Below are 51,441 nucleotides of genomic sequence, written 5' to 3'. Positions count from 1 at the left end.
TTGGACCACTCAGCAGCAGTCCAGTCCTTTTTGTCTTTAGCCCAGGCGAGACGCTTCTGACGCTGTGTCTTGTTCAAGAGTGGCTTGACACAAGGAATGCGACAGCTGAAACCCATGTCTTGCATACGTCTGTGCGTGGTGGTTCTTGAAGCACTGACAATGCGTGTCAATGGTCGTCTTTTGGACAGCTGTCAAGTCAGCAGTCTTCCCCATGATTGTGTAGCCTACAGAACTAGACTGAAAGACCATTTAAAGGCCTTTGCAGGTGTTTTGAGTTAATTAGCTGATTAGAGTGTGGCACCAGGTGTCTTCAATATTGAACCTTTTCACAATATTCTAATTTTCTGAGATAGTGATTTTGGGGTTTTCATTAGTTGTCAGTTATAATCATCAAAATTAAAAGGAATGAACACTTGAAATATATCAGTCTGTGTGGAATGAATGTATACATTATACAAGTTTCACTTTTTGAATGGAATTACTGAAATAAATCAACTTTTTGATGATATTCTAATTATATGACCAGCACCTGTATATACATTTCCCAGTTGGGTGCTTGCCTATTTTATATAATGAAAGGTTGAGACCTGTATGTCCTATTCTCAGATGAGTGATTAAATTTTCTTCCCCACGTTTCCAGCCCACCATCCTCCCAGCACCAACATGTTTCTGTATATTATATAGATACCTTCCAGTTTCACTGCTGTCCCAATGTCCTGCCAAACTCACTGTGCATACCTCCTGATAAACGTCCTGTTTTAGCTTCATCTTTACTGCATAGATAGGCTACTGCAAGATGGCACTGCGGAGGATGGCAGCCTCTGGATTACGTTCTGTAGTGCTTTGTGTGTTTTTGCTTATTAACTCTGTTTTCCTCTCTGGTAACATTTACCAGAGAAGAGCTCTTAAACATTCCTTATCGAACCTGAAACTTTCCCAGTTATTAGTTGGAGGAGTGGTAGCTCTTTTTGGGATCTTCCGGAGACGCCAGAGGGGAAAGCATAGGCGCACTGGTTAAACTGAGACAGCTTGGTTTTTGCACTGTGCTCCCTTCTATAAACCTGGCAAATGTCTGCTCTGTAGCCAGCAAAATGGAGGAACTGCTGCTCCTCAACAGAACTAACTCGGATTTCTGCAGATCTGCCGCCCTCTGTTTTACCGAGTCCTGGCTCACCGAGCACATCCTGGACAACGCACTTCACCTACTGGGATTTAATATTTTCTGGGCGGACTGCGTAACGCTGCTCACGGGAAAAACAAGGGGAGAGGTCTCTACATAAACAAAGGTTGGTGTACAGATGTCCAATAAAAAATTCTCAATTAAAAGCTTTAAGTAAAATATATTTAAAAAGAAACGCCGACAACGCCACCTAGGGGGTACTTTGAGCCCTAAGACTCACACACACAGATGTTTTTAAATCGGGGTTGGAGCAGAGCAGAAACCACACTTAGCTACAATTTATTGATGCAATTAAAAATCAGACATGATGTAAAAAAGGCCTAACTAAAATCAATGTGATGATGACACAAGTTAAAAAGGGAGCTATACAAAAAGGGGAATTAATAATAGTGCGCCAGCTCACAGTCACTCGGTCAGTTCATCAATCCCACACGTCAAGCGGCTCCACAGGTCACACTGCTCCCCTACGGCTCGTTCCGTCAATCCCTTAGTCTCCACCGCTTGTTCCTACAACAAAAGAAGCACTGGCGAGTAGTGTGTTCCTATTTAAGTAGCCCACGCCCTGTACACAATCACGTCTCTACAGCCCGCCCCTGTCCAGGTCCTCTCTGTGCCGCCAATGGAAATACACAATATTACTCACGGTTTTCCTGGGCGACAGTTACACTGAAACCGTCAGGAAACATCACTGCAGATCCATCTCACCCCGGGCGCAACCTGTTCCAGCTCCTCCCCTCTGGTAGGCGCTACAGAGCACTGTACGCCAAAACCAACAGACACAGAAGCAGTTTCTTCCCACAAGCCATCACTCTGATGAACAGCTGACATCTGACTAACGCTGTTAGGAACAACTCCTTTGCAATAAAACAGTAACTCTGTCTCTAATCAGCCACCTGTTTACTGGTTACCACTTATTATTATTTATTCATCATTCTCTATTTCAGAGCTGTTCATACTGTTATATTGTCATACTGTATATACTGTATACCAAATCCACCTACCTCAAGTACATAACTCCTGCACAATAATACTTATTTATTCCAGCATCCTTTGCACTATGCTCCATCGTACTATGTACTTGTGTACATGTATGCATGTATGTGTACCTGTATATCACATCCACCTCTGACATGTACATAATAATGATAATAATAATTTAATCATGCATCTTTTGCACTCACTACACAGTTTGTCAATGTTATTGTTTTTTGTTCATAGTGTGTATATTTCTGTTGTCTACACTGTTGCCTGTGTCTGATTTTATTTTATTATTGTGTTATTGTATTATTGTATGAGTAAGCACATCGTGAGCAATGTACAATCCTGAGTCAAATTCCTCGTATGTGTACACATACCTGGCAATAAAGCTGATTCTGATTCTGATTATGCGAAAATCTTCAGCCAAAACAAAATAGCCTACATTAAACGATATGAGAAAGAACATGTCACAACTAGATACACAGGGTATCATTTAACAAGCAACAAAGGCATTAAAGAAAAATAGCTGGCCTAAGTCTTTATACATAGGCTATTAACTGTTTTAAATTCTTCACGCTATATAGCCTAAGGCTTCAATATAATGTAGGCTATGATTTATATTGAAATGTTGTATTTGTGAATGTAATCTTTTTCATATGGGCTAAGATAAACAAGTTTAAAAATGTAGGCTTGCCTTTACAATGAATATCAATCTTTTCACAAAAGGATATAATATTTATTTTCGGAAATATCTAAAGTCATGTTCTTAAAGAAATATTCGACACAAACAAAATGAATAACAAATGCTTTCAGTTTCATTATTGCAAAACACACACACATCAATCCTGAATCTTAATACCACTGTAGTTCATTTGATACACATATTATAGCAGTGAGAGCAGCGGTAACGTCAGATCCTATTTACGCTGGGGGGAGAGGGGAGTTCGTCAGAAAGTTGTCGCTGTATTTAAACCCTACACGGGCTCGATTTGGCTGTGAGGGTGACTCCAACCAGAGAGGCAGCGGCGAGGGTCTAGTTTCGGAAAGGCCCGAAGAAAGCGTGAGCTGAGAGTTCTGTCCATGCCTTTTTATATACAGTCTATGGTCCGTGCCCAGTAGATGGCACTGTGCGGCTCGCTGATCGTCTCTGGTTAAGCGAAGAAGAGAAATTTTCGTTGATCCGGTTCCTTTTCACTCCACACCACCTTCTCGTTGTCGACGGTAACACTGTACCGTAACTGTTAGCGGATAAACATGCCGGGGCTCCTAAGGTTCGTCGCTAGTCGTGCTGCTCCAGCCATGCGGGGACACACCGTCTGTCAGAGGGCTAACCTCTACACCAAACCGGCTAAGGGAAAGGTCGGCGCCGCTGTAAGTTTATCGCTAAACCACCTCGAGCTGATGCTAACTGGGTGGCTTGCTAGGGGCCATTAGCTGTCATTGGCTGATGAGGTCAAAAACGAATTCAGCGGGCACTGTCAGACTATTTTATTATAAAGGTCAACGTGTGTAATTAACATGCAGATGAATTAGAATACATGCATGTCTAGTAAAGGATTTCAAATCGCCGCTCATATTTTCATGTAGCCTAACAGTTCCACTTTCTTCACCAAGTTAGGCCCACGCTAACCTTAGTTAGCCATGCTATCTAAGCTATAAGCGCTCTGTCCGCTATGGATTTACACAGAAATGTGTTGATAAAACGGTCAGTGTAGTGACGCCGTGTTCGCGGACATGTGGCCATACAGTGAATTCAGAAAGTATTCAGATGTTCAGCTTTTCCCATTTTGTTATTTGGTCAGAAGGAACTTAACGTTAACTGTAACAAACAAGGTCAGCTACATTGCTTCTGCATTGACAGACCAGTAACAAAGTCTCAAGTTAATACCCAGTTAAGAATACTTAGGTGCTTTCTGCACATTGAGAGCTTGGTGTTTGTGTAGGGCTGGACAATAAAACAATAACCATAATTATTGCAATATAGCTTTTTCAATAATAATATAACAAATGTTCAATAAATGTTTAACTTTATTCACTTAAATCATAAACGAATTAGGACTTATTTTTGTTATTTAGATGTATATTTTGTTGAGGGAAAAAGGACTGAAAAAAGCTTTTACTTCATTTTACTCATGCATATTTGTTGTGAAGTGATCCACTGTTTGGCATCAAGTGTTACCATAAAGAAATTTAAACCACAATTAACCATCGGGTTTCTTCAACTTTTACTCAGGAACAAAAATCAGCCTTTAAACTCAAAAGAAATAACGATTTGAAACAACATGATCATTATTGATGTCGAAAGATATGAAACTTTTCATCATGATAACATTTTTGACCATATCGTCCAGCCCTGTGTTTGTGTTGATGCAATTATTGACAACAGCAGAGGATTCCACTTTGATGAAAGTGAAGTCAGCACTCCTCTAAAGTAGCTTCTACAAAAACAGATCAGAGTCTTCATGAAGGAAGGAGAACAAAGGGCTGGAATAAATCATGTGTCTGAGGGTTAGGGTTATGTTAAAATAATCGCAGCTTCAAGGTCCACCTACTAGCTGTGCTGCTCCGTTTCGCTCAGGAACGTGATAACAGGTGGTCGTATAGGATAGGGCGGAGATGCTAAACCTAACCCCTGTCTTGGTTCAGAGATAGTCTTTGAACAAAAGTCATGGTCTTCCAAAGGCCAAGAATTTTGCTCAAATCAGCACATTGAAAATGAAAAGTGAATACAAAACTATGGTAGATTGTGGGTGGGCTGCCCAAATATACTCTCTGCATGAGAAACTGTTGAACAGACCTGAACGCTGTACCCAAAAAATACGGCTCTGAGCGTTGATGTGAACTTGGGGCCAACAGGGTAAACACGGCCTTTGACACACTTACAGTGTGGTTGATGGATTTTTTTATGTAGCAGCAAAGATGTTGGTTGGCTAACAGAATCCTCTCTATCTCTTGTCCAGGAAACTGTCATTGGAATGGGCTTATTCTCCCTGGCCATTCTGGGACCAGCTGGGTGGGTCCTGGCTAACTTAGAGGACTACAAAAAGAAAGACTAAAGTGGACATTTTAACTCCTACCTGGTAGATCCAGCCTCCTGTCTCCAGTGACAACCTGGGACCATCATCATTATGCTCTGCTGCAGAGAAGAATATGGACATGTGACCTCCACTTTCTACTTCTCTTAACACTTCCACTCCACATCCCAGATAGAAACCAACTGTTCCCAAAACACTGACTCTGATAAATATAATACTTTACAAATTGTATCGTACATCTTCCCTTTAAAGGAGTATGTTACAACATTAACATTAAATTATAAAAATAAATTACGTGTATGTTGACTGTTTTGATTTAGAACATTGAGATTACAATTACAGGGTGTCCGCAGGGTCTTAAAAGGTAATAAATAAATAAATTTAGCGAAAATTAAGGCCATTAAAAAGTCTTAATCGCCATTTAACAAGGTATTAAATTTTGAAGATTTTTTTTTTCAATGTGAAAATCCTGTTTGTCCAAAAGTTTGTTTGCTAAAAGTGTAGGTGAACGTATTTATTTATAATGCATAGCCAATAACACTAGACAGGCAGTGAGTAGCGACTGTGTGATTAATTTCTGTAACGTTAGGCGCAGGGATCTACCGTGCGCCTATTTCACTCTTAAACGCTCCAAAAAATAGATCCGTGTGAACCACTATGGCCACTTGAACCCGTTCCTGAAAAACAAGCAGCAGATGAATCGGTAAGACAGAAGACAACAGGGAAAATTGAAGGAGCATGTGGGTTTGTATAACGTTAGATGGCTATTTAGCTAAATCTCTGCCTTTTATTGAAACGCACTCAGCTTTTCATAAAGCCGATGCTCTTGTCACTGTCACTTTTTGTGCACAGCCTGGATGGAGTGGGATGTTTTTTTTTTTTTAAGTTTGATGTGCTGCAACAAACTTTACAAATGTTGAACTCAATGTTCTGCATAAACCGTTATGATTACTGACGAGTTAGTAGCCTGCCTAAAATCAAGGTTGGAGGGTTAGTGAAGTTAATGAATAAAAAAACAACCCCAAACTGAAGCAGCTGTAATTTGAACTAATGTACTAGTGGTTAGTTATATACTAATTATATGAAATTATATTGGATATAGTAACATAATGTATAAGTAATATCAAACTTACAGTTAACTATTAAATAACAATATACTATTAATGTTATATTATTATACTAATACAGTCATTTAGACTAGTTCCTCCTCCAGGTTGTGCCTGTGCTACACCGCCTACACTACTTACGTTATTCATCACTCAGTTTATTCTCTTCATCTTTGTTCCCTCCTGGCCTGTTTGAATTTTGTTGTATTGATCAAGTAGACGATGAAAGTTCTCACACATATCATTGCAGGCAAGCTCACATTATCTAGTTTAAATCAACTAAAACACAAAATTACACACACTCACATGATTTGCTGTAATGTTGCGTACATAAATGTCAGCTTATGTAAGACAGTTGCTTTTCGCAGGAAATGTGACCAGTCCTTCACGTAGAAAGCAGTTGGCCTATACAGGCTGTTATAGGCATCAGAGAAAGTTGGTGAATGCCTCAAATTTTAGATGACATTACAACCTGATGACATATAGGCAATAAATGTTATGTCCCTTTTTAAAGGTGTGTGAGTGATTTAATCGGTTACAGTTCAAAGTGGTGCGGCAGTCTTAAAATATGTTGAAAAGGTCTTAAAAAAGTATTGAATTTTACTGCAGGATTCCTGTATATACCCTGAATTAGATTAGGTGAATTTAAACATTTTCCAGCATTTTTTTTAATGGTAACAGATTTCTTTCTGCCAGAGGACAGTTTAAAAGTATTCGCTGGTTGTCAGGAGAACGCTAAATAATTTCTCCTGATAGACTGGGGGTGCTGTTTCACTCATTGCATTTGAATAAAGTCCACTATAGAGCAGACTAAGTCTTTGAAAATGCAATGTCAAATACTGTTTCCATTTTTATTTTAATATGGTCCTAGATTGATCACACAAGTATGTGAAAATGAAAATGATTGCATTTTCATTTAAATGTTTACCTAAATAACATACATATGTGGAAAATTTTAATGTTATTGTGGGATTACAAGTTTTCATGATAATTTTAACTTTTGTCCCCTATATGCTTCCATAATATTCTGCAGTATACAATATGCAATATTCTGAGTTACACTGTGTAGCCTACTGCAAGTTGAGCCTCGTTTTTTATTTCCCAAAACACGAACTTAAAACCCATTTAACTTGTTAGTTGTTCAAGCTCATCTTCATAAGGCTACATTAGCCTAAATCAGGTACCGCCGTCGCCGGAGTGTATTTGCTGCTTGTTCATCAAGTGTAAATCTCTCTCTCTCTCTCTCTCTCTCTCCCCTTCACCCCAACCGGTCGAGGCAGATGGCCGCCCACCCTGAGCCATGGTTCTGCTCGAGGTTCCTCTTAAAAGGAAGTTTTTCCTTGCCTCTGTCTCCTAGTGCTTGCTCTTGGTGGGAACTGTTGGGCTTCTGTAAATAACATCACAGAGTACGGTCTAGACCTGCTCTTTTATGAAAAGCGCTGTGAAATAACTGTTGTTGTGATCTGGCGCTATATAAATAAAATTGAATTGAAAAAAAAATTGAAAGTAACTTCCTTACAAATTCCAGTTTTTAGTTTCCTTATTTCTGACTTGATGCTTTTTGTGTTGATGATGACTGTAAATCATTAAGTCCATGAGGCCTACTGTGTTGTGGGCAGAATATTTCCACTTCTGCTCCTCATGTGGCTCGGTGTTTCAATAAATTCATGTTTTCACAGTATTGTCAGAGTAAGAAAGTCACTGTTTAAATTAAGTAACCAGCTGTTGTAGAGCAGCCCAAACAAAGTGTTACCTGGATGATGACGTGCTTAATCAATACGTGACTGGAAGACAGTCATCTGTGATTGCTGGATCAGCTCGCAGGTAACATGAAGATCTGGGACCAGATGTTACTTTTTGCTCAGGTGACTTCGAATCCAGCTCCAAGTCTATTTTCTTCCATTTCTTTTTTCGTGTGTGGCTATATAATGTAGTGCTCACTTATTCAATCATGATCGCCGCAGTAGATTTAAGATGCGACTTGAAACTCGCCAGGAACATGTTTGTGAATGTGTGACGAATCTGGGGATGGAATCAGTCCGCAGCTGCTGCGCACAACACGCGCACGCGTATGGCGACCAGTTAGTTTGAAAACCAGTAGGGCTACAACACCCTAATGCACCATTAATGTTGGATGCCAACCGTCGTTAAACAACAAGGAAGAAAGAGGAACGTTTTCCTTAACAACAAGCAACGTTCAACGCTTGACTAAGTGGTACGTGACACAAGACTCCAAACACGGATCAGAAAGGTATGTTTTGACTTTTTAGTGAACTATAGAAAGGGGCACTAGCAGGCTGCTACGTATTCTCTTCTTTTTTTGAACAGATGTCGTAACTACGATAACCACAGACGCGTTTGCCTAAAAGTCACAAGTTAACAGGGCCGATTCAAGTCGTTTCGCTTGCTAACGTTATTGACCACTGCCTCGACAAACTCAGTTGAAACAACAATTTAACAAGATTCTACTCATGGTTAAGTTACTGGTAACTGTTACAGGCCATCTCTTCCTGCCTCGATAACAGCATACCGCTATATTTGAGAAGCTATCATCGTTGATAATCAGCTTGTGAAGCACACATGCAGTTGAATATCTGAATAACGTTCGTGTTTGGCTGAAATTAGCTTCCATTGCTGAGCTCCTGTGTTGTACACCTCTTCTTGTTGTGAAAGCTGTTGACGTTGATGCCATCTGAGAGCCACTGTCAAATGTGTGAAAATGCTAAATTGGCGTTGTCACTGCTTTTGTCACACCTAGACCACATTGGACTAGATCCAGATCAAAGCCTACTGTACCTAGATTGGTGAAATGTGGACTAGATTATCCCAGAGAAAACAGAGACACAGTTTCAGATTTGTGAAACCTTTTTCTGTTTGTAAAAATGCATAAAAAGGGGAGATGTCACTGTTTTTGTCACACCTAGTAGCCTAGTCATTTGCCACAAGGTGTATTGTGTTTCCTAAGCTGCATCTTAAGTCTCTTAATTGTGTCCATGTGAGGAGAGAAGAAACTAGGAAATATGTTTTTAGAGAAAAAAGACGTCTGTTCCTCTGAAGCAATTTCCGTTCCTGATGATGACGGCATTGGCAGCTGGATCCGCTGTAGAGACTTATGGTGGTGTGTCTGTGTCTGCACTGTGCTGATATTAATGAAGGTTTACAGTGATCATGTTTTCTCTCTGTAGCTGTTACCTGTTTAACTACTGCACATGAACAACAACCTGCATCCTTATACTGTGTCCTGCTCATTGGCATAGGATCATTCCTACTGGCAGAATGCCTTTATATTTTGTAGTATCTGCATCTGTATTTATTGCTATTCTGGTTTTAAATTCTGTATTGAATAACCCAAAATATGACTATGATGTATTTTGAACATTGGAACTTATTTAGTAGGCTTAGTTTCAGAGGAAACTGAAATAAGGAATGACCAGCCTCATGACTGAATCGAAATGACGAGAAATGATGTAAAAAGTATTTCCTGCTGACAGACAGACTTTAATTGTCTCCATAATAAAAGTTAATGGGGGAAATAAATCTTTCAAATAATGCAGAAAGTTGTTTGTCCTCCTCTTGTTGTTCAAACCTACAGTGAACACAGATTTTAACAAGACAGGGAAAAGGAAAACAAATAAATATAAAACTTGGGAGTGAAACATTGAGTTGAATCTGTTATTTGTCTTTACTCTGGTATGGATGTGATGTCGTGACGTATCACATCAGTCCGATCAGTAACTGATATCCAAGTAAAGCTGCAAGCAGGGTGGGCCTTTCGCACATGTAGCGCGTCGAGGTGTGATGCGGTTGTGCCGTTTATTCCGCAGCCCTGCCAATGCGGCTCTGGATTGTCACAGGCTTACAGGGGCCGACTCTTGTGGGTGCAAAAAGAAGTCCGGCTCCATAAGAAATAATGGGAAAATGACCCTACTTCTCACCTGAATAATTACCTCAATAAACACTTTTCTGATGAGTTTATGTTCTCAATCGCTAGTTTGAAGTCTTTAGCAAATTATGGTCCCATTTATTTTAAAATAGACCACAAAGCAGAGTATCTTAACGGCCAACCCGCTCTACCTCCTGAGCCACAGCCGCCCCTCGAGTGTCTAACCCAAAAGTCACAATGATTGTAAGTGCTACTGGAATTGATTAATATTTGTTTAAACTCACTAAAACTATTATATTTTTCATTTCCGCTTGACAATACTTGATAACAAGCATGCAGACAACTGTAGCTGGGACATATTAGCTGGAAAACACTGTAGGGCCACGGCATAAAGCCTTACCTAGTCCAAGTTTAAATTTCATACCAGTACCATGAAAAATTACTATTTTACACAGGTTTTTCTAAGTGTAGCGTATTTTTTCTGAATCAGCACCGCCCCTTGGTGGCAGGCAGCTGATGTGTTCAGGGTGGGACCTTATTATAATGCATCCCAAATGTGGTGCATATGTGAGCATGTAGACTGAAGTTACAACAACTTCCTGTTTCATGACGAGTCATTGATTTTAGAAACCGTGCCACGGGCACACCGTTCCATGCAAACTGTTTGCACAGCTTTTAATCGTCACTGGGTTTAGACTGCACAGCACAAATCTCAAGTCGGTCGGACTTGATCCCTAGGAGGAGTTCGTTAAAGTAGAGTGTGTAAATCATCCAAAAATTACCTTAAAATTCAAAATGGCTGACTTCCTGTTGGGTTTAGAGCATCACTCCAAGAGGCTTTTTGTCCATGTGCCACAGAAATTTCATACATGTAGGTCAAAGTTGTGGTGGGGGCTGCTTCGTTAAAGGTCACTTCCTGTTGCCAGCAGGTGGCGCTATGACTGTGGGTGAATGTCAGCATGTACATGTGTTCAGTGCAGGACTCTTAATAAACGTGTAAAATTTGGTAGAGATCTGAGCATGTACAGTCGAGTTACAACAACTTCCTGTGTCATGGAAAAGCGTGGAACTTTGCCGCCACGCAACCCCCATGCCATTAACTACAAACTCACAAGTTGTTACAAGTTACAACATGGTTTCATCAATGTGTTAAGGGCTTTCTGGGACAGTTCTGAAGCTGATATGTCCAACCTGCTAGTAGTAGTACATTACGTGTCATTTCATGTTGCCAGCAGGTGGCACTATGACTTTGAGTGAATGTTGGCATGTGTTCAGGGCAGGACTGTTATTATACATGTCAAATTTGGTACAGATGTGAGCATGTACACTGAAGCTGTAACAACTTCCTGTTTTGTGGCGAATCATCGATTTTCGACGCTATGCCACAGTGGTACACAGCAAAAATGTGATCAGATTAATTCTCTAGGAGGAGTTCGATAAAGTATGCACCCTAAGAATCCCTTCATATTCAATAAGAACCTCACACAGTTCGTGCTCGGGCCTTAACAATCCCCTCAGTTTCAATAGGGACCTTGCATGGTTTTTGCTCGGGCCCTAAATATAGCCGCAAGCGGCTTTCTTTCTTTTTTTTCGCATCAACGACTTCAAAATAACTTCACACACATGGTTAGATATTGGTATTTAAGATATCCTGCAAGTTTGGTAACGATTGGACAATCATTTTCTTATCTATAGCTTAATTTGTATAATACCAAGTCCAGCTATTGTGCATTTAAAGTGCCCCCTTGTGGTCAATTTGAATTAAACTATCAGCGCAGATTTGTTTAAAAAAAAAAAAAAAAAAAGAAAGAAAAAAGGCTGTTTTTCAAAAAATCCAAATTGGCGGAAATTTTTTGTGTGCGGACGTTAATGAACCTTGGGAGTATTTTGTAGAGAACATTGAGCTGGACATGTGTGAGAAATTTCAAGTCAGTCGGATTTATTGTGTGCAGTAGGTGGCCTTTCAAAACCTGTACTTTTTGTGGCTCAATTACAGCGCCAATTAGTGTAATAATTCTGTGGAAGAACAAGCACGCCAAGTTTCATGTTTCTAGTTCAGTTCAGCTCACAGCAATTTGAGAATATCAGATTACCAACACAAAAACAGTCGCTATTATAGCAAAATAATATCATACATGTGTCAGTGTTGTGTTTGCCCTAGTGTTTTCTCATATTGCTACTTTATTTCCACCATGGTTACCGCTCAAACTGTAACTTAATTACATTTTTCTGTTTTCTGTATTTAGTTAGCCAACACAATGAGGCTAGTCATTCTGGACGACTATAACCTGGCCAGCGAGTGGGCAGCAAAATACATCTGCAACAGAATCGTCCAATTTAAGCCCTCCGCTGAGAGATACTTCACTCTGGGCTTGCCTACAGGTAAGTAACACTCACACAAAAAATAATTTAATGGAAGGGTTAGAAGATAAGCTGTTCATGTAACTTTATCAATATTAAGCTAAATGTATATTAATGTGTCTCATTCTTTCAGGCAGTACTCCATATGGCTGTTACCAAAAGTTAATTGAATTCTACAGAAGTGGAGATATTTCCTTCAAGTATGTGAAAACATTCAACATGGATGAATATGTAGGTGAGTTATAGGCTGACTAATAAAATCTGAACCTTTCCCTCACTATGCCATTCACTTTCAGTATTTGGCTACGTATGAAGCAGCTTTGAGGGGTGTTAAGGATATTTCAAGGTTCATTTATTTGTCATTCTACAACACAGGGCTACACAATGAAATTAAAATGAGAGTAGAATACAAATTAAAGCTGCAAGCATCGCTGAACGGCCCCTGCCCCCTTGCGCACCTCAGGTGGAGCGACAGCTAGGGTCTGTACACAGCAGGCCTGCTGACACGGCTCTAAAGTTAACACTGCACGTATTACACAGGTGAAGTGTGGAAATTGTGTGTGGTTGATGTCAGTTACTTCTTCAATTCCATGTTGCTGACTTCCGCTTGGGTTTAGGGTACAGCTACCTGTTTCATGGCGAATAATTACTCACCAAGGCAACAGCGTTTGACAAGAACTTTGAGATGGATGTGGTCAACCTGCTATGAGGAGCATATATGCCTCATTATGCTTAGTGGGGTAAAAATATGAATTAGGCATAAGAAATAAAGTTTGAAACGTGTCCTTTTTCCACATCCCAGTAAGTGGCGCTATCACTATGACTGGATATTGACATGTAAGTCTCTAAGAGGTTTACTTATCTCATCTTGATCATGTCAAGAATTCGGAAAGTATTTATTATCGGTGACTTGTCAGCTGTCTGTCTCTCGTGCTAAATAACTCATGTGCTCCTTCAGTTGTCCAAATGTCACTTCTCTTCTTACTTCTAATAAACCAGGAGACTACTCAGAGACTGTATATTACTATTATTATTATTATTTTCTCTTCTTCTTCTTCTTTGTACGTATTCAATGTAGTGACGAAACGCGCTCTGTAGCGCTGTTTGTCCGTTGACGGCTACGGTAGAAACATGGCGACAAAATACAGCGACCTCCACAGCAGGGGGTGCCCGCAGTTATGTAGATATAAATGTCTCATTCTAAGGTAATAAAAACATAATGGTTCATTATGTAAGGTCTTTATACACCACTGAAAACATAGTTATGGATCTTATTTTGCATTTCTGTCAGTAGAGCATCAGAAATATTACACACTGGACCTTTAAGCCTTACAAAGAAGTGTTTCATCAAAGAATGTTCTGTAACTTGAGCTAAAGTTAACAGGAATGTTTTTTTGTTTTTTTAATAATGTAATTTAATAAAACTGTAACTAAGTTACTGAAAAGATCCTTTTACTGAGATAACTAAGTTACTAAAACATTACTTTATATACTAAACAAGACATTTTGAAAGCTTGAACATGGCCTTTGTCTCTTTTGTCCTGAATTGAATGGGCCCCTCTGACAAAACAACTGTCCCCAGCCTGGCCCCCTTAATAAAATTGGTCTAGAACCGCCGCTCATTCTGACAACATAACGTCATACTGTCAGTACTTAGAGCATGAAGCTAGAGCCATTCAAGAGTCAGACCCATGTTATTATCGATATGTACAAGCTCAGATAGGTCAGCTTAATGTCCCTAGTCCTCACAACCATCTGTTGCAGTATGACAACTCTTTTTTTATTTAATTGATGTATTCCTGTTGCAATAGTATCCGCTGACTATATCAATGTAGCCTATTATATATTACTATGTGATTAATTGTTTTATTTATTTATTATATATATTCACAGAAAAGTATATTTTAGTTGCTTTCTATGTTTGTTTTTTTTGCATTGATACTTGATATTTTACTGATGTGCCTATAAGGCTCTACGCTAACCTTTTTCCCAAGGAACACAAATTTTTGTAAATGAAAAAATCTAGACCTCAGAAATTTAGGAGCACAGTGAAAAATGTTTGAGTAACACAGAGTTTATTAACAAACAATGTATTTAGTAGTATTAGTATGTGCTCTTTCTCCTTGTGGGCAATTGTGAGTGAAAACCAGTGGAGGACTATAGAAGTGAAGATCCTGGTATCTGGATACTGCAATATTACTGAAAAATAACTTGTTGTGAGCTCCTTGTACGACTGGTCTGGGATGGTCAGTAAAACGTCCATCATTAAAATTACGTACTGACTGCATGAAGATAAGAATGGCAAATTCTGACTAAAAAAAGAAATGTATCCCACTGTGACACTGGCGCACACACGCAGTGCTTCAGCACAGGAGCTCAACCCCCCAATAAGCGATCTGCAGGAAGGCGCATCCCTCCTGAGTAGTGACGGTGGTAGGAGGACACATAATAAGGACGCACATGGTGACCCAGGTACATTATCCACCCCCGTTTTGTGTGCACGCACCGTTTATAGATTAGATCCCTGGCCTGTAAGCAGTAGGCTAGATGATATAGGCTTATGATGATAAATTATTAATGCATAACATTACAGTAAGAGTTTTTTTACAGTGAACCTGATGGATGGTCACACGAATTGTTAAGCAACCAATCCGAAATTGGTAAGAAAGGCTCTGGAAGGTTTCACCAGTGTAAAAAAACCCCGACATTTTCAGCAATAAGTTTTCCTACATCTAAAGTGCCTAAGTGGCCCTTGCTCTATATGAAGAGAAGTCTGAAGCAGGTAGAGAGAGAGGACGGACTCGCCTTATGTGGGTTCATGAGATTTTGTGGACGAGGAAACATCTTGGCGAATAGACCTACCAACCTTTAGTCCAAAAGCTGAGGTTTGACCTTCCAGGATAGTAACTGTTGCTACCGTGTGGTATTTGTCCCGCCCCTCCTCTACTGTGATTGGTCAGCTGAGTAAAAAGTGACAGTGACGAGTGCAGCGTTTTCCCCAAAGTTGAACATTTTTAAACTCTCCGCAACTGGTAAAACAACGCTCAGCGCTTAGCGCCCAGTGTGGAAACAACACTCAGCGCCTCCTCACGCTGCTGAAGTTTTTGCCAGCTTGTAAAAACGCGACGCTCCCATTGCAATGAATTGAAAAAAGACACTGACGTCAGAAAAAAACCCGCTTTGGTGGACAAGGGCCCTTAGAATGTTGGTGTTGGGTGCTGTCTGAGCAGTGTGCAAGCACCTTTAGTAATAATGTAGGGAGGTTCAGGTCCAGTTTTTAAGAGTTTACATCAGTTAGCACTGGACATATGTTTCATTTCATACCTTCCACATCCTCCGGGCCGCTGGCCCCGAAGGTAGAACATCAAATCTACTGTCTTCACTCTGGAGGCTGGATTCATGGCACTGTGGCTCTTAGGTAAAAAGGGTGACCTTGTTTTCCAGGTCTACCTCGTGCTCATCCAGAGAGCTATCACTCCTACATGTGGAACAACTTCTTCAAGCACATTGACATAGATCCAGCCAACGCTCACATCCTGGATGGAAACACAGAGGACCTAGAGGCGGAGTGTCAGGCCTACGAGCAGAAGGTTGCAGAGGCAGGAGGAATAGAATTGTTCGTCGGAGGTCAGACACATGATTTTTAATATTATTTTGTCTTTCATATCTGTCAGGGATCATTCATCTCATAAAGCTTCGTTTTTGTCTGGTTCCTTCTCATTGTCTTTCTGTAGGTATTGGCCCTGACGGTCACATAGCTTTCAATGAGCCGGGATCCAGCCTTGTTTCCAGGACCAGAGTGAAAACCCTGGCTAAGGACACCATTGTGGCAAATGCTCGTTTCTTTGGCAATGACCTCTCCAAGGTTCCCACCATGGCTCTGACTGTGGGTGTTGGAACTGTCATGGACGCCAAGGAGGTCAGATTGAAGGGCAGTACATGTATTTCTCCTTTGTCCTAGAATAACACATTGTTATGTGGCTACTACTTTAAAACCTCAGCTAGTTTCAATAAGATCAGATATTTAAATAATATATATTGCGCAACTCTTAATGGTCCTACTTTCCTGTGTCCACAGCATGTAGTGGAGTAGTGGTGTATTATACTGTTGTTGTCCTCTGCTCAGGTGATGATTCTGATCACAGGAGCACATAAAGCCTTTGCCCTGTATAAAGCCATAGAGGAGGGGGTGAACCACATGTGGACTGTATCAGCCTTCCAGCAGCACCCACGCACCATCTTTGTCTGTGATGAAGACGCCACCCTGGAGCTACGAGTCAAAACAGTCAAATACTTCAAAGGTGCCATCCTTATTGTACTAAATGGAAAATAATGGGGAGAAAAGTGTTCATTGATATAAATGGGGTGAACAAAATACAATGCATTCCAGTAAAATTTAACAGCAGCAAACTACAGCATTAACAAGCACAACGTTGAATCAACACCTACAGTATCCGTTTGAACAAACAGGGCTCATTGCAGCAATATTGGATTAGACTGAATTAGTATTAACTTGACCTGACACTCTGCCATCCAAGTATACATTTGGAAAAAAGTGGACCTCTGCTTTCACACCTAACCTGATTGGTTGAGTTTATTTAGGCTGGTGTGAAAGCTGTCTGGTGCTGACCAAACAGCCGGACCAATACCATGTGAAAACATGGGTCGGTCTGGTTCTGAGCGGACTCTGGTGCACTTTGCTTGTGGTGATTTTAGAATGAATTCAAAAGATAAACTGCTGTTAAAACATTTTTACCTTAAGATAACGGCTTCAAAATCATTTTGATGCTAAACTGATTCATCATGAAGTGTAAAACAGCGACCACACAGTAACTAAATTCAAATTAGCTTTATTGGCAGGAATGTATAGCAACAATATTGCCAAAGCTACGTATAAATTACATAAGGACAATTAATTTCATACATTTCATTAAATAAGGAAATAAAACAGTAAAAGTAGTTTGTGTGTGTTAATAAAAAATAAAATAATAATAATAAAAAAATATAAAAAATCTGTAAAAATAAATAGTAAAAATAAAAGTAAATAAATAGAACAATAAGCGTTGTGTGTTGTGACAGTCTACAGACAGTAAAGGTGATGTTGCTATAGACTAAATGAAAAATGGTACAGATATTTATAGTAGTGTTAATGATAACAATCGTAATGTTAATGATTATAATAACAATAATAACAATAGGACTAGTAACAATAGTCGTTGTAGCAGAGGGTGTCGAGCAGGAACACGGGGGCAGCAGGTGACAAATGTCACAAAGGATGTATATTGTAAAAGAACGTACACCCTCCCACTGAATGACCATAAAAGAAAGAAACACCACAAACTTAAAAGCTTATCACAAAACAAAATATTGGTGTATTTAAAGATTTCACAAAAACAAAATCACAAAGTAAAGTAATAATAATATAAAGCATAATCCAACTGAAAATTCCACATCGGGTTTTCTGTACACTTAAACCAAACAATCTCAAAAAAGCAAATCAGTTGCAGTTCATTTCAAAAACACAAAAATAAATTCAGTCCAGTGCCAAAGCAAAAAAAGATAAATAAAGCTGGTTCAGTTTTTCAGGCACAAACAAAACAAAACGTCATGTTTGATAACTCACGGAGTCCAGTCAGTCACAGAATCCAGTCGTTGTGAATGTTTTGTCGGTTTCCGCAAACAACTTTGCACGGCGAATGTAGAATGATGGTGAAGTGTACAGAATTGGCGAACGGTTGAAAAGTCACAGATGAAGGGATTTACTACCTTACTTTGATTTTCTCTTTATGACAAAATAAGAGTGTTTTGCTCCCACTGCTTCTGTCACTGCTCCCACTCTCTCCTCGCGACACACTGATATTTACCGGGAGGAGGTTTAATTGTCGCGCCATCCGGCAACGAATCAGTGTGGCTCGTTTATAAAATGGGCATTTCCAGGGTTTTCCACGGTGGTGAAACCTGGTGAATCGCAGGTTGTCACACAGTAACGTGTGTGTGTGTGTGTGTGTGTGTGTGTGTGTGTGTGTGTATATTAATAGACCAAATTTTTTTTTAATTAATTAAATAGTTGATTTTTTTTTTTTAACTACAAAAAATCAGTATCAAATGTGACATTTAAAAACACAACAATTACCAAAATATCAAACAATCAAAATAATAATAATTTGAAAATTAGTACAATTATTTATCAGAGTTTCCACTGGTTGTCCTCAGTTCGTGGCATGACGAGATATATTTTGCAGCAATTTGACATTTGGGCATTTCTCCCAGTAAATAGGGGAGTTTCTGTGTGTCTGATATAAATTTCAATTCGGGGTATATTTGTGAAATGTTTGCAAAGTGTTTTTGTCTTAGTGTTTTATATTTAGGGCATGAGGTTAGAAAGTGCAGCTCTGTCTCTACCTGTCCCCTGTCACACTGGGAGTCTCTCCTCTTGTTGTAGCCAGCTCTGTTTGTGGCGACCCTTTTCTATGGCCAGGCTGTGTTCACTCAGTCTGGATGTTGTCAACATTTTTCTTAGTTTAGGACATTTTATTGTGCTCAGGTAATTTGCCAGTGTTAATTCTCTTTTAAGGGTCACATAACATTGTGATTTACTGTGTGTTTTGGTCGTTTCTTTCCAGTATTCAATATATTTTTCTTTCTGCTTGCTGATAATTTGGTTTGGTCTGCTTGAGTTGGTATTGCTGTCCTGAGGCTGTCGGGGACTTGTTACTGCAGAGAGCCTCAGGACCAGCTGGCTGAGGGGACTCTTCTCTGGTTTCAGCTCCTGGTATGTTAGGGCTTTGTGATGGTATGTCTGGGGGTTTACTGATTTTAAGTGAGTGTAAAAATTTTATTAATCTTTTCTGTATTTTTAGTAAGAGGTGGCTGAGCTCTGCTCTGCACAGATTATTTGGTGTTTTTCTGTGCACCTGCAGGATGCTTTTACAGAACTCAGTATGGAAAGATTCTATGATTGTTTTGTCCCATTTGTTAAATTCATTATTAAGTTTTGGCCCCCAAATTTTGCTACCATATAGAATTATTGGCTCTAGTACAAATTGAAAAATTTAAGCCAGATTTCAATTGGAATATAGATTTGAATGTTTCTTTTTATTGCAGAGAAAGCTCTCCTTGCTTTGTCCCTCAGGTCTTTCACAGCCATGTTGAGCTTTCCTGTGTATGTAATGTTGAGGCCAAGGTAAGTCTAGTTTTCTGTATATTGTAATTTAGTGGTGTCTAAATAGAAATTCTGTGTAACCTGATTTCTGTATTGTTTCTGAAAGATCATTATCTTAGTCTTTGCTGTGTTTACTGTCAGGGCCCAGGTCTGACAGAATCTCTTCAGGAGGTTAAGGTGCTGCTGCAAACCTTCTTTAGTAGGTGAAAGCCAACACTAAGTCATCTGCATACAGCAGACCTCTGATCTCTGTGTCGTTCAGGATGAGGCCAGGTGCCGTGGAACGCTCTAATGGGTTCGCTAAATCATTGATATATAGATTCAAGATAATTGGAATGAGATTGCTCCGCTGCCCTGGGAGAAGAACGCTGTTTGTTTGTTTCCAATCTTTATGGCACATTTTTGTATAAATGTTCTTAATCAAATCATGTGTTTTTCCTCCAATGCCACTTTTAAGTAGCCTATTTTTCTGTCCTCGTGCCAGATGGAATCAAAGGCTTTTTGGAAGTCAACAAAACAGGCATTTACCTTTCTTATCTTAATGTTTAATTCTTGATCAAGTAAAGTCTGGAGGGTAAATATATGGTCCATTGTGCGGCAATTTGGTAAAAAAACAATTTGGCATTCATGCTGATGACACACAAATGTACTTGCCCGTCAGATCCACAGACCACAGAGTTCACTTAACGACTGCCTTTGTGAAGTTAAAAAATGGATGTCAAATAATTTCCTCCAGCTGGGTCCCAAGACCGACCCCTGAGGCACACCATATTTAACTGGACAGAACGAAGAGAAATAGTTGTTTACAGACACGCAAAACTTCCTATTTGACAGGTAGGATGAAAACCATTCTAGGGCAGTACCAGAGATCCCCACCCAGTGCCTCAGTCTGTCATGATGCTGACATGATGTTGTGATCGGTGGTGTCAAAAGCAGCGCTAAGGTCCACGAGTACCAGGACTGAGCACATACCTTCATCAGCAGACATTAAAAGGTCATTGGTGACTTTAAGCAGGGCAGTCTCAGTGCTGTGGTACTTCCTGAAACCAGATTGAAACTTTTCAAATATTGTGTTATTTTCCAGTACAGTAAGCAGCTTTTTGGACACAATTCTTTCTAGAAATCTTTCCAATAAAAGGCAGTTTTGAAATTGGTCTAAAATTTTGTAGGAGGGAGGGATCTGAACCAGGTTTCTTTAAAAGCGGGTTCACGCAAGCCATTTTAAAATAATCAGGGACACAACCAGTAGATAGGGAGCTGTTAAAAACAGAGATCAAATGGGGCCCAACAGAATCTATTACTTTCAGTGAAAACTTTGTAGGTATTACATCAAGTGGGCTGGAGGACACACTCATTTGTGAGGACACTCTCATTTGTGATACTGTCGATGGGATAAAACCGTACCGTACTACTGCCAAGAGCTGAGCTGTAAGTGTAGCGACCCAGAGAGTCCCCTCGTAGCCTGCCGTTGACTATTAGTAAGATTGTCAGTGTTTCCCCTAGGATGGAGTTGTAGCAGCGGAGGTAAAGCAAATTTCTTTTCTGAATATAAAACCCCAACACAACATGTCTCAGCAACATTGCTCTTGTGTCCATGAGCAATGTGATGCACATTAGTATAGCTTAAAACTTCAGTGTTTTCCCAGTTTAATGTGAGCTTTAGATTAATGTTTTGGTGTTGATCGTGATGGTCATGGTCGGGGGGTTTGGGTGTCCTCCCCCAAGAAAATTTGATGTTTTCCAATGACAAATATGTAATTTCACATCATATTGGGCCATTATTTTCACCATATCTCTGAAAAAATAGTTGGAAAAGCCAGAGCAGATAATAAATAACCAACACCCAAATATCAGTCTACCGGGGAGGAACTACAACCTTTAGATTTGGGGAAAGCAATTTGGTTGGTTATGATGCTCCACAGTGATTTTACATTTATGGCACAGCATGTTTTTGGCATCAAAAATCAGCATTGTGCCATGCTTTTTGAGCATATTTTTAATGTGTCGATGCACCAAATGGGTATGGTCAAAATGAAACAACATTTTAAACTAGAAAAGACTCAAGAGAAAACGAAAGCTGTACAATTCTCAAGATTTTATTAATAAAAAATATTTTAAATAACATTTACTGGCTCTACATGAAAATACACACAGACTATTCTTTTAACTGAGTACAGTGACAAAACAAAATACTTTCTTGCAATGTTGGCTGAGACATATTTATTTACCAGATTGAATCTCTCTTTTAGAGATGTTTTTTGTATCTTACAGTATGTCTTTGGCCGAGGATAATATTAATTGTAGGACTGATCTGGCTTTACCTTCATTAATAAAGATCTTAACCTGAAAACCGCGAACCAAGACTTCTGTGCTGGTTTCACATTTATGTCCTGTGTTAAACCGTTAACCGACATAGGCCGACTGCCTCATCCATCCATGAGGCCGATCTGCTAAGCAGGGCAGGTGCAGTTGACTCCATGAGGGCTGATGCGTATGCTGGAGAAAGGAAAAACATGTTTATAAAATATAACCCACCATCACAGCAACCTCTCAGCTTCCATCGTGGTTGAAATGCAGAATTACCAAGAGAAACCTGTGGAAAAGGCAGATCATACATTTCACAAGTTGTACATTTTTGAAAACCCCCAGAAGTAAAGACAACATATAGAACATTTGTAAGACCAAATTCTTCTTGTATTGTGAGCCAACACTGCCACCTTGTGACCAAAAAGTGGCGTTTGCACAGAATATCCACGTACATTAAATACTAGTTTCTGTTAAGGTTCGCCAAGCTAAAACTGTTCCAGTCCAGTAAAACAGCCCTGCAATCAATTATATCTTCATTAATTTAGTAATATTTTTTGTAATTTGTAAAATGTCTTGTTCATGTGTTTTTACTCATAATCTCCAAAATGGCTGTTTCAAAACACAATCTTTACTCTACAGAATTAGCTGTGATTTACTTCAGTACAAATGCTAGTGTGATGCATTTCCACATATAAAATTATTCTAATTCTTTGCACAATCTGGGAGATTTACCTACACAATATTTATTTCTGGAGGCACTGAAATCAAATTAAACCAGGCACCAACCAGCACCACTGAAGATTTGAACTCTAATCATTTTTAACCACAAACTGTATAAGGTATGTCATAACTGGTTCCAGGCTGCTGTGTTCATGGATGTTCTGAACGTGGTTCACCATCACATCTCAGTTAGAGTGGAAGAAGCTGCAGTTGATTACAGATGGTTAATAATGGCTGGCCTCCACAGATTTAGGTCCTTCCATTCTGTAAAGAAAATATGTAATTATAACAAAAGCCGACCTAAACGGAACAACTACCAGCCTTGCCATAAGATCGACCTATATGAAACTTATAATGTTCTGTCTCTGCTGATGTTCAGTCTGAGATGTGTTAAATAAAATGTATGTATAATGTGTCTTCTTAAATTTCAGTGCGCTGAGTGCTCAGGACCTCCATATTAATGAGCTGATAGTTGACAAAAACAAGCAGAGAAGCCACACACTTGTGGTGCCAATGCTGTTTATAGAAAATTTACCAAACGTTTTGATACAGTATATAAGTTTTCATCATCAGAGTAGCTACGACCTATGATTGTGCAGCTGCTGTTGTCACTTCTTTGCCTGTTGCTTGGCCAAAGCCATGAGTGCTCCCTTTTATAAAACTAATTATCTTACATATCTACAAAACTCAGTGCACATTTAGAAATATCACATTATACACAGAAAGACACATGAATACAGGAAGAATATGCAAACTCCACACAGAGAAGTCCATGGCTGGATTCAAACCTGCCTCACAAATTTAAATTAATTAATTATTAGGACGTTATTAGGCCGTTTCAGCAACGCTGATGGCTTCGCTCCTTAGCTTCCGCCGATGTATCGGTGAAACGGCCGTCAGTAAAATGCGTGTTGCAGACTGTATATAAGACGGTGGCAGGTGAAAGTGCGACGCGTTTTCTGTCATCTGTCCTCCAACACCACACGCACAGATGCCATTATGAAAATGTACAGCACACTAAACCAAGAGGAGGAAACTAAAAAATAAAATGAAGACCCTGTGTTAGCTAACTTTCTGCAATAACTATGCTAGCCAACTACACCTGGCTAACTACAACTTAGTTAACTTAGCTAACTAAAGTAGAAAGACAAACCGACCATCAGACACAGAGAGACATACCTACTGGATGTTCTAAGTAAATGACATGATAAATTGGTTAGCTAGCTCACAACTATGTTTATCAGTTTGACGCCTTAACGAGGCGTGATGGCGTGACAGTTTTTTAACGAGGCATGACAGTGCGCCTGCGCAAGCTTGGAGAATGACGTATCACTTATGGAATTACTATAGTCATACGTCACAACCATGTTTTAACAACTAAGCAACTTTGAGAACAAAATTAAGCTATTATTACTATGTGGGTAATCAACATTGTAAAGAAATAACTGATGATGAAAAATATGAAATATCATAGAAATGTCAAAATAAACTGGAGGGGGGCTTTAATACATTTCCCATGGTTTTATAATGGTTAACTTCCTCTACAAGAATAGAGAAAATATCTGGGTTGTAGTGGGGGGATTCTGATGGAGGTATATAGGTGGCACACATGTAGATATGTTGCTAAGCACAAATAATCTGTTTGTTAATTTTCAACTATATACAAGATTTGTCTTTTTTAATAACTGTGATGGACTGGCTCAGTTCTGATTTACACCATATAATCAGGCCTCCTGAATCTCTGCCTTGGGTTATTGTGGGATTTTTTGTTGATGGTATGATAATCTCAGTGTAGCCGTGAGGACGACCAGTGGAAACATCTTCTGTGCACCATGTCTCCTGTAAAACTAGAGTCTTTTACACTCTATTAAAATCTGAATTTCTGCCCTCAAAAGCTGATGATCTCAGACCTTATTGTTATGGTAAACGATTTCATGTCCAAGTGCAGTCCGTTCAAAAATTAGACAAACACCTTAAAAAACTGATTATAATAATAATAAACTAGATATTAAAAAATAATCATAGTAACAAAGGAAAAGAAAAGAAAGTGTAAAAAGAGGAAAATAGTGTTGTAGGTAAATGAATAAAATATTAAACTTTGAGTGACATTTTAGAGTGTGTCATGTGTGAAATACGGTTAAGAATTGTCTTTACATTACTATTCATTTAAAATGATATCCAACATGCTAAACTATGAATTATTATGATGAGAGGTCTCCGCTCTTCCACCATGTAGCTGTACAAGGCGAGAGCAGAGCAGGTTCTGCATGTGTAATATGTCTTTGAGTTCACCAGAGGGGGGCGGGGCTGTGGCTCTTCTCACCGCTGCAGCGTAGTTCAGTCCAATAGGCTGCTTCTCCTGTAGTCTTGGTTCTGCTGTTGAGGGGGGTATAGGAGGGGGGGTATAGGACCTAGAGGTAGAGTCTGCACCAGTTGTCTTCTCTGACGAGTTAGTTCTTGTTGAAACTCTCTCAGCTGTGAGTTGTCACTGTCCTGTTCTTTCTTGGCCTGGAAGTCACTGACAGTAGGAGAAGTAGGCTGCTCTTGGTCCAGCTGCTCTCTGATCTGTACCAGTTCAATGTCCATCTGGGTCTCAGAGTGCTGTGGCAGGAGAGGATCAGTGTCAGCATCAGCAGGCTGTCTGTCTGGAGAAGGGACAGAACAGGACGGTTTGACCCCCAGGGTTGGAGCGATGCTTGCGAGGACCTCCTTCTCCTTGTCAGCTCTCAGTCTCATAGCAGGAAAGTCGAGCTCAAACTGTCTCAGGTCGCCTTGTATCATGGCAGCTCCATTTTTGAACAGGTTTACTGTTATTCTGGTGGTGTCAGTCATTTTCTTCCAGTACACTTATTTTCCATCCATTACAAATGCCTGCTCTCTTTATTGCTGGGTCATGAGAGCTGAACACATTCAGCCAGGCACATGGTTCATCAGTCCAGACGCTTAAATTGCAGGACCTTCTATAGGCGTCTATCTAAAACTAAAATGAGAGGCTGAGTAGGGAAAAACTGCCAGACGCGCTGATTGTCCAATAATTCCAGGATTCCAAGTGCTGAATCTTGATGGTTTATTAACAGGTAAAGTTAGGCTGTACAGGTGATCAGTTCCATACAGTGAAAATATCCATAAAATACAATACAGTGTGAACCGTGGTCAGCAAAAATAAGGCTTTCCCCATCACCCCCGCTCTCTTTCTCTAACTAACATGAACAGGTGGTTTGCTATTACTGACACCACACCACGTGACTAAAGCCTGTGAGCAACCAAAAAAATGGAGTGTTCAAGAACCCATACCTGGCTCCTACATTCCAGCCCCTAATTATCACAGTTAATACACAGTAATAATTAAAAATTCATGACGCGTGCAGTAATACATTGCCATATCGTAGTTTGTGTGCTTGTTTCTGTGTGTTTGTTATTGTATGGTCTTGGAGTTTTGTTGTGTTTGAGGTATTCATGTTCTGCAGAACAGAAACCTGCTGAAAATCAGTTCTATACTGAGTCAGGCCCGATTGCTCTTAATCTTTTCCTGTTTAAATAAATAAATAATAAATAAATAATACATTCATAATCCATTGCAACAAATGTTTATCTGTCATCCATCATATATATCCTATATGATTATGTCTGTTTTGGTCTTCTCTAAGTTAGATTACAATCAACAGGACTCTGATTATTCCTGAAGAAGGCAGATCTTGGTGACAGGCCTACATACACAGCTGGTTGGAGTTTTAATCCAGACTTGTCGCACAAGCCCCCTCCTGTCGGGAACCGTGATTCTACCAATGATCCAGGAATTACGGGGTGCAGAATCATCCACTATGAGTACTATGTCTCCAGGGATGAATTTGCGCTTGACTCTTCTTCTTGTAGTTGGGGTAGGTACTCCTTAGTCCATCTTTTCCAAAATAGATCAGACATGTACTGAACCTGCTTTCATCTTCGGCGTGCATAGACATTCTCCTTCTGAAACAGGCCTTGTAATAAGCATGGTTTGGCCTTAAGAAGAAGAAGGTGGTTAGTTGTCAATGCTTCTAAGTCATTTGGATCTCTAGATTCCTTAGTGATAGGTCTACAGTTGAGAATTGATTCCACTTCACAGAGCACTGTGTGGAGTCCTTCCTCATCCGGACTTTGTGTCCTCAAAGTGGAGTTGATCTTCCTGATGGAGCGAATCAACCTCTCCCATGCTCCTCCATAATGTGATCCCGTTGGAGGGTTGAAGATCCACTTGCTCCCCTTCAAAGACAGGTCGTCGTTGATCTGCTCATGGTTCCATTCTTCAGTGGCTTTTCTCAACTCACGCTCTGTGCCAACAAAGTTGGTGCCATTGTCTGAGCGTAACTCTTGAACCTGTCCTCGTCTCGCTATGAAACGTCTCAAGGCGTTAATGAAAGAGTCTGTGTCCAGTGATGAAGCCTCTTCAATGTGTACTGCTCTTATTTCCAAACATGTGAAGATGACTCCGTATCTCTTCACAAGGTTTCTCCCACGCTTGACTTAAAATGGACCAAAATAGTCCACTCCAACAAAACAGCCTTACTAAGTGGTCCTCCAACTCTCAACACGCCATCATCCAGTACAGGATTCAGTTTATATATGTGACTGTCTCTTTTCACACTCTCTCCCCTTTGGAGGCATGAGAACTCTTCTGAGAACCTTCTTCTCTGACAGAATCTTATTATCTGCATCTCAGCTTCATTGATCTCTCCCAGTGAGAGATAACGACAGAGCGTGGTTTTGAAGTTGTACAGCTCCCTGTGGACCGCACCTTCCTTTTGAATTGCAACTGACGCAGACTGAGCAGGACATGCAGTATTTTCTTTCTTCTTCCTGAGACTCATAAGCAAAGCCTTGAGCCTTAGGTTCCAGCCCATCACTCTTGTGAGACGTGTCCAAGATGAGGTGCGATTGATCAAACATGTCACGGCATCGTCTTTACCTCAGGCTGCACACACATCAAAAGCAGCTGAAACCTTGACGTCAGGGTCTTCATCTGACAGTTCCTGCAAGTTGTCTGGGTTTACAGGCCAATCCTTTTCTGGCTGCATAAGAAATGAAGGACCAGATGTTCACACTTCATTCCTTAGAAATGGCTCGGCCGTCATCCCTCTGGAGGCCACGTCCGCCGGATTGTGTGCAGTACTCACAAATCTCCATTGAGATGCATCAGAAACCTTGAGAATATCTGAGACTCTGTTTGCAATAAATGTACTAACCTTGATGTTTCATCCTTTTTTTTTTTTTAAACAATACTTTAAGTTTTCACACATAGAAAACATACAAATAACTAACCACAGCAATAGCAAATAATGTGTGTAAAGTGTACTGTACAACAAGACAATCAAAAGATGAAGAATGCATTAAATAATTGTACAAATAAAACAAGTGAATAAAAATAAATACATAATTGAAAAAGCAGCAGTGATGACCTTCAAGTTAGTGCAACATTCTCATCCGCCAAAAATTCCAAAACAGGTTTTCACACTTTCTTTTCCCTCTAACAATATGTCTTTCCAGCGCAAGGTATGTTACCATCTCCTTTAACCACTACTTTACAGAGGGCAATTGTATATTTTTCCAGAAAAGAGCGACCAGTCTTCTAGCTTGAAGCCCAAAATCAATCAATACTGATTGTTGAGAATTCAATTCAGTTTTATTTACATAGCGCCAAATCACAACAACAGTTATCTCACAGCGCTTTTCATAAAAGAGCAGGTCTAGACCGTACTCTGTGAAGTTATTTACAGAAACCCAACAGTTCCCACCAAGAGCAGCACTAGGCAACAGAGGCAAGGAAAAACTTCCTTTTAAGAGGCAGAAACCTCGAGCAGAACCATGGCTAGTAGTAGTAAGTAGTGTTAATGATAATAATAACAATAGGACTAGTAACAATAATTGTAAGAGAGGGTGTCGAGCAGGAACACGGGGGCAGCAGGTGACCCACAGCAACAGATCCAGACTCCACAGCTCCAGAGCCAGAAACACCTGCAGGAAGTGATAGGAGGAGAGAGGAGAGGGACGAGAAAGCACAAGACTACGGGAAAGGGGAGAAGTTGTGTTAGTAACATGCAATAATGGGATGAGGTTGCATACAGAGGGAGAGAAAGTAGAGGAGAGAGGAGCTCAGTGCATCATGGGAAATCCCCCGGCAGTCTAGGCCTATAGCAGCATAACTAAGGGATGGTTCAGGACTCACCTGAGCCAGCCCTAACTATAAGCTTTATCAAAGAGGAAAGTCTTAAGCCTGCTCTTAAATGTGGAGATGGTGTCTGCCTCCTGAACCCAAACTGGAACCTGGTTCCACAAGAGAGCAGCTTGGGGTATATATCCAGGATACAGAGTTTCGCTTGTAGAGGAACATTCTTACCCACCATCTGAGATATGGCCCTATCACACTCCGCCAGAATAATTGTACTTTTGATCATTACCAAACACAGTGGAACAGTGTTCCTTTTTCCTCTAAACACTTACAGCAGATATCTGGAATATTAGGATAGATTCTATTCAGCTTTACTGGGGTGATATAGGTTCGCATTAGCCATTTATATTGGAGCAGTTTCAATCTTATATTAACTGTATTTTGTTGTGCCTTTAAGCATGCCACTTCCCAGTCTTCTTCAGGTATATTCTCTCCAATATCGACTTTCCATGCTTCTAATCTAATCTTCTGTCTTTGGATGATTCCTTTTCATAAGATCCCATAGAGCAAATATACTAGACCCCTTTTTGTAATGACTAGGTTTTCAAGATTTGTCAAAGGTGGCTCAGACATTAGATCTTTATTTATTGATGCTATAAAAGGTTTCAGTTGTAAATATTTGAAAAAATGTTTTTTTGGTATACTATACTCCTTACATATTTGCTCAAAGGTAAGTAGTTTGCCATTTCTGTATAGGTTCCCTACACATTGCACACCTTTGGCTGCCCACAGTTTGAAACCACCATCATTTCTACCTGGTGTAAAATCATTGTTTCCCCATATAGGAGAAAAACAAGATAAAGCAGGGGTGTCTCCAATATGCTGGTGTACATGATACCAAATGTCAACGATATTTTTAACAAAAGGATTCTTTGTTGTTGTTTTTTTCAATGTTTTAAAATCTACTGAATATAGATATAGCTAGGGGGTAGTTCTAATGTAGTTGCTTGCTCAATATTTATCCAAGTTGGAAGAATGTCTGAGCTAAAATAAAACAAGGCAGAGTGTAATTGAGCAGACCAGTAGTACCACAGCAGATTTGGAAGACGAAGGCCACCTCTCTCATACGGCAAGTAAAGCAACTTCAATCGCAGCCTAGCTTTTTTTATTGTTCCAAATGAATTTGGCAAGAATGTTGTTAATTTTATCAAAAAAATATTTAGGGAGTGGGACTGATTGAAAAAGGTACAGGAATTTTGGCAGTATATCCATATTTATTATATTAATACGGCCAATCATTGAAATTGGCATTACTGTCAAGTGGTTTAACGTCTCTCTTATTCTTTCTGTCAGTGAGTCATAATTTGAAGATAAAATAGTTTTGATTTCAGGTGTAATTTGAACCCCTAAATAAATAAAGCCATTTTTTGCATTTGTGAACGGTGTCTTTATAGGTAGTGTCAGACGTTCACTTTTATTCAAAAATAACTGTGATGATTTAGAGAAATTTATTTTATATCTAGAGAACTCTCCAAATTGTAGAATTAATATGATTAGATTTGGGATACTGTAAGCCTGGTCAGAACAAGGATGATGTCATCGGCATACAAAGATATCCTATGTTCTTGTTCACCTATCCGGATGCCCGTGAGGCCATCATGGGCTCTTGACAGCCATAGCAAGAGGTTCAATAGCTAAGGTGAATAGCATTGGTGTTAATGGACAGCCTTTTCGGGTTGATCGCTGCAAGTTAAACGGTTTTAAGACAACACTATTGGTCAGAATCTCTGCTACTGGGTTTGTATAGAGAACATGAATCCATCTAAGAAATTCCTCTCCAAATCCGAGTCGAGGTAGCAACTTCAAAAGGTAATGTTATTCTATTCTGTCAAATGCCTGTTGGGCCTAATGACAGTACTGCTGTGTCTTTACCGCCAACTTTTTCATGTAATATATCAAGGACTCATCTGATGTTATATAAACTGACGATTTCGTACAAACCCATTGAGATCATTATGTATGAGTTAAGGGAAGTGTGGATCTAACCTTCTTGCTAGCGTTTTACATAGTATTTTAGTGTCACTACACATCAGACTGATTGCCCTAAATGACGAACACTCTGTGGGTTGTTTGCCTGGTTTTTGGATGAGGGTTATCAGAGCTAGTCTCATAGTGGGTGGAAGGGTTCCTTGGAAGCATTCTTTAAACATATTCAGAAGTGGCTCTATTAATTTAGTTTTAAATGTTTTATAAAATTATATGGGCAACCCATCCGGCCCAGGTGCCTTACCACTATCAATATTTTGGATTGCTTCTGACAACTCCTCGGCTGTTATATTCCTATCCAATTAATTTTTTATTTCGTCAGATAATGACTGAAGCTGATCAAGAAATGTTTCCTGCGCATCTGAGTCTTGGTTGCATTCAGATCTATATATATAAGGATTCATAAAAATCTTTGAAGCATGTATTTATTCCTAGCAGGTCTATCTCTATATTCCCTTGCGGTGTCCTAATACTATTTATTGCTCGGTCAGTTTTTTGTTTTTTTTGAATCTCCAGGCTAAGAGTTTTCCAGCCTTCTCTTCTTGATCATGATAGGCTGGCTTCAACCACATTAAACTTTTGGCACTTTCATCTGTGGACATTGTATTATATTTAGCTCTTAATATAAGCAATTCCTTTTGTTTTAAATTATCATCGTTAGAATACAGGTCAGTTTCCAATATTTTGGTTAGATTTTCCAATTCCAATTATTACCATTTCCATTTTATAGTTGGTGTAACTAATAATCTCTCCCCTGATGAACGCCTTAAATGCTTCCCATCTGATGCAAGCACTAGTTTCATCAGTAGTTAGTGCAAAGAAGCGGTCAATTTTAGAGTCAATAGTGTCAACAAAAGCTTGGTCTTGCAGCCATCTCGCCTGGAATCTCCAATTAGGTGGGCTTTGGGCAATATTGTCAGTTTGGATTTTGAGTGACACAGCAGCATGGTCACTTATCACGACACCATTATACCAGCATTCGCTAACCTTGGGTAAGAGTTCCCTAGAGATAATGAAATAGTCTATGCAGGAATGTGATTTATGTGTACTTGAATAACAGGAGTAATGATTTTTATAAGGATTCCGTTCTCTCCAAACATCAACTAGATTAAGGTCCTTTATAAACTGTTTCAGTAGTTCTCTAGTTTGTGTTTAACCCGTGTCACAGTCCGTTGAACGATCTATTGTTGGATTTAGAGCACAACTGAAGTTCCCTCCTAAAATAAAAGATCCATTCATGGTAGACAAGTCAAGAAATATATCCCTAAATAAACTGGGGTTATCTTCATTGGGACCATAAATACTAACTAGGTTCCATGTCATTGATAGGATATTGCATTGGATGATAACTTATCTTCCACCTGGATCTCGGGTAGTTTTCTGCAATGGTATTGTCCGGTGAATAAGGATAAGCACTCCCCTTTCATAATTATTACAAAATGCATATATTACTTGGCCAGGCCATCTGCTCTGTACACGCTTTAAGTCTGCAATTGACAGGTGGGTTTTCTGCAAAAATACGATTTGAGATGTCTAATCCTATTCATAACTTGTTTTAATGTTGTAATTTTCCGAAGCCCCCTGACATTCCAGGTCGTTGTTTTTATGCTAGAGGAATTACAGTTATGATACATACTTTTCTATACAATGAAAAGAGAATAAAAGGCTGCTGCAAAAAAAACAAACAGACAACATACATATATACATACTTGGGAGACTCCCACAACAATGCAAACCCTTGAACCCTTCCAATCCCCCTCCCCCTCATCTTCTTCCAAAACCTGTAACACTTGTAGGACTTTACGCTGATCCACGTAACCAAGGAGCAGCTTCACCAGTAAACCCATTCCAGGCAAACCACAAATGATGTCCACAAAACAGAAGAACACACAATACCCCTAACTAAATGGTTATTGCAACTAAACATGTAACAAAAAAGAGAAATAGAATAGAAACCAAAAAGAAGTTCTGTCTTAGTTCTGTAATTAAGTTAAAAAAAATTTTAAAAAATTAAAATTAAGACTTTCCCTTTTTTTCCTTAAAAAAGAAATAAAATTATGGTATTTAAAAGACAGAGAATTAAATGAAAAGCGCTTTCCTTTCGAGCACTGTGTCCAAAAGATTATGATGAGTCATCACCTATTCGTTGAAAGATAGACCTCAAACAAGTAACTTTCACTTTAGTTTTACACAATATATAAGGTAACATTTTAGAAAATACAGTCCGAACTTCTCTTGTCTTTTCCTCCAATATTTACTGTAATGACCGTCAAAAGGCATCTAATTAACCCGACGTATAAACAAACCCACATTATCGATCTATATTAGTGTCCGTAAAGTTTAAAGTTACGTTTTGGAAATAACTGGGTTAAATTAAACTATAGTACCCCTGTGCACCATATCTATAAATGAAAATAGTTGAATGACACCTTGTTAAAAGTTAGAATCAGGTCGGGTAACTAAATAAACATAAGGTTTCCCAGGCTCCTTATGTAATGTATGTCCTTATGGCTACTGTATAGAGTAAGGTAACCTGTTCATGTATATGAGAATTGTGATGGCAATTCGAGTTTTCAAATAACAGCTCAGGCAAACACTTGTCTTTCTGTGAAGTCTTCTGCAGAAGGACTCACAGCAACACACATATGCCGTGTACATGCATGCTCGATTGAATGAGGAGAGCTGATTGAGCCTGTTATTTATCCAGCTTTAGGGTCAATCATATCATCCCACAGAGACACATTGTCCCTGAAGTCTGGATAACACAGAGAACAGAGATATTTTGACTGTTACGTTCACACAGATTCAGTGCCACATCGCAGATGAGTCTCCCTGAGTCCAGGGTTACATGCAATATGTTTGGAATTCCCATTACATTACTCCCTTTTAGCATTTTATGCTAACCAAACATAAGAATACAAACATTTCATGTAACCTTAGCAGTACTTGCAGAATAGGTGATTAAGTAAGAATATAAGAAATAGACAATAAGAAATATAGGGAACAAAAATGAGAATATAAGGATAAAATAATTATTAAACCGATTAAACTTCACTTTCTTCCCCCCAGAAAGGTGGGATCCACTCCATTGAGTCAATTAGTTCAGTTGGTAGTTGCATGTACTGACCCATTGATGATTTAATTGCTGTAGCAATCATAGATCTAGCACAAGGGATCACACAGCATGTCAGGAGGAGGAAAGCACCAAAATGATGGACAGTAGGGTCAACATTTTTATCAGCACATCTGCCTGTTGTTAGCCATGACCACATGTCCCATCCCCCAATGTTCTTTGAGTCCTGGTTTTTCTTTTTCATGCAGTAGATCATTCAGGTGTGAGACAACATGAGTCATATTGTCCGAGACATCTGGGATATATGTACAACAGTCACAGGGTTTCACTGGTATGGAGTCTCCCACTCCTTGAGGGAGCTGTGCACACGCACAATAGCCCTGATTGGTCACGTTTCTGTTAGCAGTATCTGAAATGGCCCAGTCCACCTGCGGGCCAGCCAGTTCTTTCTACGATCCAGTCCCCTGGCTCCAGATCGTGCAGTTTCTTCTCTGCGGCCTTTGGGATGGCGTTTTTGATCTGCATGTGAATTTCAGAGAGCACTGAGGACAAATCAGCACAATATCTCCACATTTCATCTTCACATTGGCTGGTATCAGGGAGTTGTCTTTTTACCGGCCCAATCTCCGTGTTCAATGGTCTGCCAAATAGGACTTCAAAAGGACTGAGACCCCCTCTGCCCCTCATCTGGCTTCTCATGTGCATTAAAACAAATGGCAAAGCTTTTGTCCATGTTAAACCTGTTTCTTCACAACATTTAATAAGCTTGTTTTTCAACGTCCCCTTCTCTCTTTAAACTGCACCTCCGCTAGCTGGATAATAAGCACAATGTTGCCTCAAATTAATCCCCAGATACTCCCCTACACTCTTCAATGCTGCGCTAATGAAAGGTGTGCCGTTATCACTGGAGATCTTAGCTGGGATTCCCCAGCGAGGAATGATCTGGCTTATCAAAGCTTTTGCAACTGCTGCTGCGTCCTGTTTAGATGTTGGAAATGCCTCCACCCATTTAGGAAACATATCTACCATGACAAGACAATATTTCTTCCCTGTGACGGTGTCAGTTCAATGAAGTCCATTTGCAGGTGCTCAAATGGTTTGTCTGGGGGTGGGTGTGCCACCTGTGGGACCTGAATCACCTGCCCCACATTGTTAGTTGCACAAATTGTGCAACTTTTGACAAAGTTGTAGCACCCCTTTGTGAACCATTACCTGTTTATTTCCTGTGACATACTCCCTTTTGATACATGGTCTTTACCGTGTGTCAACTTAGCATAATAAGGAAACGGATACTTAAGCAGGCATGGCTTCTCATCAGGCCCATACCACACTTTGTCAGAAGATGTGCAGCCTGCTTTTTTCCAAACCGCTCTCTCCTCTGGACTCGCCTGTAATTCCTGCAAATCAGCTGTAGGAGTCATTGGCGGTCAGTTAAAAAGTACATTGGGTGGTTAGAGTTTGTTTTGCTGCAGCCTTTGCTGCAAGGTCAGCTCTGGCATTCCCCTGTGAGATAGGATCGAGTTTGTTGGTGTGAGTGTCACATTTACACACAGCAATCATTTTGGGCAACAGTACAGCATCAAGTAGGTCAACAACCAGTTTGTCTCTCCCAAAATCATGAGTAATACCCCGAGAATAACGGCTGTCTGTAAATGTGTTTACAGTTTTGTCCTTTGCATATTTACATGCTTCTGTCAGTGCAACTAGCTCTGCTGCTTGTGCAGAATAGTTTTGCTAAAATTGTCTCATGCCAAGTTGTTTCTGCAAAACCTCCTCGATTTTTACCAGTTGCTGGGTCACGTGATGCTGAGCCGTCCACAAACAATTTCATTGTCTGCATTGTCACAAATTCCATGTCTGCATTCGTTAGAGATGTCTGCCCCTGGGGAGCAGGCTTCTGTTATCACTGCAACACAATCATGTGGATGTCCATCAAGAGATGGGAGGAGAGTAGCAGAGTGTAGTACAGTGCATCCCTTAACAGTAATGTTAGACATATCGAGCAATACAGTGTTGTATCTCAGCCACCTGGCTGTGGAGAGATGAGAGGTTTTTCATTCAAGCTAAATCATTGATACTGCATGTAGAGCCAACAAAGTCAAATCTAAATAGCCCTCAATGTCACGTGATGCAATGATTGATTTTTCGGCTGCTGCCACAGCTCTCAGGCAGTTTGGCCGCAACAGAGTCCAGTTTGGATGAAAACAGGCTACAGGTCTCAGTCGTCCCCCATGGTCTTGTAGTAGTACTGAAGTCATGTACCCCCCCTTCTCGTCAACAGTCAAGTGAAAGTTTTGTTACAGTCTGGTCGACCGAGGGTCGGTGGACATTAAAGAGCCAGCTTTAAATCAACAAAAAAATCTCAGGCCTTTCCCATGTGCGGTTTCTTCCCATGGTGCCTTAATGTGAGCACTGTCATCCCTAAACTGTTCATTTACCTGTTTCTTTCTCTCAGTTTGGGATGGTCTGAATTGCTTCAATTTGCTTTGGGGTGAGAGGGCTTTTTCTTTATCCCTTTTGCAGTGATCACATGACCCAAAACAATATCATTCAGACACAGACTGCAGGTTGGATCTGCTAGCTTTATGGCCATCATCAGGAAGGAGTTAAATCTAGAGACGTCTTTCACAAAGATTTGTTTGTCATGACTTTTTTTCATCTCTTATCAAATTTGACATCAGAAAATCTGTTTCTGGTTCTTACTGCATTCACTACAACAGAAACTATTTTACAATGTACCTGTAGTTGACTATAAAAGTCAACATTTCGATCTGATGTCTTTTCCCACCCACCGCCTTCACAGCATGTTTTTCATCCAAGGTCCTAAATCCTCCCACCTGTCATGTTTATCTTTGACCAGAGGGACATGGGCAACTGAGTTAGGTCTCCGAAGCAGAGTTTTAGAGTGTGGATCATTCACAGTAACTGAAAGAGCACTGAACAGACTGTTTCTGCTGCTCCCTGATAAAAGATACCTGATGCTGATACCTGTTCAGAAAAAAACAAAACAAGAAAACTGGACTCTGATGGCAACTTGTGAGGGAGAGAGGGGAGGGAGGCAGCCTACACAATATACACACAGAGGTACAGACAGTGAAGGTGATGCAATTAATCGCGATTAAAAACTTTAATCGTCCTTTAATTTTTCTCAATATAAGACTTCATTCCATCTGATCGCCGTGAAGCAGCAGTCCGTAAACCAGATCCAGAGGCTCCTAAGACAGCCATTTCCGCCATTGATGTAGCTATATCAGCCTCAAGTTGTTCTTTCCTTTTTCTTATTTTTTCTTCCTGTTCCTCAAGAGCATGCTTTTCTTTGAGCAACCTTAAGTCTCTGCTCTGATATGTGCAGTTGAAGTTGTGGAGATATTGGATTTTGAGTTTCTGTCGCCTTGATTTGATATACTGTCACTTGGTAATATTTCATCCTGGCCGTCATGTTGAGGATTTTGATGAGATTCAGATTCTTGACTGTTGTTAACTTTTCCTTTTTCCTCTGACAGAGAGAGATGAAACAAATGCTTTAGAGGTTAAGCAACAGTTGGATGTTTTGGAGCAGTTGTCTGAAAATGCTATTGAATTGCACACGTCTCTGATGCATTTAATTCCATCTGCTGAACAAGAAAAAGAAAATAAATGGTTCACAAGCATCAACAAAACCAATCAAGGATTTATTGAGGATGGCAAAGTATGGCTTTCAGAAATCAGTCAACATCCAAGCAGACCTCTTTCAGAGCTAGTTCACAACGAAGAAAGGCCTCAGGAAGCTCTGTCAGAGGACTCCAGATACCTATAATTGTCAGCAAAAATAACACCACACCACGTGACTAAAGCCTGTGAGCAACCAAAAAAATGTGTGAGTGTTGAAGAACCCATACCTGGCTCCTACACCTTCCATCTTTGTGGTGATCCAGGAATAGGATTTCTGGTCTTTTTCGAAGTATTGTTTTTTTTTATATTTTCCTTTTGCAGCTTTGCTTTTGATAGCTGGGGGATATTCAATGGTTTCAGAGTGTGTAGACATCGTGATACACCTGTTGATCTTCAAGCTTCTGTGTTCTGTTTAAGGACCCGTGTCCACCAAAGCGTTTTTTGCCAGGTGAAAACACCACCTGCTGTTCGGTGGCCTACTTAATTTTAGTGAATGTAAAAATGGCACCACAAAGTATGTCGGCTTACTTGCTCTGGCCTTTGCTCTGCATGAGGAGAAAGCTGAATCAGGAGAGCACAGACTCTCTGTACGTGGGTTCATGAGATTTTTCAGGCAAGGAAACCCCTCGGTGAGTAGGCACATCGTTTTGTTCAAGATCGGATGTGCTCGGTGCGGTGTTTGTCCCGCCCCTCCTGCACTGTGTTCGGACGGCTGGGTAAAAAGTGACAGTGACGAGCTCAGCGTTTTTCCCAAAGTTGAACATTTTTCAACTCCCGGCGACCGGAAAAAAACGCTTAGCGCCCAGCGCAGAAAAGAAACTCCCATTGCAATGAATTGAAAAAAGAAAAAAACGCTTTGGTGGACAGGCCCTAAAACAGCACTACTGCTGTTATTGATGCCGTTGCTAGGTAACCACAGTCCAGTGTTAGCTTGTTAGCTATTAGCTTGAGTGTTTCAGCAGGGACTTGTTCTATAGTAATAAATGCAAAAACTTGATTTCAGTATCCAGTAGTTTGCTGTAACTTGCTTGTGGCCATCTATCCTCTTCTGTGTTTGTTTTTGTTCTCTCCTTGTTGGTTTCTCTTCAGCTTGATACTCTGTTTCTGAGCTCTGTTTTCACTAACTATCCTCACTGTCATATCACAGAAGACTGCACTTTCTTTAATCCTATTTCTGTTTTTCATTATTTCTAATAGTTGAGGTCTAGTTCTAGGACTAATAGTGGTCATAGTCAGTTATTTCTTGGTGAGTTCCAGTCACCAGAATTTCCCCTAGTGGGTCCACGTAGCACTGTTGATCACCAAATCTGTACAGTGTGAATGAGGTACCTGTCAGTCCATGTGACTTCATGTTTGTTTGTTTGTAATAAGTCAGTGTGAACAGGCTTCAATGGATCAACAATTTGTTTTAGTATCAAAATTGGGTTTATTGCCAAGCAGGTTTTCACATACACGGAATTTGCTTTGGTATTTTGATGCATAACAATAAACATATTAAGAGATTACACAAAGTATAAATATAAAGATCGCCCAGCATCCTGGAGACACCTTTAGAAGAGAGAGATCTGATGTTTAAGAGTCCACATTTAATTTTCCTATTCTTTTGCACTATTGCTCTTGTGGTTTTAATTTTTATGAGGTTTTTATGTACAGCTCCTCTTCTGTTCCTTTGATTTAAATAATTTCGATGGTCGGGGGGCAGACACCGTCACTATAGGATTTTCACTAAGTAACTCCTGAAATGGAGGAGCAGAGAAGTGTGTTAGACTGCGACTCTGCGTAGGGTTTTGGGTGGGTAACTGCTGAAAAAGAAGGGCAGAGAAGTGTGTTAAACTGCGACTCTGCCTCCTGGTCTCAACTCTGGGTTGTCTTGGATTTGGTCCACTAATAAACTTGGCCAGATTTCTAGAAATGAGAGCTGCTCCTTCCCAAGTGGGATGAATGCCGTCTCTCCGAATCAGACCAGGTCTTCCCCAGAAAGTCTGCCAATGATCTACAAAGCCCACATCGTTTGCTGGACACCACCTCGACAACCAGCGGCGGAATGATGACATGCGGCTATACATGTCATCGCTGGTCAGATTTGGCAGGGGTCCAGAGAAAACTACGGTGTCCGACATTGTTTTTGCATATGTACACACCGACTCAACATTAATCTTAGTGACCTCCGATTGGCGTAACCGGGAGTCATTACCGCCAACGTGAATAACAATCTTACTGTATTTACGTTTATCCTTAGCCAGCAGTTTCAAATAAGACTCAATGTCGCCCGCTCTGGCCCCAGGGATGCACTTAACTATGGCCGCTGGCTTCGCTAACTTCACGTTTCTCAAAATGGAGCTGCCAATGATCAGAGTTGGTTTCTTAGCGGGTGTGTCGCTGAGTGGGGAAAATCTGTTAGAAACGTGAACAGGTTGATGGTGCCCCGTCGGCTTTGAATGCTTACGACTATTCCTCCTTTGGACAGTCACCCAGCCCCCCCTTCCTGGCTGCACAGGAGATGCCGGGGGACGGCTACCAGAGGCTAACACAGGCTGTTCCGCACCGACTACTGGGGACTGGCTAGCTACAGTAGCTAAAGACTGATCTACCAAGGTTCTAAATCACTGAGCCTCGCCTCCATGTCTACAAATAAACTACACTTATTACACGTACCATTGCCGCTAAAGGAGGCAGAGGAGTAACTGAACATCTGACACACCGAGCAGGAGAAAGTAGGAGAGCAAGAGAGAGAGGGAGAAGCTAGCTGCTAAGCTAAAGTAGCTAACGGCTAAGCTAAAGTACTGTAGCGTCAGCTACCAAAACTTTTGAACAACTATGAGATTGAACAGCAGTCGCTAAAAGAAGGAAAGAACTGTGAGTGCTTAGGCAAAATTACTGTAAGAATAAGTGTTTAGCGGACAGTTGGCTGCTGTAATCTAACAAATGTAACTTTACAATGTTATTTAGCGAGAGCAGCACAACACGGTACCAACACACAAGCACCGGAAACGGAAATGAGTCGACACGCTTACCGCAATACGTCAGCAAACCTTGTCAACCTCGTTTGTTGATGCGCTGGATTTGACATTAACCACATCATTTTGACTGTTTTCTGAGTTTTGTCCTACTTTTAGACTAATCAACTAGTTTAAATTTAAATGTCTGTTACATTTTTACTACATATGTTGTACTCTACTGACAGTGCTTGTATAAGCAGCCGGTAGCTTCTTGAAACTTCGCTACACTTTTGTTTTTTATCTGTTTTTTCTGGCTTTATTTCCAAAACATGCATTACCTCTGATGAAAACGGGGGTTTTGGATGAAAGAGCAGTAGACCACGATCCACCCGGCCCAAACGACCAGGCACTATGGTGCGTGCGGTGATCGCTCCGAGAGGAAAGAGAGCCAGCAGAGGAGCCATGCTGGCCCAACTTTGACTTCATTCTGCTCCTAAGGATCTGGTCTGGACAAAATGGCACTCATGTTGACCAAGTAACAGAATTCAGACACTGTCCACATCGTTACAGAGACCTGATCAAGCACTCAGCAGTTGGTCCATGTTCTGAGCTGTCAGTGCAAGACTCCGGCAAGATGAGAGGACTCTCTGGTGCACAAATGCAATCAAGATGGACTCTGCTCTCAGACTTTTTTATGTGAAGATGAAACTTTCATGATATCATCTGGTTGCTGCTGTTTAAATTCACCCCAGATGCAAATTCAAAAAATGCACTGTTGTTGGAATGTTTGGGGTTTATGTGTGTATGTATATATGTATATAAATAACTGTATTGTTTAATTTTATTTTATATGTTACCATATTTTAATATAGGCCTACACTTAATTAAATGTTGTGTGTGTAGCAGGAAGGAACTGCAAATTTTGTTTCGTTACGCAGCCTTATATAATAACTAATAAACAACCTTCTACCTTGTCTCGTACTCCTGATTTTATAATTATCTATAGCATCATCTGTTGTTGCACAATATTACAAAGAGTTATGTCATTTCTGTAATTTTCTGCACAACGGTATGTGTATCTAATATTCTATTTCCTTTTTTCCCCTTTCTTTTTAATTGTAGGTTTAATGCATGTTCATAATAAACTGGTTGACCCAGTGCTCAGCATAAAGGACCAGTAAAACATAGAAGATCACCAAGGAATCTAACTGAAGACATCGAGTTGGTCAAAGATCATGATGTAATCATGAAATGGCTGCACTCATCAACAGTGAAGATTGTCCCTCTGAGGTTCTTTGTTGCTTTTAAAGGTGTAGTACAGTACCAGGTGACTTGTTTTAATCACAGCTGTTGGTCGCGGCCCTCTTCATTTTTGTTTAGTGTGAGAAACTAGATTTGACAGTAAATAAAAAGCCTTCATTTTGTTTGGTTTGTGAAGTGAACCCAGACTGTCTGTCCTCTGTAATTGAAACAGTACTGTATATTTTTGATGTGACTTTCATGCTTTGGTTTTTCATCAATGATTAATCCCGCAATTAGTGATTAGCCAGAGGAACCAAATGCTATGTGTATTGGTAATATCCCTTAAACCAATGAGCAATTTTGGAAGTTACTTAAAAACAAATGAATGTCATCAAAACTGACCTTTGACTTTATTCCAAACGGTTGCTTGTGTATAGGTTTGACGTTTATGTATCCAGGAAATGTGAACGGTGTGGTCCTTTCAGCAGCTCCTTGCTTCTCCTTCATTTACAGTCACACTAGTAGCGGCCCAGCACAGTGTGACTACAAGACTGGAGACTAAGTCAGAGCACTACATTTTACTTGAATATTGTTTAATGTCAAAAACATATTTAGGTTCATTTAGTAGCTTAGTGAAACTAAACAACCACTAGAGAAATGCATTGGTCAATACAGAATGGCCAAATCTTCAGGCCAGTTTACCTACATTCGAAAGAATAAGGGACACACACCTTCAATGACAACAATGTACATATTCTGGAAAGATGGTTTGAAAGAGGATTGAAAGAACTCTCAACAGGGGAGGAGGTCTGTGACACCTACAATGCTGTCCTTTCATGTTTTCCTAGTAGCGTGAAAAAATCCTCACATTTGGCCTCGTTACAATGCCAATGACGGCCGTTCAGACTTTGCCTCAGGTGCTTCCAACAAGTGTTGTCACAACAGGCAGGAGCACCAACAAACCAGGCGATATCCACCACCTAGCGAGCTGAAGAAGACTATTGGATGAATTATCTTCAATCAGTCCAGTTGCCTTTGATTTGAGCCTTCCCTGGATAACTGACCTAGGTGACCTAGTCTTCACAGACATCTTCAGTCATATGAGAACAGGTGGTTGTTTATGAAAGGACATGAAACCTGTAGAACCTGTGTGTATGGTGTTCATCCAGTCTCTGAAGACTGAAATGTGGTTGAAGGCTTCTTAGTGAGCCTGGAGTTGGAATTACTTTGTCACACATAGTGATTCTAAGGTTAACTTCAAAACACTGCTTAGTTTTGTGCAGTGCTTTTCTTGCAAGCGTCAGTGCTAAGCAGCTGAGCTTCACAAGGTGTGTTATTTATAATATATAATGTTATATAATTTACAATATTTTTAATGAGGTTCCATGACTACCCTTTAAATGGTGAACTGCTGTAGTAAGTCAGTACTGTTGTAAGTTCAGACAAAGTGTAACATAGACCTTGATGACATCAAATCAAGTGACTATCAAATTAGTGTCAAAGTTACTGTCAAATGCAATCTAGTCACTAATCTCACTCATTTATAGTCATTACCCTTTGGCAGCCTTTTACGTTTTTATGTTGAGATGCAGTTCCATTGGTTTTCCACAGTGGGGCAGTCATTCCAAAGATTTGAAACCAGTGGCAACCCATGTGTACTCATGAGTAGGGCTGGACAATTTCACCTAAAATCAAAATCACCATTAATTGATCACCTCGATTTTACCTTATTTGTTGTTTTTTTTTGCTCTTATAGTTCACTGACAAGGATTGTACTGTAAATATGTAAATTTTTTAAAGCTGGGTATGTTTATTTTTTTGATTAACGGATTTAAAAAATTGATTATCTAAATTTTAATTGATAATGTAATGTTGACGTGCACATTGAATTATCAGCCCTGCTACCAAAATTTCACTCAGTCATTAATGTCAATGCGAAACTACTTACTTTCACCCGCACACTGCACAGTAACACACGCTTTGCTAGCTTCCTCTCATTCATCAAAGGACATCTAAGGTCTTTTAAAGAGTGCAGTGTGTGTTCACAGAGAGTTAGTGGTGGAGTGAATGAGAGAGAGCGAGCAACAGAAAGTGATGGAAAAAGCAAGCAAATTTGTTGTCAGTCTGGCAGTAAATGTACAGTGTAGGTCACAGTGTGTCCGTTAATAAAGTGATTGAAGGTGATTGGTTGCGATCTTCCATCATTTCAGGACCTGTACGCCTCCAGGGCTCAGAGGCAAGCAGGAAAGAGTGTGGCTGACCCCTCCCATCCCGGTCACAAACTGTTTCAGACTCTCCCCTCTGGCAGGAGGCTGCGGTCCATCAGGACCAAAACCTCTCACCACAAAAACAGCTTCTACCCGTCTGCAGCTAGCCTCATTAACAAGGCCCAGGTCCCCCACTGACACTCCCCCCTTTTAAATAACGTAAATGTCTCTGCACATCTAAATTTTACTTTATTTCATATTGTGCACAAACTGTTGTTCTATATTTTAATATTTTGTCAATTTATATATTCTCTTCCGTTGCAACATGTCTGCACAACACAAAATGGAGTAATGCACATGTAAATATCTGCCACATTGTTCCTTCTCTGCAAGTAGTTTTTCTCTATTCTTTTTATTATTCCTTTGTAACTTCCATTTGTTAATTCCATATTTATATATTTCTACATTTATTTATGTCAACTGTATGTTTGTCTGCGTGCGAGTGGAACTTTAACTAAAACTCGTACAGCATTCTTTTTAAGCCACGATAGAGCTCTTTCATAGAGAAACCACACATAGAGAAATCACACAACAGAGAGCTCTTTAACTGTACATGGGTTTTGAAAGTTACGTCATTGTACAATTTAAACAGATTGTAGTAAAAAGTTTCCAATCCTTGTCAAATGTAATTTAATTGCTGAACAGGAAGTTTATTTTGGCCTGTGTAGGTTTTATATTTTTATAAAGTTGCACTGGTAAATACAATTGCCAATTTTGCATGTTGTGTTTATTGTATGTATAAACATTGTAAGTCTCTGAGGTTGTTTATTAATAAAGGAGACATTTATACTTGTGCTCACTTGGCTGTCTGCTATTTGCAGTAGTTGTGTGCTGCAGTGCATTTATGAAGAGTGAAGAAGAGGCAACTTTCGAATAGGGAACATATTATGAATTACAAAGACTTCATTAGTCTAGTTTAGTTAGTTTAGTTATTTGTACACTATTAACACTTGTAGTTGTGTGTTTTGTTACATAAGAATAAACCATATTTATTCAGTGTTATTAATGGAGAATGGCTGTTCCTGTTGTACTACCACCTTATAAGGCCCCTACTGAGCATTGCCTATTGAGATCATAATTCATGTACAACAAATTCTACTACTATTCATAAGCAGTAATTAGGGGGTTTTATTGGGTAAAGTCTTAGTTAATGGTGTAGTAATGGTAGAACATGGGCATGCAGAATAAGGTGTTAATAAGTGTTTCATGCTGCCTGCTGGGTTCTGTGATGTGTGGATATGAATTTAAAAAATAGATTGTGGTGCAATGGTGACATAACCGTCATTTCTGGACATCAGTAACACCTTTATCTATGACTGATTAATTTACTTTTGGTCACAAAAATAACTACCTTTACATTTCTGGATCATCAACATTGGAGGCATAATACATGTCAGTAATAATTTACCTCTAACAGCACAATTTGTTCACTATCAATAGTTGTAAGCAGTATTATGGGGCTGTATTCATTAATAGCTTTGAGCCAATGTCCTACACAACATAAACAGTTCACCTGAAGCTCCACTATTTCCTTCTATCCAGAGACATCACATGGGTATGTGTTCTATTTTAATGCTGTGTAATCGAGCGGCACAGTGGTGCCCACTGTGTGTTGCATCTACATGCTGTCCTCGCCTCCCATACACACACCGTCCTGCTGTAAATAGGAAGATTGCCAAAAATATCATATAACTAGTTGTTTATGGTAAGCGGTGGTGCAGTGTGGATGGTTGTGTGTGGTGTTGTGTGTGATCTGTCAAGCTTCAACTCTGATACTACTTTAAGTGGTAGCAGAAGCAGATTCACCTTTTTAAATCTAACATCCCATAATTGTAATTGCTATTATTCATCCCTGAAGGAAAACTGTCATGTTTGCAGTAGCAGTAATTTACATAAAATAAAATCACAGGTACGAATACCGACTACTATACATAAACAGGGTAAAGAAAAGGTTTAAGATACATCTCTCTGACTCTATCTGTGTGAATGAGTGTAGAATGTGCATTGTAATTCAGAAGAAATAAGGCTTCATTCAGACTGCAGTCACAGTGACCCTAATCAGATTATTTTGCTCTTATGTGACTTTTCCAGTTCAGATTTCGGCCACTTTCATATGTGATCCAAATCAGATACAGGTTGGTTTTTTTGTTAATGTGATCTCTGTCTTCTTTTTCTTTTTCCTTTATTGATGCTTTATTGACAAACAGCATGGTGAACAAAAAACACACAAGATCAGACAATACTAGGAGAGCATAAGGCTGACAGGAATAATTTTAAAAAAAATAATAAATGAAAAAGGATCACAAATCAGCACTGAAAAATTTTAAACAGGGTTAATAGATGCATGGTCTTGATAGCTTTCCTGTAGTATAGGATTGCTGTAATGTTTTATTTGACTTCATTTTCAAAAATGGCAAAGGAAGGTTTATGATTGGAAAACAGATTTATGAATATGTGATTTTGCAAGCAATAACATCAAATTGATGATATGGAAATAATTTGCCTTGGTAGAAGGGTATGTAAAAAGCCGAACAATTCATTGTCATAGGAAATGCAAATTCAGAGTCAATACATTGGGAGATAAATGTACAGATACATTATCTTGCCAAAAACTTCAAAAGTGGAGACAAGTCCAAAATAAATGATACAGGAGCCGGTTTCACAAAGCTATTTTACACTGGTCTAAAATTTGCTTATAGACTAGTCTAATGCAAGTTAGACTTTTTCACAAAAAAAGACTGTTTAGAAGTTTAGACCAAAAAAATTAGACATAGATGTTACCTTGGTAACCACTTAACAGTCAGTTACATTACAAAGAGCCCTGCCTCCTCCCGTTTTAGGACCATCCAACGCTTATCCTGCGTTTAATAAACTATTTTTATTGATCATATTTTAATGTGGGCTACAAATACCTTGTAGGGATAATAGCAATGCAACATTTTAAAAGACAAAAGTCGGTATAAATTTTACTGTAGATGATGAATGGCAGACAAGCCTTCATCTCTTCACTTCATCACAAAAATCTTTTGGTTTCAGTAATAACTCTATTAATGCTGAGTTTTTGAATAGAGTATTGTAGGATCATTCTAATTGGATGATACGCAGTGTTTTGCTCTTTTCTCCAACCATTTTCACCATGACCACACAAAGGCTCGCTCTGCTTTTGCTCTGTATATTTAATTTAAGCAATTTTGCTGTACAATTAAATCATGTTTGTCATTTTCTGATAGATTTTCAGGAATAACCTGAAAAAGAGCAGTTATTCTGTTACTTACTTTTGTTTCTTCCGTTTTGGACAAAAAAGACCTTTACGCTCTTAAGAATTTTGACACCTGACAGCTGACTTCAATTGACCAATTCCATTTTTTCGTTTATATATATATATATATATATATATATATATATATATATATATATATATGACCTTGCTCAAAAAAACACAAAAAAAGGGGGACACGCTATAGTAAATGTTTAACAAAACATATTTATTTAACTCAAAATAAACCAAATTAAGACGTGCCAATGTAAAGGTGATAAAGTATGGGGTATGAACATAACGTTTCAGTTATGTCAGGGCAGGATGATGATTGCATGGAAAATGTGTGTAAGGGTTTTGTAATGTGCAAGAAACAATAACTACAACTAAAACAGCATGTCCAGAAATCGAGGCAAAGGTGGAACCTGTGGAGAGAAACAGAGGGAGGATAGCAGGGAGGTGTGTGTCCTCAGCCCAGCAGCATCCTCCCTAAGAATGAAAAGAAGGTGTTACAAATACTCTACAGGGCAATTTGTCAAATAGGACCTGGGATGTGCTGTATGATTGATGCAAACATAGCATTGGCACAAACATATAAATCAATAATAGGGGTACCACTGTTTATTGTGTTACATATGTAAACATTATTTTCCTGTAGATTGTTAGCCTATCTCTTTCCTTCCTTCTGTACTCCTCAAGTAGCTCAGGCTGCTGTAGAGCTTTTGTCTATGTTTCTACACCCTAGCTCTTGTTGCAACCTTCTTCTCTTCCACCACTGTTGGTTTTTATGTTAAAAAGAATGAAAGATGGGTGTTCCATAATGAATGCACTTTAGTTTAGCTAGCATAAAATGGCGTAAACACAATTAGCTAGCAAAAAATAATACACCATCACAACATTGCTGCTATGCTATGCTTTCTATTGTTATGTTCATAATGAACATTTATTAGAGAAATATTAAATACTACAGTACTTTAACTATCAAATTTTAACAGATAATCTTACCTTTTTGCCATCTTCAATCTTCTCTGCTGTGTGGAACGGCCTTTGAATAAAACTTGATAAATATTTACAGTTGTTTTGACAGGCAGGAAAATATGTTACTGTGATGAAATGTATGTGCACGGACACACTGTTTTAGCCAGAAATATAGATATTATGTTTTAAAAACTTAAAATTGCTAATGGCAGTTGTTATTTTTATAGAGACATTATTTAAATGTTTTTAATATAATTAATACATTATTTATTGGGCTGTAAGAGGGCAAGTTTGTACATGTAAAGGTAATGAAATTTCATATGAAAAAAATTAATATATAATACTTTTTAAAACTAATATTTGAAAACAATTAAGTGAACCTTATAGGGCTGACCCCTAATAGTCAAAGATTCAATGCTTCGATGGGCGGAGCCTGTTTGACTGTCAATCTCACAGTTGAAGCTTCGCAGCTAAACAAGGATCATGCCATTTTGGTGATATGGGGGTGCTCAACGTCTGATTTTACATAGAACTACCAGTTTCCTCCCACTAACTTACAATATACATTTCAACATTTAATGCTGTAAATAAACATGTAAAAAGAAAAAAACTTTCAATAAATGTTTTTAAAGTGCCTGAATAAATCCACAATTGTAACCCTAACCCTGCGTCGTCACTGCGCATGTGTAGGCGTAGCGTATACTGTATGTGTGTAGTGGCAGAAGAGGAACACTTGCTGAAGAGACGGAGCCCCAGCTTCACCGGTGGGACTTTCCAATAATTTATCAACATTCACACAAAGAATATAATATATCGTTTTTAAATATCCGGCTACTTGAAATAGACCTGTAACGGAACCCCCTCGCCCCCATCAACTCACCTGCCCACCGCTGGCTTCACTAGAAACACAACTGACACCTGCTCAGGTGTTCAAGTCCTCCCTGATGGATGATTGTAGTCACGATTCACCATTTGCACAAACAAAAGCAATTGGGCCTGTGAGTATAGATTTATGCTTAGACAGTAATAACATTATGGTCAGGGATGTGCACAGACACTTTGGTGATAATAATAATGTGTTTATTCTTCACAAGGCAATACATCGTTTTAATTCTTTTGCTTTTATTGGAATACATAACACTTCAAAATAAAATAAATCTTCACACTAAACTGTGGCGTTGGGCTGCAGGCATAATTCAAATAAATGTTATTTAAATACTTTTACACTTTGTTTCACAAGCAAGATGCCAAATGAGTAAAGACAACCTTCAGCTTCACACAGCCAAGCAACAGGATACTGAATTGCCTGAATACATTAATGTATTGATCAAATACTTTATTATTGTTGCTATTATATTACATTTACCATGCGCATACACACACACACAATTACTGATGGTGGCATGGACTTAGTTGCACATTTGAGGGAGGGCTGTCTGTATTATATAAGGATCTATCAGCATACGACAAACCAACAGAATGGAGAGTTATCAGATGAGGAGCCGACCATTAAAACTATCAAGTTACTCTTTAAGGCACTTTTTTCATAGAGTGCTCAATTTTGAGACTTTGGTCTATTTTGCTTCCAGGTCTTCTTTTACTGTAATGGATATAAAACTTCAAGAATACGCCTTTAGATGGTGTTGGTTTTAAGCCTAATACCCTCTGTCTGTTTGCATCTGCAGATTTATTCTGTATTAACCAAAACAAGCTAATCTGCATATTTACACAGCACATTTCAGAGGAAAATACTCTTGATGGAAGTCAACTGGGGAAGTTCTGTGATGATATGCTTTAGTTATTTTCTTTATCCTGTTCACCTGCAGCGACTTTGAGTTTGCATATCAATGTGGCGATTGTGATGATGTTATTTGACACAAACTTATTACATTAGCTCAGCTCATGAGTCATGCATGTTAGCACGTCATAGACTTATATTTGCCTTTTGTTTAGTTAGCAGTAAACTCGAGGCACTGGTAATTAGGGCCCGAGCACGACCGTGCGAGGTCCCTATTGAATCTGCTCACAAGTCAGAAGCTGAGAGGGGCTGCTGGCTGTCTGTGTGTTGTGCTGCTGTGGGGAGAGAGAGGGAGAGAGAGAGAGGGAGGGAGAGGGAGAGAGAGGGAGGGAGAGGGAGAGAGAGGGCATCAGAACTCAACAAAGTCTCATCTTCCAACCTGATATTTTTTTCTCAATAAATATATTTATTTGACAGGGAAGCTGAGTGAAAACAGGAATACATATACTGTATATTCATTTATTTAAAAAAAAAAAAACATCCCAGAAAAAAGGGCACTTTCTCTTGAGGAAGAAGAAGGACAGGTGCTGAAGCCCCTTGTATGTCTATGTGTGCACGTGCCTGATTATGATTGATATACTAACAACTCCATTAACAGACCGTAGAACCATGTCACTCCAAATCTCCTTTGCTAGTCTCCTAATGCTTGTCAATCATTAAGAGGCTCCTATTGGAAACTTAATAACTCTACTTGTACCCCACCATCAGAAGAAGAGCAAGACATCATACCACTATCTATCCCTCATATAGTTTTGCAACCAGTTCAACCACCCCAAAGCTCAGAACAAAAAACCTCAACCCCCAAAAAGAAACACTCAAAACTAAACAAATTGAAAAACACACTTAAGAAACTCAAGGAAAAAGACAGGATTCTTGAATGTATGACAAAGAGAATTAAAGCTGCAAGCAGCGTTGGGCGGGCCCTCGCACTTGTACCGCATCCGCGTGTGAGCTGGCCGAGTTGCACATTCTGGAGCTCTGCCGGTGCGGCTGTGAATTTCCTACGCGTTTCCGACGCCGCATGAAGGTGTTATATGTCACTTCCTGTGTCCCCTATGTGGAGCTACATAGCACTTGCCGCTATGAATATAAATCGGTATTGACGTGTAGATGTCTGCGGGGTGGGAGAGTTATCAAGCACGTAAAGTTTGTTTCAGATGTGAGCATGTACACTGAACAATAATGTACCCAAACAATAAAATAAATTCCTTTTATATTTCCCTGCCTTGTTGTTTATGTGTACATACAGAGGAAGAATGTGAGAACAGCACACATTTCATCTTTACTGTGTGTTAGAGCATGGGAGAACAGTGGATA

The 51,441-nt window shown here is 39.6% G+C and overlaps 2 protein-coding genes across 5 annotated transcripts; both read left to right on the top strand.

Annotated features, from left to right (window-relative positions):
- The first annotated feature begins 3,283 nt into the window (after nt 1-3,283).
- On the top strand, nt 3,284-5,484 carry LOC123978610 (cytochrome c oxidase subunit 8B, mitochondrial). The gene is made up of 2 exons (XM_046061943.1): nt 3,284-3,529; nt 5,119-5,484. Exons 1-2 carry the CDS (start codon nt 3,413-3,415, stop codon nt 5,212-5,214), a joined length of 213 nt encoding a protein of 70 aa, XP_045917899.1. The 5' UTR covers nt 3,284-3,412; the 3' UTR covers nt 5,215-5,484.
- A 2,873-nt stretch (nt 5,485-8,357) lies between these two features.
- On the top strand, nt 8,358-42,025 carry LOC123978609 (glucosamine-6-phosphate isomerase 2). 4 transcript variants are annotated; one of them, XM_046061940.1, is made up of 7 exons: nt 8,358-8,550; nt 12,429-12,564; nt 12,677-12,778; nt 15,988-16,170; nt 16,278-16,462; nt 16,670-16,844; nt 40,958-41,557. In XM_046061940.1, exons 2-7 carry the CDS (start codon nt 12,441-12,443, stop codon nt 41,008-41,010), a joined length of 822 nt encoding a protein of 273 aa, XP_045917896.1. In that variant the 5' UTR covers nt 8,358-8,550; nt 12,429-12,440; the 3' UTR covers nt 41,011-41,557. The 4 variants fall into 4 exon arrangements, with proteins under 4 accessions (XP_045917896.1, XP_045917897.1, XP_045917895.1 ...); XM_046061941.1 differs by having other exon boundaries at nt 8,361-8,550; nt 40,953-41,557; XM_046061939.1 differs by lacking the exon at nt 40,958-41,557 and adding an exon at nt 41,706-42,025 and having other exon boundaries at nt 8,362-8,514.
- The last annotated feature ends 9,416 nt before the right edge of the window (nt 42,026-51,441 follow it).

Source organism: Micropterus dolomieu, linkage group LG11, assembly GCF_021292245.1.
Source record: "Micropterus dolomieu isolate WLL.071019.BEF.003 ecotype Adirondacks linkage group LG11, ASM2129224v1, whole genome shotgun sequence".
NCBI lineage: Eukaryota > Metazoa > Chordata > Actinopteri > Centrarchiformes > Centrarchidae > Micropterus > Micropterus dolomieu.
This window is presented reverse-complemented; position numbering and strand designations above follow the sequence as displayed.

Excerpts from the sequence above, each read along its gene's own strand:
- LOC123978610 (XM_046061943.1), top strand. The coding sequence starts at position 3,413 with ATGCCGGGGCTCCTAAGGTTCGTCGCTAGTCGTGCTGCTCCAGCCATG. Across the intron at positions 3,530-5,118 it reads AGGGAAAGGTCGGCGCCGCT|GAAACTGTCATTGGAATGGG; the intron begins GTAAGTTTATCG and ends TCTCTTGTCCAG.
- LOC123978609 (XM_046061939.1), top strand. The coding sequence starts at position 12,441 with ATGAGGCTAGTCATTCTGGACGACTATAACCTGGCCAGCGAGTGGGCA. Across the intron at positions 16,463-16,669 it reads CTGTCATGGACGCCAAGGAG|GTGATGATTCTGATCACAGG; the intron begins GTCAGATTGAAG and ends TCCTCTGCTCAG. Across the intron at positions 16,845-41,705 it reads AACAGTCAAATACTTCAAAG|GTTTAATGCATGTTCATAAT; the intron begins GTGCCATCCTTA and ends TTTTAATTGTAG.